Source organism: Schistocerca gregaria, chromosome 6, assembly GCF_023897955.1.
Source record: "Schistocerca gregaria isolate iqSchGreg1 chromosome 6, iqSchGreg1.2, whole genome shotgun sequence".
Taxonomy (NCBI): domain Eukaryota; kingdom Metazoa; phylum Arthropoda; class Insecta; order Orthoptera; family Acrididae; genus Schistocerca; species Schistocerca gregaria.
Genome location: NC_064925.1, coordinates 271,531,341 through 271,603,429, shown reverse-complemented (window position 1 = coordinate 271,603,429; position 72,089 = coordinate 271,531,341). Strand labels below are relative to the sequence as shown.

The 72,089-nt window shown below is 41.9% G+C and overlaps 1 protein-coding gene across 1 annotated transcript; it reads right to left on the bottom strand.

Moving 5' to 3' along the window:
* Nucleotides 1–22,930: 22,930 nt before the first annotated feature.
* On the bottom strand, nt 22,931–68,775 carry LOC126278841 (odorant receptor Or2-like). The gene is made up of 6 exons (XM_049979117.1): nt 68,440–68,775; nt 50,518–50,966; nt 40,522–40,621; nt 31,063–31,167; nt 28,367–28,528; nt 22,931–23,003 (listed from the first exon to the last, which is right to left on the bottom strand). Exons 1-6 carry the CDS (start codon nt 68,773–68,775, stop codon nt 22,941–22,943), a joined length of 1,215 nt encoding a protein of 404 aa, XP_049835074.1. The 3' UTR covers nt 22,931–22,940.
* Between the last annotated feature and the right edge of the window lie 3,314 nt (nt 68,776–72,089).

Below are 72,089 nucleotides of genomic sequence, written 5' to 3'. Positions count from 1 at the left end.
GGTCTATAATTCAAGTTCTAATCATAAAGACTGTTAACAGATATCCGTATGATCGACTTTTGGATGGAAGATGGATTTCCAGTCAACGGAGAACCACCCTAACGATGACGTCAGGCACCTACCAAACGGGTTAGTGTTTGCCGCGTAGTTCCACATCTACAGTCGCTGTGTTCACAGTAATAGACGATGCAGTGTAGCACAGAGAAGACGCCTACCAGACACTCTGCGGTGGAGGGGCATAGGAAGACTGGAGGCAGGACAGTCGCAAGCTGATGTGGCCCGATGGCTTAATGTGAATGGTTCTGTTGTGTCTCGAACATGGCGACAATTTCTTTAGACCGAAACTATATCCCGAAGACCAGGGCGGAGCCGACCGTTTGCGACATCAGAGAGAGAGTACCGTTATTTGGATGTAAGGGCACGACGGTACAGTCCTAGCACTGCACGGCAACTTGCATCTGACCTCACTGCACCTACATTACGTGTTGTACCGAGGGAAACAGTGATCAGAAGACTTCGTCAGAGTGGCCTTTATTGTCGGAGACCTCCGATGCGTCATCACAGAAGGGAAAGTCTAGAGTGGAGCAGTCGACATGCCTCCTGGACGGTCAAGCAGTAAGTCAATGTTCTTTCATAACTTCCGATTTGGTCTGGAGAGTATTTCTCGACGGATTCCCATCTGGAGGGAACATGGAACATGATTTCGGAACCCAAACATTGTGGGGAAACACCGAGGATCCCTAATGGTGTTTGCAAAGATTACACTGACCACTGTAACATATCTTCGTGAAATTGTGTGGGTGAATCGGCAAGGTTTAACTGGTGTCAGGTATCGTGACGAGATCTTCGGGACTCATGTGCAGTTGTTGCGAGACGCCGTGGGCCCAGACATAACGCTCCTCCTCATAGAGCACGGATTGTTGAGTTTTACTTGGAGAAGGGTGTTGTTGCACGCACGGTGTGGCCTGCTCACTCTTCCGATTTGAATCCTAGAGAGCATGTCTAGGATGCACTAGGGAGAAGGGTTGCATCACGTCAGCATTCACCGATCACTCTCCAAGACTTGCAAGCAGTTCAAAATGGATCAAATGGCTCTGAGCACTATGGGACTCAATATCTGAGGTCATCAGTCCCCTAGAACTTAGAACTACTGAAACCTAACTAACCTTAGGACATCAGACACATCCATGCCCGAGGCAAGATTCGAACCTGCGACCGTAGCGGTCCCGCGCTTGCAGACTGTAGCGCCTAAAACCGCTCGGCCACCCCGGCCGGCTGCGAGCAGTTCTGCAGGAAGAATGGGTGTTCTTGTCTCAATACCCCGACGTTGTCAGGCCTGTATTGTTACCAGAGATGGTCACATCCATTACTGGGTACATTAACCAGTTGCCGGAATGTGTTTGCAAGTCCGTTAAGCTGTAAAAAACGAAGAACATTTTTTTCTGTCGTTGTACATGTTGTACTTTTTTATGTTCTATACATCGATTCTACTACAGTACCACCTATTTACACTGTTTTGTGCAAAATAAACAAAACCTTGCAAAATTTCCGTTTGTTGCTTTTCTCTGGACTCCAGAGTATATAGAAGTGAACCTGTATCGAGAGTTTCGTAGTTAAGCAACCCTGAAACCTTTCACTACTAGTGTTTGAGACGTGGTATTTACTGGTATTAAGGAAAACGTGGAAAGGAGGACTCATCAATGTAACTTTCTTTTCACACACTCTGTTTATTTAACAATATATAATCACAAATTTGTTTTACTAACAAATTTGTGAAATGATTAAGCTTTTACAAGAGAAATCAAAACAAGAACAACATGACAATAAATAATAAGGCCCAGACCTGCAGCACGCCCGTTATCCGGTGTAACATCGGTGTTTATTACTGCGCTGGACACAGTTTCCCTTATTAAATGCTCTTCTGCAACACATGGTAAACATATAAGTAATACTGATGAAAGTGTTTCAATTACTCAAGAAAGTGACACAAAAATTTGGTTTTATTTGGAAACTGTATGTCGAAGGGTTCTGGGTTAAGGTGCGCACCTATGGTTAAAGGTTAAACAAATTAAGAAACAATTATGACAGTGATAAGGCTTGCTTCAAAGCGAGCAATCTTTTCATTTCAATCAGCAACAAAGTGTGACTGGATCCCAACATGCTCCTTTTGACAATCTTATTCTGACTTCAAGAAGAATATCATAATCCCAATCCCAAAGAAAGGAGGTGTTGACAGATGTGAAAATTACCAAACAATCAGTTTAATAAGTCACAGCTGCAAAATACTAATGCGAATTCTTTACAAACGAATTGAAAAACTGATAGAAGCAGACCTCGGGGAAGATCAGTTTGGATTCGGTAGAAATGCTGGAACACGTGAGGCAATACTGACCCTACGACATATCTTGAGGAAAGATTAAGAAAGGCAGACCTACGTTTCTAGCATTTGTAGACTTAGAGAGAGCTTTAGACAATGTTGATTAGAATACTCTTTCAAATTCTGAAGGTGGCAGGGGTAGAATACAGAGAACGAAAGGCTATTTACAGTTTGTACAGAAAGCAGATGGCAGTTATAAGAGTCGAGGGACATGAAAGGGAAGCAGTGGTTGGGAAGGGAGTGAGACAGGGTTGTAGCCTATCCCCGGTGTAATTCAATCTGTATATTGGGCAAGCAATGAAGGAAACAAAAGAAAGGTTCGGAGTAGGTATTAAAAACCATGGAGAAGAAATAAAAACTTTGAGGTTCGCCGATGACATTGGAATTCTGTCAGAGAGAGCAAAGCATTTGGAAGAGCAGTTGAACGGAATGGACAGTGTCTTGAAAGGAGGGTATAAGATGAGCATCAACAAAAGCAAAACGAGGATAATGGAATGTAGTCGAATTGAGTCGGGTGATGCTGAGGGAATTAGATTAGGAAATGAGACACTTAAAGTAGGAAAGGAGTTTTGCTATTTGGGGAGAAAAATAACTGATGATGGTCAAAGTAGAAAGGATATAAAATGTAGAATGGCAATGGCAAGGAAAGCGTTTCGGATGAAGAGAAATTTGTTTACATCCAGTAAAGATTTAAGCGTCAGGAAGTAGTTCTGAAAGTATTTGTATGGAGTATAGCCATGTGTGGAAGAGAAACATGGACGATAAATAGTTTGGACAAGAAGAGAATAGAAGCTTTCGAAATGTGGTGCCGCAGAAGAATGCTGTAGATTAGATGGGTATATTACATAACAAATGAGGAGGTACTGAAGTGGAGAGTAGAGGAGCTTGTGGCATAACTTGACTTGAAGACGGGATCGGTTGGTAGGACATGTTCTGAGGCATCAAGGGATCACCAATTTAGTACTGGAGGGCAGCGTGGAGGATAAAAATCATAGAGGGAGACCAAGAAATGAATACACTATCAAAAACACGGAGTTCATCCATGGATGATGGTTCAAAACAAACTGTCGGGAAATGTAATGCACACGAAGTAGCTGTGTTATGTTGCTATACGTCAGGCCAACGTGAACACCGCTTAATGTCTGACGTGACGTGGGAAAACACGTCACGTCATAGTAGTCTGTATTTACCCTTAGAGCAACTTTAGATAGAGAGATGTATGGAGGACTCTCAAGTGTAAAGACGTGTTGCATTTGATGTGTTATGGATATATATTTATTCACTAAGGTCAGTACAGATTTTTTTATTTGCAAGATACCATACTGAAAATAATAAAGGTAAAGAAAGTTATTTTGTTTCCAACACAATGAGCATATTCATAAGTGATGACTGAGACAATGTATAGCACTCACATTCAGTGATTTTATAAAACTAATTGTTTCCGTATAATCAGTTTATTGTGTGATAACTGTGAGAATTATTAGCTTTCAGAGTGGCAAAATACTTGTTTTTAAAGTTAGTGCCATATTGTTACTTACCACAACTGAATACCAGTTTCCAGATGCAAGTCGTTTTTAATTAACTGTTTTGCTCATGAAGTTATTGTCTCAGTCACATTAGATTTAATTAAAATGTATGCTAAGCAATAATCATGCACTATGGCTCTTCAAACTATACAGTTCAATGTACTAACAGAGAGCAGTGTGAAGAGTGTTACAATTGCGCAGATAAAGATAAGAATAGACTTACATCAGATTCAGTTTTTTTTGTTACGTAAATAATTGCAGTTTTGGTTTGGTTCAAAATATTGACAGTTTACATTCTCGCAGTCTGAAAAGTTCAGTACAGAACAACGCGCATAAGAGGTGAGATGAAATACAAGTTCGCATGCCATTTCCATTCTAACAGATGAATTTCAGACTGCTTTTACTTACGTTATTTCAAACGTACTTGTTTCAATGTTATAAAATACATAAAAGACCTTGATATCCATATATAGCTGTTGTCATTTGTGTTATTCTATGCCCGAGAGCTGTGCTTAAATGTTTACATGTAGTAGTTTGGTAATCTTTGCATATGTATTGCCAAACAATAAATAAAATAAATACTAACATAAATTCTTTACAGAAGAATGGGAAATCTGGTAGAAGTGGACCCCACGAAAGATCGGATTGGATTCAGGAGAAATGTGGCAACACTGATGCTACGATTTCTCTTAGAAGATAGGCTGAGGAAAGGCAAACCTACGTTCATGGCATTTGTAAATTTAGGGAAAACATTTGACGATGTTGACTGGAATACACTCCTTGAAATTCTGAAGGTAAAAGGGGCAAAATATAGGGATGAAAAGGTTATTTGCAACTTGTACAGAAAACAGATGGCAGTTATAAGACTTTGAGGAGGGGGGGCGGTTCGCATGGGATACAGTGATTGAGAAGGAAATGAGACATGGTTGTGATATGACCCCGATTTTATTCAATCTGTGCATTGATCAAGCGGTAAAGGAAACAAAAAATGAAATTGAAGTAGGAATTACAGTCCAGAAGTAAAAACTGTAAGGTTTGCCGATGACATTGTAATTATGTCAGACTTAGGAAAGATGAACGGAATGGACAGTGTCTTGAAAGGAACATGTAAGATGAACACGAACAATAGCAAAACAAGAATGAGGGAAAGTAGTCGAAATAAATCAAGAGATGCCGAGGGAACTAGATCAGGAAAAGAGAAACTTAAAGCAATGGGTGAGCTTTGCTACTTGAGAAGCAAAATAACTGATGATGGTAGAAGTAGAGAGGGTATAAAATATAATCTGCCAATGGCCAGAAAAGCACTTCTGAAGAAGAGAAATTTGTTAGCTTCAAATATTGATTTAAGTGTAAGGATGTCTTTTCTGAAAGAATTTGTATGGAGTGTAGCTATGTCTGCAAGTGAAAAATGGACGATTAACAGTTTAAACAAAAAGAAGATACAAGCTTTTGAAACGTGGTGCTACAGAACAATGATAAAGATTAGGTGGGTAGCACATGAAACTAAGAGGAGGTATTGAATATAATCGGGGAGACAATAAATCTGAATCTCAGCTTGACTAAAAGAAGTGACCGTTTGATAGGACACGTTATGAGACATCACAGGATCACCAATTTAGTACTGGAGGTAAGTTTGTGTGTGTGTGTGTGGGGGGGGGGGGGGGGGGGATCGTAGAGGGAGACCAAGAGATAAATACAATAAGTAGATTCAGAAAGATGTAGGTTGAAGCAGTAATCGGAGATGAAGAGGTTTGTGCAAAATAGAGTAGCAAGGACAGCTGCATCAAATCAGTCTGAAGACCACAACAACGACAATCAGAAAAAGCTATTATCATGTCTTTCCTTCCAGTTAAAGCAACTCACAAATTCCAGTCCCTAGCGATTCCGTATAAATCCTACTTGTTTCATACCTTATGGTTTAGGATTAGGTTGATAAATTCAGCTGAATATAACTGTATCTTCCAGTGAAACCGGAAACTGAATTAATTGGTATTCAAATCCAGTTATTTAGTATGAAGATACTTTTTTAATTTTTAGTCGTAAATTGGTAATTCTCTCTTACAATTTTAAGTTCAGTGTGTTACGTAACAGTACTTTTTATCTTAAGAATATTTAACCAATGAAAGTAGTATCCAATGATTAACATAATTATCCTAGAGTAGGAAAATCTGTGCTGTGAGAATAATGTTTTACACATGCCGCTAACATCCTGTTGTTTGCACTTGGTAATGAGATGGATGCTTAAATATTATGTTTGTATGTTTGTTTTTAAAACATTTTTATTTTACTAGCAACAGTAATTATTCTGAATTGTGCTGCTCTGGATACAAATTCAAATTCATCAAATGAGGAAAAGTTACCTTCCATACGTTAAGTACAATCTTGATCTAATTATAGTTTCCCTAGTGGTGAAAGGCGCTTAATGTGTTGAACAATATCTATTCACAAATTAATAAATAATTAATATCATCTTCTAATGTATGGAAAAATATCGTTAAATAACACAGTTGGTGTTCTGTCAGTCCTTCTTGTTGAATGTATACAAATTTAGAGCAATGTTAGGCTACAAATGAGATTTATGACAGTCTAAGTAATTAACTACTGATTATGCACGGGGCGAATTTTAAACTAGTCGCAATACCGGGTTTCGCTACTAGTACCTGTAATGTGAAGGATAATCGTGTGTAGCGGTTGTGTTCGTTTCGCCACTGATAAGTGAATATTAAAAAGAAATATAGTATCAGAAAACATAAACGAGTGGCCACAATGAACCGACACAGACTGAATAAATGAACAATGTCCCCCCTAATAACACTTGAAAGTTTGTTCAAAAACATTTTAGAAAAGAATGTTATAGGGATAAAGTTGCTCTTGCACGCACACTCATTTGTGCGTGCATGTGTGTGGATCAGTTATCAGTTACTAGGATTTGTTGTGATGTTATTCAATACTTCTACATGTAATAGCTGTTTTGTGAAGTAGAGAACATTTTCACATGACATGTTTCATATAGATACGGTAGGATGGAAAATATTTTTAAGCTTGCCTGTCACACGAAGACAAATAAACAAATAAATAAACACCTATAAAAGGAATAGACTAGGATAAATCTTTAATTTGATGACGTTTAAGCTCCAGTTTTTTTTCCGGGTATTTTCGCTCAGGTTTGCATTGCCTCCATAAAATAATTTCATAAAGAAAATTTGGGCAGTGTGATACACTACAGGATAATACCAAAAGTGCTAGTTACCCCTTCTCTTCGTAAACGGAAAACACAAGCATCACAGGCAAGAAGAATGACTATAACGCAAATATACAAAAGTTATGGTATTTTAAAACGATATCTATCTGTACTAGCGATGTGCTCTAAACAGTGCTTGTGGTGGGGGGGGGGGGGGGGGGGAACCATACAGCAGCCCACACGCACACAAGTGTTCGGAGTAATGTATAGTGACTACAGGATTTCTGTCCGGCGCATCTGAATGCTCTCTCCATAGGTATTAGTCATGTTCTATGGTTTCATCCATTGCTGTACAAGTAATATCTGTGACAGCAAGAAAAACAATTCATAAGCTAAATCAGTTTATATCAACGGAAATTTACGAAATGAAGTTACAGTCTCTGGATCTATTACTTGAAAAAAATGCATTGGAGAACATTGCAAGAGAACTGCAGCGATTATTTGCTGCTCGTGACTACGCAAGGACGATGTTCAATCAACAGTTTCTACGACAGCAGAACACTATGAGAAATTTAAAACCGGTCAATAGTAGTTTGAAGGGAGTGATATGATCTAAATTCCAGTTGTATGAATAAACCCACTATACTTAATACACATATCACTTAGTGCTAACGTAATTTCAGTAACTGCCTTGTGCACAGTTGAATCAATTATAGCCTAACTACATACATAAATTGTATATCGAGACAAATACTACTACAGGAGAAAATTAAATAAATAACGTGAGCGGTGTGCCCCATTTGTTCAGTGGTCAGCGCCCCTGACTGCTATGCAGTGGGCACGGGTTCGATTACCGGCCGTCATAGAGATTTTCTCCCCTCGGGGACCGGATGTTGTGTTGTACGTATGGTCATTTCGTCACCATCGACATCCAAGTCTCCCAATGTGACCAAATTGCACCTCTGTGACCGCAGTTGCCCAGATGAGCACTCCCGGTCATCAATGCCACACTATCATTTTGTAACATTAGCAGAGTCAACTGAAGACGCAGGCAAACACACCTGAATACGCCTCAGTTAAATGTTAGAAGACGAACATGCATAATAGTTGCAGATCGTTTTATTTTCCAATTTTGTGCAGTCGTTCTTGTGGTAAAGGAGGAAGTACATTACTCAGTGACATATCATTTTCCACACCTATATGTGTGAATATAGTTTTATTTATAAACTGCAACTCAGCGTTATGAAACCTACTTTGACGACAAACAAAATTAACTTACGTAACGTTATCGCAACATTTTGGGCGTTACTAAAAGGAAGCAGCGCCATGGCAGCTATGTGTGAGGTAAACAGACAGGTACAGAGTCACTAGTATGTAATTTCACAAGCTAGTTTGTACACCGCGAGATGGCCGGGTTCAGAAGCGCAGTCTTCGTGAAATCGCAGAAAGGGTTTGCAACGACGAACAGGTGGGTGTTGTGAAATTTCCTGGGAGATTGAAGCTGTGTACTGGACCGAGACCCCCATTCGGGACCTCGCGAAAGACAAAGGTCCCGAGTTCGAGTCTCCATCCGTCACTCATTTTTAATCTGCCAGGAAGCTTCCTATCAGCGCACAGCTGCAGAGTGAGAATTTCATTCGGATTCCAGATCTGTGGTGTACTTCTACACTTCTGGGACGCAGAGGTGTTGTTGATCTGTACGTATTTGGAAGCAGTGCTACTAATCGCTATAACTACCTTCTGATTCTAGCACAGTTATGCGCAGTCCGGGAGCGTCCTTCATGACTTTGAGTCCACGTCGGCTTCCATCATGCTTTTGGCCAGCCAACAGCATATCCCGGTCTAATAAACCTGCCCCCCCCCCCCCAGACCAGATCACGATTACAAGTCCACCGCCGCAGAGTTAGGCGATATCAGAGTCATCCGTTATGGGCCGCAGCACCATCCAACTTCTGCGTTGAGAGCAGTGATCCCCATGTAGAGCGGTAGTGTCGCCATCTGTCCATTGCAGAACGAGCTCCTAAGCGAGTAGCTGCGGCCGCCTATAGGAATCCAGTAGATGTGCTTACTGTTGGTAATGCTCATTCGGGTTCTCATAGTGTTGCCTGTCGCACGCACTGTTAAACAGTCTCAGCAAAGCACCATGTGGACGTCAATAGACTATCACATGGCAGCGGCTTGCCGACGTCATCGGCGTCGCCCACTAGTCATGTACCTGCAGAGGCCATATCTAGGGCTGCCACAGCACTCAGAAGTTGTAATTCCAGACGAGTGAAATATGTTGTATGCAGCAGCGGAGTCTTCCTAACAACCACCGACCAGCACTTCCGCATCCACATCTCGCCACTCCAGCAAATGTGCACTGTAACTGCTCCATTCACCCCTGGATCGCCATACTTGGTTTTCACACAAGTAGCATACCTTTGAAGTCCTGGATGTATTGCAGCGTGCTGCATTAGTTCTCTGTTACGATAAGAATTAGTACAATTTGTCACAGTCTAAGCATAACGCGGTGCCTTTTTTTCTATGCGAAATATACTAATGAAGCAAGAGGCAGTTGCAGTGTGACTGTGATGATTCAAAGACATAAACTGCGTAAATTTTGTCCAGAAGCACAAACACACACACACACACACACACACACACACACACACACACACGCACACACACACACTCACAAACACATCTAGAGAAAATAGTACACTCCTGGAAATTGAAATAAGAACACCGTGAATTCATTGTCCCAGGAAGGGGAAACTTTATTGACACATTCCTGGGGTCAGATACATCACATTATCACACTGACAGAACCACAGGCACATAGACACAGGCAACAGAGCATGCACAATGTCGGCACTAGTACAGTGTATATCCACCTTTCGCAGCAATGCAGGCTGCTATTCTCCCATGGAGACGATCGTAGAGATGCTGGATGTAGTCCTGTGGAACGGCTTGCCATGCCATTTCCACCTGGCGCCTCAGTTGGACCAGCGTTCGTGCTGGACGTGCAGACCGCGTGAGACGACGCTTCATCCAGTCCCAAACATGCTCAATGGGGGACAGATCCGGAGATCTTGCTGGCCTGGGTAGTTGACTTACACCTTCTAGAGCACGTTGGGTGGCACGGAATACATGCGGACGTGCATTGTCCTGTTGGAACAGCAAGTTCCCTTGCCGGTCTAGGAATGGTAGAACGATGGGTTCGATGAAGATTTGGATGTACCGTGCACTATTCAGTGTCCCCTCGACGATCACCAGAGGTGTACGGCCAGTGTAGGAGATCGCTCCCCACGCCATGATGCCGGGTGTTGGCCCTGTGTGCCTCGGTCGTATGCAGTCCTGATTGTGGCGCTCACCTGCACGGCGCCAAACACGCATACGACCATCATTGGCACCAAGGCAGAAGCGACTCTCATCGCTGAAGACGACACGTCTCCATTCGACCCTCCATTCACGCCTGTCGCGACACCACTGGAGGCGGGCTGCACAACGTTGGGGCGTGAGCAGAAGACGGCCTAACGGTGTGTGGGACCGTAGCCCAGCTTCATGGAGACGGTTGCGAATGGTCCTCGCCGATACCCCAGGAGCAACAGTGTCCCTAATTTGCTGGGAAGTGGCGGTGCGGTCCCCTACGGCACTGCGTAGGATCCTACGGTCTTGGCGTGCATCCGTGCGTCGCTGCGGTCCGGTCTCAGGTCGACGGGCACGTGCACCTTCCGCCGACCACTGGCGACAACATCGATGTACTGTGGAGACCTCATGCCCCACGTGTTGAGCAATTCGGCGGTACGTCCACCCGGCCTCCCGCATGCCCACTATACGCCCTCGCTCAAAGTCCGTCAACTGCACATACAGTTCACGTCCACGCTGTCGCGGCATGCTACCAGTGTTAAAGACTGCGATGGAGCTCCGTATGCCACGGCAAACTGGCTGACACTGACGGCGGCGGTGCACAAATGCTGCGCAGCTAGCGCCATTCGACGGCCAACACCGCGGTTCCTGGTGTGTCCGCTGTGTCGTGCGTGTGATCATTGCTTGTACAGCCCTGTCGCAGTGTCCGGAGCAAGTATGGTGGGTCTGACACAACGGTGTCAATGTGTTCTTTTTTTCATTTCCAGGAGTGTATATTGCTGATCTGTAGTACAGCAACTTGATATTTTCTACTTTAATTTATGTTTGAGCATGTTTAATCCGCTTCCTTACTGTGGAGTGATGAATCCTCTCGTTATGTTGAAAGTGTTCGAATCACTACTGAATTTCTGATTCGACTTGTTGATGGACCGAGTAGGACATAGATTATGAAGGTATTGAGCAGGCACTATGCCTAGGGTTTGGGGTTAGAGAGACCAGGACACATTCTTGCCTTCGTTGTACATATATGTATTGGGTAGGAGAGTTTGGCAAGTGGATGACCGGTGGTTCCACAACATAGCAGGCATAGAAGCTTGTGGAGAACACTTCCAAGCGTCTAAATTGGAATTAAAACCGCGGTGGAGCGTTATTGAAAAGTTACTCCTTTCGCTAAAACGTAATGGCTCACCACATAATATCCATTATTCATTGTTAATCTCGCAACGACGGTCATAGATAAATGTAACGGTTATTTACCGAACATCGGAAGCGTACAGGAGGCTGTTTTGTAATGGGTGCTTACTTTACTGGTCTACCTCAGCCAAGTCATTGAAGTGAGTACTGTACTGTCATCTGTTGCATTTCTGTGTGAGGTATGTATGCCTGTGCACCGTTGTACATGTACTGGATGCGATTTCTCAGGGAGAGTGGTTCTTCTTCGGGTAACTGTATCACTTCATCATCTGAGAGGCGTTCATAGGAATATCCTGATCTGCCAAACGTTTATTGAATATTCGTAAGTCTTTTGAGCCCCATGAATGTGAATATGTAGACTGCCAAATCAAGACTTTCATAAATACCGTATGATACTTACCTGTTAAATATTTGCCCTCATCGTCTGTTCTGGAGGTGGAGGTCTGCAGCATCATTTCAATTCTTATTGATCGTAGCCGAGTAATATAAATGACATGGTTTGGAGACACTGTGTCTCCCATTAAAATAGCACACTAACATAGACTTTCTAATATAAAATGAATCTGACTAAACAAAGTATTGCTAATTTTAAAAAGCATTTGAGGAGCACAATGACTGCTAGACAAATAACTTGTGCGGCACACCTTATGTCTCTAACTAAGTGTCTGTCACTTCCATATTTCAGCAAAACCAGTTTCTTTTAACCTGGGTCTAACGACGTTACTGTTTAATCCGCAAGGAAGATAAAAGTAATATTGAGTACACTAATTATGACTCAGTTGTAAACTAATTTGTCCTTAGTGTATATTCAAGGCCAATTTAGTGAGTGGTTCAGAATATCATAATAAAGGAGGGTGTCTGTCCACAATGTGCCAGTTCTGTGATTTAATATGCATGTGAATCGTGTTTAGATTTGATATACATATTTTGTCAAGATGTATGGAACTGTGAGTAACACTGGAGATTTTTGGGTTTTTGTAAATTGATAGCTCAATAATATTAAAATGTTCTTGGTAAGCATTTAAAGCCAATTGATATTGTATGATATTTGGTTGGATTAGCTCATACCAGGAAGCAGCAGAGCATTATTGGTTCATTAAGGAAGTCTAACATTTTGAGTGGGCAACATCATTGCTTGGTGAACAATCAGTATCTGTAACACGCCTGTTGTTAGCCATCAGCGCATGTTATCTTTGGATTTAGTAAGACCATTATTGGTAACTAGGTAGTAAATTGCATTTTATGAAGTGAGGCCTCCCTTTTGATCTGTCTATCACGATTTGTTGGCCAATTTTAATGGAGATTCTGGTCATCAGCTGTTCGCACCAGTTAACTGTGTTTCTGTTGTTGTATAAAAGATGTATTATATTCCAGAGAAAGTTGACACCAAATACTTCTTTATTCGGTTACGGCTCGTTTCGAAACAGCGTCATCAGCTGGCAGAAATTACATTTAAAAGTGGTATGAATATTTTTCAGTACGCGTTCCGTCTCTGTTTACTGGAAACTCTTACGTGGCCTAAGTAAGTACACTTTTCCACAGAATCACAGCATTCTGAACTTACATAGTGCGCCATTATACTTCAAAACCTACAGACAATGTTGGTCCTAACAATGTGTTGCTTAATGTAAATGCTGATGAGCCCAAACGATAGGACCACTACCCACGGCGACGCTGAATATCGCCTGATGTGGCTGCTGGCCCGTGACGCGGTAACGGAAGGATAAAACGAATGAGGAAACGTTCTAGTGACGAAACGGGTGCATATGAATAAACACACTGACATTAATGACGTTCCCAAAGAGCACATTGTTACATTCTCGAGCCTGGGAACAAGCATCTGGGCAACGGCGAAACTGATAGACTGTTCTGATGTTGCCGTCACGAGCATCTGTGGAGAGTGGTTGAAGGACAGTGATACTACGGATAGGCGTCCACGCCTCACCACACAACGTGAAAGTCGGGGGCTTGCCCGCCTTCTAAACTATGCAGACATAACGGTGAACAAAGTTCTGGTTAGAAGTAAACCGTTCAGCGAACATTGCTGTACATGCAAACCAACTCAGTGTATTCCCATGCAGACTAAACGACGTTGTCAATTACAGATATGGTGGAAATATGAACACCGTCATTCCACCGAGGTTCAGTCGAATCTCTTGTTACACCAGGTCTTTTTGCCTCAGCCAGGTGAAGAACTGTTCGAAATACGCACCGGCTGCCACGGACGTAGGCTAATAAAGGCAGTGTTTTGCTATGGCGAATATTCACGTGAGCTTCCATGAAACTGTGGCAGTAATTGATGGCAAATGGTAGGTGTTATATACGTGAACACTATTGTTGACCATCTTCCGCCATTCATGCGTGTTGTGCCACAAGGGTCTGAGCAGCTTAATAACTAAATTAGGATGATGTCCATCTTGGAAACCATCTGACGATAGCTTAGCGCCAACACCTATCTGCCCCAAATCCGTTGGAATTACGCAACCTATGATTAGACGTCTGGTGTCACACACTTCTGCAAAACCACGAAGTACTTCTTGATTCGATGGCATCCGGAATAGCTGCTACAATGCGTTCCACATATGGACTGATGGACCATAAAGTAGGGTTTCTGAAGGGTTTGAACTCAACATTTACGTTTCATTACTTACAGTCCAACAGGTATACTATATGCATCCTTACCGTTTGGATTTTAATGGTAGTCTTTTGATACCACTCTTCTTGTTAACCCCGTCAAAGAGCAACGTACACACAGATTTCCAGCATTTCATTACGTTTAGCAACAGTGGAATGTATTTACATGATATGATCAATGACGGTATTTGTGTTATTCTGTGTGTGTGTGTGTTTATCGATTTTTTGCCATGGCTAGGCTTAAATGTGAAGTGTTGTTGAAGTGTGTTTCATTGGTGTACTTACCAGGCCGCAGCTGTAGAGGTAGGTGTGAAACGTACAAAAATAAATAAGCATGGGAATTGTCTCGTCCAAATGAAAGGACACTGTCATATCCAGAAAATCCATGGCAGAAAAAACAGTTGGTAAATGAAAAATCAGATGTAACTATAATGCACTGCTAAAATTGACTAAAGACGCTGAAAACATACACCACACATACACTCTCTCTCTCTCTCTCTCTCTCTCTCTCTCTCTCTCTCACACACACACACACACACACACACACACGAACATAGCTATTGACAGTAGACATCAAATAATTAGTTACTTGGTGACAATGCTACAGAAAACTGAACATAATAACATGGTGTTTGGGTCATCTGCTGAGCTCACAAATATTGTTGGTGGTGGAGGCAAAAGAAACAGCTTTGCTGTAGACCAACAGTGACACATTTAGAACGAAACCGACACATACTGTAAGTAGGGAGAAAGCGCCCACCCATAAATAACAGCAGTTTGTAAACATGACAGTAAAATATGTAGTTGAAACAACTGCATTGAACTGAAAATGTGTGCGTATCTGAGACCAATAAATATGCTTCAGTAAACTGATGTAGAACTTGGCTGACATTATGCAAATATCATTTATTTTGTGGCACTTAGGAATAACGTAACATAATTTAAATAACTTATTATTTGTAACTGGAATTAGATGGATCAACAGAATTCAAAATGTGACAAAACATCTATTTTTGAAATATATCTGTCAGTGCAGTTATTGTGTTTCAGGTTTGCACAGGTGCTGCAGGTGAGAATCGTCGGTAGAACAAGTGACGGTAGGCTGATATATTGAAGGCTAAATGGGTAGCTTAGGGAGATACTTAAAGGTACTGATTGTGGGACTATGTGCAGGCTGTAAAAGCTGGTGTTAGATTCTTACATAAATCAGATGATATTTTGGACACAGCATAAATGAAGTAGCTTTCCAGTATCAGTTAGTTGATACTTAACAGGAGTTTGGGAGACATTAGCACCACTTCACAAACGTCAGATTTCGAAAGCCTGAATAACAAGTATATTTCGGTCAACATTGCGTACAACTTCCACTTTTTTCGGATACGAATCGAGTGAAACTACTTACAAAGCGTTTGAAAAACTTACACACAAAAACATAATTTCTGCAGTTGGTATTCGAACCCATTTCAACTCGAAGACGGCATATATGTCATGACTGTCGCGCTATGTTCAATTTACGTCATTTCAGACATTACAGACTTACGAGGAGAAACTGTAGGCGCTCGTTTAGCTCGTTTACTTGTTCTTCCTGTAAGCTTAGAATTGTGTTAGTTCAGATAGCGTCATTTCAAGTTCCCTCCAGACAAATAATAAGAGCCTTCTATTGCCACTTACTCTTGACTTTCTGCAGTAGACACAGAAGCTCATCTACAAGTGAAACTGTCAAATTTTTATGGGTGATCCTGAACTACTTAGTTGGTGTAGTAGATCTCTTATAGCATTCATCTAGAATACTTGAAGTATGTTGAATTCTCAGTAGTTAATTCTTTCTGGAACTGATTGCTACTAGAAACAGGTATTTTAGCCATGAGCCGTTTATTTGTCCTAGTATATCTATCGGTTTCGGATATTAACCATAATCCAGGATGAAGGGTAGTTTCGATATCGTTCAGCTTCAAACGCATATGGGATGATTTTAACTAATCTGTTGTACCCTGCATCGTGGATGATAGTTAATAACCGAAAGCGATAGGTTACTAATGGGGTCAAATAAACAGCTGATGGTTAAAATGCATTTTATAATTAAGACTGTTGAATCCCACCTTATGGAAACATTTCAGGTATTTTAATGGAGAACAGCTGGTGAGAGTGGCACTTTTATGAGAACATAGTGTAAGTGTGAAGGTTTTCAGTTATTACCACAATCTGGATGTTTTATGTCAGTCTTGATGTTTTCACTGAAATGATGTGCTTCGGATGGCAGGTTTGGTCTATATTATGAATCTACTTAAGGACTGCAAAGTAAGGCACTTTAGAGTAATTCGTGTCCCCATAGATACACACACATTGCATAATGCCGGTAGATAGCTTTGACTGACTTGCGGAAATGACAATGAAGTAGATAAGGCTCGGTACCGTATCTTTCCCGGTAATCTAAATACTCGAATCAAAAATAATACAAAACATTTCCATGCAAGTCATGCGAGACAGTACGAAATGAGTTTCATGTTGAAAGACTCCATCGCCCATTTATAATTTCTGTGGTATCACATCGAACGTAATACTAAGAAGATTTGCGACGGATTTCGGAAAGAAATCTTTTATTTCATGTTTACTTCTGAACGTAAAAAAACGCATTTCGGTTAAATACAAACAGACTGAATTTCTTTCCATAGAAACACGAAGCGGAAACTGTTAACTTCCCCAAGAACAATAACAAGACAACCCAACTCCAAATAAGACCTAACTCATCCTTAAAACACTATTGTACACCTTTAGTTCAATGTCCTACGACACATAGGTGCTACTCTAGGTGAAAGCGCTACCGATGTGTTGCAAAAGTTCCCCTCCAAGTTAGTGTCAATAGTACCTTTATTTTAATGTACCAGGGTTGACTGCAAACTAATGTCTCCCCCTTCGTAACTGTTCAACAGTTGGGAGAATTGGTATGCGGCAATCACTGGCTTGTTCCATAGCCTCTTCTCTACAGTGCCAGTTGGTGGGTAGCCTTAGCACTGAACGATTGTGTTGTAAAGTATGGAACCCTGGGCAGACGGTCTGTCAAAGCGATTTAAGCTACGTGCAGTCACTGAATCCTTGACAGCAGAAGATGTCACCCAAAAGGAGATTCATCAGTGATTGTAATCAGTTTATGGTGACTGTGTTGATGTGAGTACTCTGTGTCGTTGGGAGAGTAAGTTTAAAGATGTTGAGGTGGGAACACCTAGCCTGCGTGACAAAGGGTTGGACGTCCTGTGACAGCAACCACCGAGTTTCACAAGCAAAATGTTGACAGATTGATTCAGGACGATTGTTGTACCACTCAGAGAGAAACTGCAAGCACTATCGGCATTTTACACGTGTGTGTCGCATTATGCTTTTCTTGGCTATCGAAAGATCTGTTCACGAAGGACACCTCAAATGCTGACACAGGAAATCAAAGCGCACAGACTTAAATTTTCCAAAAACTCCTCTCGCGTTACGAGAATGAAGGTGACACCTTTTGCCATTCAATCATGGGACATCATTATGCTTCTGATGAAGACGTCGACAGAACTGTGAGACTGTAGTTGCGGAAACGGAGTGTCGACTTCTTCCGTGACGGTTTCAGAAAACTTGTTCATCGTTGACATAAATGTATCCAATTGGCTGGTGATTATATGGAAAAGTGAATATTGTTAATTAAAAATTACATTCTGAGGATTATTTCTGCGTTTGATTTATTAAAATATTCCAATCCAGACCCAGTTAATGAAGGTGGAGGTACTACTTACGCATTACTTTTGATTCAACCCTAATAGTATAGTTTTTGGACGAAACAAAATTTTCTTCTTCATATAATCGATCTAGCGAAACAAGGAGAATTTTTGCTTTAATGCGAGGAATTGATACTGAATATTAATGAATCGCCTATGATCTTGTGTAATTATTACCGATGGACTGCACACGAACAAAGAACTGCCCAGTAATGAAAAGACACTATATCAAGGAAGACGCCGGTTTATTCAAATTGTTTGTCCACACAGCTGTGTTCTTTGAAAATATATTAACAGAACTGGGATGAGAATAGAAGCTCAGGCAATGAATTAAAATTTGTTCCACAGCTGGTAACCGAGCGAAGTGACGCATTTGTTTGCACACTGGTCTCGATTTCGGGAGAACGACAATGCAAACCTGCGTCCGGCCATCGTGACGTAGGTTTTCTGTGATTGTTCTAAATCACTTCAGGGAAATACCGGGATGGTTCCTTTGAAGGAACAGTGCCGATTTCCTTCCCCATCCCTCCCTAATCCGATGTGACCGATGACCTCACTGTTTGGTCCCCTCCCACAAATCAACCAAATAACCACAGCTGTGACTCGAACCCAGGCCTCCTGCTTACTAGGCCGATGTGCTACACTAGTCCAGTGATCTCCGTAACACAAACTTCAATACCGACTATTGAAGTACAGAGAAATGGGCTGAAGCTGTGTTAGGACGGGTATTGGACTGCTGTACTCCTTGCAGATGCGTTGATTATAATGCTATGGCGGTGCAGTGGTTAGATATCTGCCTGCTAGTGGGAAACCTGGTATCAAGTCCTAGTTGTAGTACTCATTTTAATTCATTGCTGCAGCTTCTATCGATATCGATGATAAAGTTGAGACTGGCGCGTCTCCAGTGAAATGAAATTCCATCGCATAGTATTTGGGATGGATTTAGGGTATTTAAAGAGGGGGGTGGCTGAACATTATGACCCATGCAGGCCTGAGGCCCTGAATATCGCTGTGTTTCTCAGTTGGATTATTGGAGGTCTCAATTGGATGGCTGAGGATAACTGAAGTATGCTGAAATCGTTGGCGCATGAGCAAACTATCAAAGAATGCCGCTGTATGAGCAAGCGACATTGCTGTACAGAAGCCAAGTATTACAGCATAGCACTTCCTCTTCCATCTTGTTGTGAAATTTGAAATGCTATATTGAAGGAGATGTAATAAGGAATTTATTCAAAACTTTCTGGTTTGATATATAGTATCGTATGGGAAAGAGAGATAAGAGATGCAGGTCTTATAAAACGAATTACGGGGAATATTTAGTGTGATTTTAGTGACGGAGTCTACAATTCTGGAGAACAAGTAAACATGAAAGTGAATTATACTCAATAAGAAAAATTGTTCGTGTGTCTAGGAAGATACGAGTATGTGTGACTAATAAAAGAAGAATGAGTTCTTACGTCTTCCAGAGACAGACGTCTGATGGTTTTCAGGGAGCAGTAGGGGTATGACCTCTAGAATAAAAGAAATATATTAGCAATCAGCACGTATCACAGCGAATAATAGCTGCGGAAAATACTTACTACGGGATGAAGTGGAGCACCACATCAAACGTGTTACATATAGATGACAAAGAAACTAAGCTGACGAATATATGTATTGATATTCAATTACAGCAGATTCTCATTCTATGTTTCTTTGCATATCCATCTCCTACAGCAGCTTCAATATCTCAATTATTCTTATTTTCCCAGTCGTAAGTCTTTTTACAGATTAGCTCTGATTATCAACGGACGCTCTTCGCTTTTATTTACGAAATAACGTCAGTTGTCATTCCGTAACTAGTGTTTATAATACGTTTTTACTTTTAACAAATTGTGGATGATTAACAGTTTTACTTTATAAATTTTGTCGTGCAATTTTCTTTCGGTGTTTATTCCCCTCATTTCATACTCTGAAAATATATTTAGTAGCCATTCAGTAACTCGTGCTCCCAATTTAAAGTAGAATTTTCTTTCCGTGTTTATTCCTTTCATTACGTACTCAGAAGTCGACGGATTTTTTACTCGTTGTTTGCGTAACCCCAAACAGATGAAAGTATACTAATATTTCTATGAAGAGAAATTTAGTGAAGGTTTACAGAAGGGGAGCAGAAAAATAAAGGAGGTTGAAAGTATATTGTGTCGGAGCTAAGCGAATTGGAACATTGAGAAGTTGTTGGTGATCATATGGTGGGTAACAAAACTAGCGGACGAGTTTGGTGTTTCACGAGACAGATTTATAACGCATACTGAGAAAGTGAAAAAACATCATCCGCTAAGTCACAATGAGGAAGAAAATGTGTGATGAGTGAGCATACAGATGGTCATGGAAGTGGATTGAAGGGAAAGTAAGATGACTACAGCTGAAAAAGTCATTACATAACTGAATGTCGCACTCGCGAAAACAAGACGAAGGCAGCTTCATAAGGAGGCAATTGCCGGCCAAGCTGTAATTCCTAACCACTCATCAGCGACTCAAATGCTCGTAAGAGGAATACGTAGTACCGAAGCCATAACTCTTTGATTACGTTGCCATGGAAGGTAGTCATTTGAGTGCATGAGTTTTGTGGAAGTTGTCAACTTCTGGATGAGTTTCTGTTCCAAGAGCTAAAGACTGTGAGGGTCCGGTGATGATCTGGGAAGCCATATCATAGTATTTCATGACACCCATTGTTACATGACAAGGTCGCATTACTGCCTACAATTATGTGACCACTTTGGTGGATTGTAATGCTGTGTTCCAAGACAACAGGGTCCGTGTTCACACAGCTGTCATCGTCCAACGCTGGTTTTGTGAGCACGAGAATGATATTAACTTCTGTCACTGGTCTCAACTGGTAGCAGATTTCAATATTACTGAGTCTTTGTGGTCTACTTTGGAGAGAAGAGTGAGTGACACTTTTCAACCTTTATCATCATTACCAGAATGTGCCAAAATGTTTTTGGAAGGACGGTGTTAGATTCCCTTAAAAACTATACAGGACCTGTATTTTTTTTATTCTGATACGACTAAAAGCTGTTTTGAATGTCAATGGGATTCCTACATCGTACAAGACATCGCACTGCGTTCTGTTTATTTACACCCGTAAGTCAATGAAATACCAGTATGAGTTGTCGACGTTGACGATCGCAGCATCAGCACGAGTCGACTGGGACAAATATCCGTTTACGAGAAATTCATTCGTCACATTCTTCGATCATTCGACGGGATCTGCTGGGACTGAATCAGTCGTAGGTAAGTCATTACCTCTGATTCCATTCTCCAAACAAACCTCAATACCAGAATTCAACAACTGTTTGCAGGTAACACTGTAGTGTAAAGGAACATGTCGTCTTTTGAGTGAATCTAGGAAGATATAGGATAACTTGGACAAATTTTTTGTTTACTGTGATGGACACAGATTGCTGTAAATGTGGAAAAATATAAATTGATGGGGTAAGTAGAAGAAACAGTATTAGTGGTGTTTTCCTTCACACACTCGTCTCTGTTACACATTTTGGCATTGTGCTGCAAAGATACATTAACTGAAAAGAGCACGTGATGTCGGTTGCATGGGATTCCAATCGTTGACTTCGGTTTATTTGATGATAAAGAGAAGCTAATCTCCTGTACAAAAGAGACAGCAAATTACGTCAATACTATGCTAGACGGAACTAGACGTTCTACTTTCGAAACGCTATTGAGAATCTGTAGAGGAGCGGCATTTTCAGCGCACTGTAGAATGGTGCTGTTGCCACCAACATTCATCTCGCTGTAAGGAGGGCTCCTCATTCTGTATGTGAATGGGACGAGAAATTGTATAATTATCAGTCATTCAAGCTACTCTCAGACTGCACCATATGGTATTTTATGGTGTATATACGTGATTGTAGATGTAAATGAATAAACTGCAGCTGGGAAGAAAATATCATTGATTGCATACTGGTCAGCGTGGTGAAGTATATGTTGCGAATAGTGCGTTATATTGTAGTTCACATACGTGTTAGATCCCCGATGGTGATGGCAATCAGGTACAGTGAAATGTAACTCGATAGTGCTGTGCGATGGTTTGCTACACAACTGGATACAACCTCTGCCATGAATCTGACAGCGTTTTGCAGGGTATAAATGCAGACGTAGATCTCAGCTGGATATCCACGTCATGAGAGCAGTTCATGGTCCAACTGATACGCCAGAGGGGAATAAGAGCACAGTACTGTATCTTCCCTCTAAGAAATCCCGAAGCCATTTTTCTGGGCTTGTGGACGTTCTGGGGTAGGTTATGTGAACTCTACACGCGTCCGAGCCCTATTCCATGTCATGAGATGCTAATAAGCTCACTGCACCTTGTATTGACTTCTCATAGTAAGGGCTGAAGTAAATATCTGTAACTCTGATCATTTGTGTGAGGTCTTATACCTAGTCACTGGTATGATGTTCCATTTATCCTCCTGACCCGTTCTTACTTTCGCAGTTTTGTATGTGATGAAACAGCGCTCCCAAGAAGGGGTATACTACTTTGTAAATAGTATAGGTATAGCAAATCGCTACTAATATTCTTGAAGTGTGCGTTGGTTATTGTGTTTTACCTAGAGTATGTGACAATCACGGCCCGAAAACAACGTTATTTATTCAAGTAATACATTTGCTGTGTAGACGAGTTTCTTTCTGTTACTGCTACAGATTACCTTTCATATTTGTGTACGCTGTTCTCATATCTGTTTAATGAATTATTTTTCCCAGTATATAAATTAATGGTACTATATAAAGCAACTGGAGCTAGCAGCTGGAGCTATCATGAAGAAAATATACCGTACTTTACAATGAAAAATAAAATCTTGTTGCTCAATTTTGAAGTCGTGTTCCTGTGTCACTGAAGAAAGCGTGCGATAAGCATCAGAAGGGCGCTATTCCTCTTCATTCTTGAAATTTCGCAGTATTGCGAAGAATGAGTAAGACACATTGACGACCTGTAAAAGAAGAAAAAGATGAGTGCAGATTCTACACATATTGAGGTATTTGTTGAGAATTACTTCGTCGTTCTTCGAGGTCTGTTCAAAAAATTATGGAACATTCGTAATTTCGCGCCATTGGTGTGTTGCAGCGAAATGCGGTTGGCATTCCTGCTCTTGCCTGTGCTTAATATGTTAACTGCTGGAAGTTTCATCGTTGTATGTCTGTTAGTTATTGTTCAGGTGCTGTATTGAGTAGTACGTTGTGTTGGACAGTTTGAGAATTTCGTGATGTTAGAGTCAGAGGAGCATCACGACTGCATTAAATTTTGTGTGAAATTAAATAAGACCTTTACAGAGACATACCAAATAATGCAGGAAGCCTACGGTGATGAGTGCTTAAGCCGCACTCGGTGTTACGAATGGTTCACACGGTTCAAAAACGGCCGGACGGAAGATAAAGGTGACTCGTTCACAACGCCGTTCGACGTCTACCGATAACGCTCCAATCAGGAACGTCAACAAAAGTGTCCGTACCAATCGAAGACTGCCCGAGGGATTGCAGAAGAGTGTAACATTTCAGTTGCATCATGTCATTACATCCTCACACAGCATTTTGCATTGCATCGTGTCCATGCAAAATTTGTCCCACGGCTAATGAGTCATGAACAGAAATACTTTCACCTCGCAGTGTGTGAAGAGCTTTTGGATTGCAGAGATGAGAAAGGGAAGTTGCTTAAGAGAATGGGTCTACGCTTACGATGTTGAAACCAAGGTTCAGTCTTCACAAGTGAAGAAAGGTTCTCCAAGACCAAAAACAGCTCGTCAGGTCAGGTAAAATGTCAAAGCCATACTGATAACTTTCTTTGACTTTGAAGGATTAGTTCATCATTAGTTCGTGCCACAGGGACAACCTGTAAATCGATGGTACTACCGAGGTGCGTTGCGACGCCTGTGAAAAACTGTGAGTGGTTAAACGGGCTAAAATGTGGCGCGATAGTTCAAGGCTCTTGCACCACGATAACGCTCCCTTTCATTCGTCCCTGTTGGGCCGTGACTATGGCATAAAAAACGAAATCATTGTGTCGCCTCATACCTCGTTACTTTCACACTGGGCTCCTTCTGATTTTCTTTTTATTTCCCAAGTTGAGAACCTCATTGAAAGGAGGTAGATTTATAACGATAGACGGGATAAAAGAAAATTCGCAGACGGTGCTTCGCGCGATCCAGCAACAGGCGTACGAGGATTACTTCCGGAAGTAAGAACTGCGTTGGGACCGATGTGGAGTATTTCGCACGAAACTATGCACTATAAGTAAAAGGTAAGCTTAGAAAAATTTTTCTAGACGATGTTCCGGAATGTTCTGAACAGACCTCGTATGGTGGCAAATCTGAAATAATAATTCATACCAGATTAAAAATTCTTATGAAGTCAGAAACTACTAAGCCAATTTCTTCTTTTCGAATTGTGGCTGATAATACTAACATTTCAGAAACGCTATCCGATCCTGGCAACATATTATTACATTTACTTCATTGTCCACTCCATTGGTTTACAATTATAAACATCTAAAAATGTGAGATTTTAATATATTGATCGTTACGCTGGGAATCTCTGGGTATTCACGGCCGAATGCCTTTTACTATATGCAGGTCTTATAAGTAGTGCAGAGGTTATGCTAAAATTATCTACGTAGTATTTACGTTGGTCTTTTATAGAATTTGTTTAGCTTCACTGTACAACCCTCTCAGTAAACAGTTTCTTACAATTTAACAGTTATGTTTTAGTAAGAAAAAACATTTTTCTTCTGATACCACACACATAGTTATATAAACGACTTCTTACAGTAACTGCATTACACGCTCCAAGTTTGCATCGGTATGTGCTGCTGACGGGCGACCAGCCAGGGGATCGTGTTGCACTGAATCTCTGCCTCCAAAAAACCTATTTTGCCACTCGAAAACACAACTCCTTGAAAGTGCCTAGCCTATGTATGTTTGCTTAATCATTGTCCACGTTTCATTAGGGGTTTTACTGAGATTAATTCACTGGAGTCGGAAGAGAGAATGATTTCTGTGTTTCTTTAATCATGAAGTGTTTGGGAAGCTGTGGTATACAAAATGGAAACCTGAAATCTCCATTATGGTTCTGACATCAGCTGATAATGTGTTTAGTGGCCCATCATGAAACAGTGTGGGTACAGTGACTGTAATGACTGGAAATGCGAAACGACTGAACAGTTTATCATTAGCCTTTTACATTATTAGCCTAAAGGATTTATTTATTTTACGCTGGGGATGAAACTGACGAAGTAGCGTGGTTTGTAAAGGCTGGCCTCGTATTTCAGAGGGTGCAGCTGCTAATTTTCATTGTTATAAAATTCTAATGCACTAGCAGTAAATATTCATATCCTTCCAGTCGCGAATCTTGAAGTTTTTCCTATCTCGTCAGTCTGTAGGCTGCCACAGTGAATCAAGCTGCACATTGCGCAGCTCGGGGTAGACGCACGGTCAGGGGCACCTTGTCACGGTCCGGGTGGCTCCCCCCGTCGGAGGTTCGAGTCCTCCCTCGGGCATCGGTGTGTGTGTTGTCCTTAGCGTAAGTTAGTGTAAGTTAGATTAAGTTGTGCCTATACTTAGGGACCGATGACCTCAGCTGTTTGGTTAAAAAATCTTATGGGACTTAAATTCTAAGATCATCAGTCCCTAAGCTTACACACTACTTAACTTAAATTACACTAAGGACAAACAAACACACCCATGACCGAAGGAAGACTCGAACCTCCACCGCGACCAGCCGCACAGTCCATGACTACTATGGCCGCGACCCACTACGTATCCAACCCTTGTCAAACTAGACCTGTAAGTACGTAAATGCCTGTATACACGAATTACGTAATTTTTATTGTTCTTAAATTGTAATACCATGACATGTCTAATACTCTCATAAAAGTGATCGACATGTGAATAAAACTACTACTATTACTACTATTAGTACTATTACTACTACCGTTACTACTAATACTAAACATGTTGCATGATCGTTTAGTTTCTCAGTGTTGTTGACCTTTAGTCCCTAGAAAGCTCAACAACAGTAGTGCCGACCTTACCAGTCAGGGCGGATAACTCAACAATACACTTCGTCATTTCTTTCCCTGTCGTAGTCCAGGGAAGGAGGTAATACCTCAACTGCACCGGTATAAATAAAGTTACTAAACCATGAAATGTCAATATTCATTTTAAGCATGAACCATAAACTTGTTCGCAGAAGTCACTCTAGTCTGACGGTATGGGGCAGTCACTAATGAATTCAACAGTATTAGTATACAAAATGTCTGTTTCATTTAATTCTTTAATTATTTCTGATAATTATAGATGTACACTGAACACAAATAATATCTGAATTAATTTTCAGTTTGATATTTCAAACTACAGTTAAAACAGTTTCCGTCAACTGATTTGACGTATATATACATTCTAAACGGTTTTTCTACTTTTTTATCGTATTGTGGCATAATTTTAGAATCCCTAATATGTAAAGACCTACTTAATTATTTGTAATGTTTAAGCTTATGTTTTGGCAATAATATGTCCAACACACCGAGCACAGAAATTTTTACAACAGAAACTCTCTACTACTCTAGGCTGTTTTGTATAAACAGCAATTTTATAGTTAATGAACCTAGCACTGCCTAGAACAGAGAATTACAGAAAGCGAAATTTCAGCTTTCTCTTAATCACTATCGATAAAGGTGTACACGCACCGCTCGGAAATGCGTTTTAGTTATTGCTCATTTCACAGTTTTCAGACAGTATAATATTTTCTCTCGTAAAAACCAATTGCAAACTGAATGACAGGTACTAAATATGTACATAAAGTTTTTATTTGTTACTCATGAAAATATTCTACCATGACATTCAGAAGGACGTGAAAGCGCTTCAGTGAAAGCGAAAATATCTTACGTCCTGTCGATATCGACGTCATAAGAGATTGATAACTCATAGCCCAACACAAGGATGGAGGAAGGCATTGGCTATTTTAGAAACCGTTGTGATTTTTATGAATCGTAAGGAAAACCTGAAGAGATCCATAAGAAATGGATCTCGGCCTGGATCTTCTTCAATACGAAAACAGTACGATCACCAAATCGCCTCCACAGGTGATAAAATTCTTTGAGAACTTCGACAGATGAAGAGTACCTGCGTTAGCAAATAATATATACTATAAAATTTGAAAGATGTGGGTTCCAGTTGGTATAATTTTCCTAGATGGGATGCGCACCGCTGGAGCTTCCTGACGTTATTTTGTCACAAACAGCAGATGTTGTTTACAAAATTCTTGGCTCTAGAAAAATCAGTTGTTAATTGCAGAAGTACATAACAGTCGCCTTTTTTTTTTTTTTTTTTTTTTTTTTTACAGGCCTTAAATCTGTATGAACTCCAGAGTGGAAAATATGCTCTTCCACTGGAAATAGTAGATAAATTTTGTAGGTTTCATTTGTTTCAGCATTTAGTTTAACCATTATGTATTTTTTGTGTAGTAATCGGAATCCATGTATTATACAAAGAAACAACAACTCTTGTAGCTTCAACTTGCAGGAAATATTTTTGGAACCTTGTGGTAACGTCTTATGGGACCAAACAGCTGCCGCGCGGAATTAGCCGAGCGGTCTAGGCGCCGCAGTCATAGACTGTGCGGCTGGTCCCGGCGGAGGTTTGAGTCTTCCTTCGGTCATCGGTGTGTTTGTTTGTCCTTAGTGTAATTTAAGTTAAGTAGTGTGTAAGCTTATGGACTGATGACCTAAGAATTTAAGTCCCATAAGATTTTTTAACCAAACAGCTGAGGTCATCGGTCCCTAAGTATAGGCACAACTTAATCTAACTTACGCTAAGGACAACACACACACCGATGCCCGAGGGAGGACTCGGACCACCGATGGGGGGAGCCATCCGGACCGTGACAAGGTGCCCCTGACCGTGCGTCTACTCCGAGCTGTGCAATGTGCAGCTTGATTCACTGTGGCAGCCTACAGACTGACGAGGTAGGAAAAACTTCAAGATTCGCGACGTGAAGGATATGAATATTTACTGCTAGTGCATTAGAATTTTATAACAATGTTTCGAGGACCTTCTGGACAAATGTTTCTGTAACAGTAGCTGCTATCAGTTTTTTCTTTCTGGAGAGCGTGGAAAGGAAAGTGACAGTTTCACGTCAGCTATATACCATTAGATCTTTCACGCACAACGGTGTATGAAGATACGTACGGTGGGCCATATAAAGTGTTGCTGATAAAAGTGAGAGTTTTCCGTGAGATGCGCTGTACTCAAGATGAATCATGAATTACAGAATGAGATCAGAAATACAGGACCACTCGCCTTACCGAGACAAAGGACTCCCTGGAGAGTGGGAAGAACCCACCGGCGGTGATGCACAGAGGACGCTGCGCGCGTTGCATCACGAGCAGCAGCGACCGTTTGATGGACACGGGACACTCCAGCAGCGACGTCACCGCGTCGTACGCCGCCAGGGCCACGTTCTCGCTCTGCAAAAGTCCACCACCTTCAGCAGGCAACTCGTTGTGAATGAACACAATCATCTTAAGCAGAACAGTTTCAACATTAAAATGTCATAAAATACTGTATCTTGCGAATAAAATTATGTGACGTACATCGAATTATGGATAAAAGATTAAGGGACTGTGAAATTCTAAGTTTAGCGTTGTCAGAATAACTTTGGAAATATGGAATTTTGGAAATCATCAGACTCGAGCAGTAGAGTTGATACTACAACAAGTAGCAGGGTGTGAATTTCAAATAATATACTGCAGGGTACCATTGTCTGTTCAGTTTTGCGCCGGCCGCTGTGGGAAAGAGCGGTTTTAGACGCTTCGGTCTGGAACCGTGCGACCGCTACGGACGCAGGTTCGAATCCTGCCTCGGGCATGGTTGTGTGTGATGTCCTAGGGTTAGTTAGGTTTACGTAGTTGTAAGTTCTAGGGGATTGATGACATCAGATGTTAAGTCCAATAGTGCTCAGAGCCATTTGAACCATTTGAATTCCCCTCTACGTCTCCCTCTGGTATCATGCCATATTTTGTGGAAGGAGATTTTTTTGAGATGCAAAAGTACTTTTGTATGAAAAATTTGCGGCACAGCTGGAAGTATAATGATATGAAATTTCTGGAGCGAAACAACATTCTGAACCGAATCTTGAGGCAGTACCCTTGCCTGTTTCAGAGAGTTCTCTGCCGAATGAATCGTCAGAAAATGTCTGAAGGATTCAATCTGTCGTTGAGAGTTGGTAAGGAACGTCTAGCGGTCGAGTTACCTCGTTAAATGCTTGCTCTGAACCACGTTTAGATGGTCAAGTTTTTAAAGCGTTGCGCACATAAACAACGGGTTTGTGAAATGCCCTGAATCGATGTTCTCAGGAAAAAGAATCAATAAGGCAAATTAACGAGAATGGCTCTGAGCACTATGGGACTTAACACCTAAGGCCATCAGTCCTCTACAACTTAGAACTACTTAAACCTAAGTAACCTAAAGACATCACACACATCCATGCCCCAGGCAGGATTCGAACCTGCGACCGTAGCAGTCTCGCGGTTCCGGACAGAAGCACCAAGAACCGGGCGGCCACCGCGGCCGGCAGTTAACGAGAATGAATTGAAATAGTTGGTGTCGAGGGTATTACAGTGATAAAGTCGTGGGATAATTATTCCGTTAGCAGAAAATTATTCAACTCTTCTATTCAGTGAGATTTAGTAAATAAAGTGGAAGAAAGTAATTAAAACTTGTTTGTGGATTCTATGTAAGTAATCATTGTTATGAAGTTACCAAACGACTTAGATTACTAACAACATTTAGGTAAATATCATGCAACATGTGCGACTTATATAACAAAAATTTACAATACATTTCTGTGTAGATAAAATCGTACTGACTAATCCATTCTAGTCCTAGTGTAAGTTCAAATTCAAAAATATAGCTCCAGGAGGGAGCATTTATTCTCTGTAAACAGTAATTGTAATATAGCTACACAGTGTTCGATAATAATCAAGTAAAATAAGTTTTCTTAAATTTGCCAGTTTAATTTCTTACAAATAAATCTATACTCGTATTATTTTCAATATTTGTTTATGCTACTTTAAAGGTTTTGAACATGGCTGTGGTTCAGATTCATATCAAAAGCATGTATTTAAAAATTCAAAATTAACTTTTTAACTATGTAAAGCTATGTACTATTTCTGTCATTCCATCCTACAGAGACATCTGAGTGTCATTTATCAAATATCTAATTTCTCTAGGCATTGTTTCATATGCATTTGTTCAACATTCTCACGACTTACGTTCGGTTTAGCAATCCTTTTCCTACCATCTGCCGCAAAAAAAAGAACAAGATTCACATTTGTGAAACTTGTTTTTAATTGTGAATTTAATTTTTTGAAAATCAGATGCATTCCGGTATTACATATGAAACAGCGTTGAATTTTCATGCATTGCAGGATGTATCTCTATTTAACCCATGTGGTGCTTTGATATGTACTCGATGGCGTGGTATGACCACTTTGCCCAGGTAGGTAAGCAATTGTCTCCGACTTAACGTGGTTCCGCAAGAAGTTGCTCTCACTCGTATACAGCTGATAAGTAGTACCAGTGAGTTTAACTGAAATGTTTTTGCTTCTGTTCCAGTGGTACGTTACTTCATACTGAACTTAACTGAACGAATTTTGAAACAGAACTACCTCAGTAATGTCACCATTTCAAAACTGAAACTGAAATTTCACAGATATCAAATACTAGATGTTTTTGTTGACTTTCTACTACTTAGTTGAGTTTTTTCAAATTAAACTTGATTTGAAAATCATAATAACAGTTTGCACAACTTGTTGAATAAAATCGGTTCACCTTTTCTGGACGACACGTTAGGTTTTTGATGCCTGGCACCTGACCACCTCCAGTTCCTCACTTGCTAACCTGTTTCACTAGTAAAAGAAATGTCTGCTGAAACGACTCTTGGTAGTGAAATAAAACCAAGTACTAGTACAGAACACATATTCTACAATGAAATACTCACTTCCGTAATGAGGTCGTCTCCAAACCAGCAGTATTCAAAGAGCTCTGCAAGCATTACAGTCAAATGGCAGCCAAATTTTCCTGTCTCTTGCAGGCCGTTTTTATTCTGTAAGAAAGCTGCTATTAGGTACTAGGAATCAAAATACTATGTGCGCTACCAACAAAATATCAGTGCTCAGTGTAAAGAAAGAAGAATTGTTGTAAAATGCAGCAGAAGGGAAAAAATTGGAACAGAGATACAAGGAAATCAAGAAGACAATGAATAATATAGAAAAGAGAAACTCAAAAGGGTAAAAATCTTGGATGGTGAGACACAGATGAGGTTTCCTAGAACTCAAAAGGGTACAAAACTTTGATGGTGAGACAGACATAAGGATTCCTAGAAGTGAACACTAGAGATCAGAAATACCTATAGGGGTGAAAAAAATGTTGTCTTAGTTCGGAATGTAAATAAATTGGTGGAGGAGTTTGTTTTAGATAAGTCAGCTGAGAATTTCTTGACTTTGGACTTATAATAATTATTTCCTTTAATTCATTTTATATTGCGTAAGAGCGCAAATGAAGGTACAATTAGATCATATGACTGCTGTTATTTACGTGACGTAACGGTGCATTTATCTTCTTCATGTTTCGTTGAAATGGATGTAATGAAATGCTGTACCGTCATCTGAATTCTTGCTTTTGTGTGACTTAGTGCCAGTGAGACTCAGCTAGAAATGCTGAAGACACATGAAGATACTTTTTCTTTGTTTTCCAAATTTAATAGATGGACAGCTGATTAGTGGAGCGGCATATCTTTCAAGGTATTTGGTCTTCGTAGTGGTCGTTTGAAAGTGAACCGGAAATGGAAAAGCAAAACGTGCATGCTAGTATAATGGACGTGCAGATGTATCAAAATATTTGGCACCAATCAGAAGAGAGGAGGGTACATTATACATTAAGAATTAATAACGAGCTAGGTCTGATTAGATGGAAACCCATTTGTTGAATTGAGACTAAATGCAAATACAAAAATGACTGTTGAATCACTGTAAAAAAAATTCAGCTGATTTAGCCTACCATTTTGTTACTACAGAAGATTGTGCTATTCTGTGCCGCAAACGGATCAAAGAGGTTGACTGAAGCCTGTAGCGAGGCGTGAGTGGAGACGAAGCCGGCTTCTATAGTCAGCAAGATTATGACGGGCGTTTTCTGCAATGCAGAGGGATCCATCTCATTGTTATTATTGTAAAGAGTACGGCAGCAGTCCTCTGACGAACTAGGTGGAGAAAAACCGAATGAAAGGGGCCGAATCACAATGATAAAGTAACGAACAACGGTGGGTCTCACGACTTTGCTCGACGAAAGCGTATCGTTATAATGATCTTTAACCTTGTGTTCAACTTAATCAGATCTGGACGTGAAATTTTCATGTTCACCCTGAAGGTAATACGCAGTACGTTTCTTGTTGCTCTTGGTATTCCTGTTTACAGACGAACTTAATGATGTTGTAATGGCCTTGTGATCACTACCGACTCCCTGTTGTACGCTGAGCCGGAAAGTTCAGGTCTGTTGGTCAGCAATAGATAAACTCCTTCACGAGTCGGTTATCTCCGATTTACTGCCCAAGGAATTTTCGGCTGAGGGATTTAGAGAAATTTCAGACGATTTCATCTCACCTGTCAACTCTTATCACTTGAGTCTCCCAGACTGTAGCTCGTAAGTTGAAATCAGCATCTAAAACTGTGCTGGCGTGAGCTGTCGCCAGCACCCTGGTGAGCAAAGATGTAGTAAGAAGAAAGATAGTAGGCGCTGGATCAAGAGCACCTATCGGGAGAGAGGCCAAAGACAGACTCGCTAGCAATACGCCACTAACGCCCTCTTCGCTACAAGTATTAAGTTCAATGCCGCGGACTGAACGGCTCAGTCAATCTCGGTCTCTGTCATTAGCACAGTCGCTCAGTCACTTGCTCAGTCACTGTCACACCAACTCGCACTCCAGTTTGACGTCTGTCAATCATCGCGTAATTCGACTTGTGCTTCACCAGCAGTGAGGCTAACGTGGACTATTCCGGAAGAGCCTGTACCACAATACATGGACCCTCTTAAAATACACTACAGGACATTAAAATTGCTACACGAAGAAGAAATGCAGATGATGAACAGGTATTCATTGGACAAATATATTACACTAGAACTGACATGTGATTACATTTTCACGCAAATTGGGTGCATAGATCCTGACAAATAAGTACCCAGAACAATCACCTCTAGCTGTAATAACGGCCTTGATATGCCTGGGCATTGAGTCAAACAGAGCTTGACAGCTGCCCATGCAGTTTCAACACGATACCACAGTTCATCAAGGGTAGTGACTGGCGTATTGTGACGAGCCAGTTGCTCGACCACCATTTACCACACTTTTCAAATGGTGGGAGATCTGGAGAATGTGCTGGCCAGGGCAGCAGTCGAACATTTTCTGTATCCAGAAAGGACCTAGAACATGTCGCCGTGCATTATCCTGCTGAAATGTAGGGTTTCGCAGGGATCGAATGAAGGGTAGAGCCACGGGTCGTAGCAATTTTGAAATGTAACGTCCATTGTTCAAAGTTCCGTCAATGCGAACAAGAGGTGACCGAGACGTGTAAACAATGGCATCCCATACCATCTCGCCGGGTCATAGGCCAGTATGGCGATGACGAATACACGCTTCCAATGTGCGTTCACCGCGATGTCGCCAAACACGGATGCGACCATCAAGATGCTCTAAACAATACCTGAATTCATCCGAAAAAATGACGATTTGCCATTCGTGCACCCAGGTTCCTCGTTGAGTAAACCATTGCAGGCGCTCCTGTCTGTGATACAGCGTCAAGGGTAACCGCAGCCATGGCCTCCGATCTGATAGTCCATGCTGCTGCAAACGCCGTCGAACTGTTCGTGCGGATGGTTGTTGTCTTGCAAACATCCCCATCTGCTGACTCAGGAATCGAGATGTGGCTACACTATCCGTTACAGCCATGCGGATAAGATGCCTGTCATCTCGACTGCTACTGATACGACGCCATTGGGATCCAGCACGGCGTTCCGTATTACCCTCCTGAACCCACCGATTTCATATTCTGCTAAGAATCATTGTATCTCAATCAACGCGAGCAGCAATGTCGCGATACAATAAACCGCAATCGCGATAGGCTACGATCCGAGCTTTTATCAAAGTCGGAAACGTGATGGTACTCATTTCTCCTCCTTACACAAGGCATCACAACTCCGTTTCACCAGGCAACGCCGGTCAACTGCTGTTTGTTTATGAGAAATCGGTTGGAAACTTTCCTCACGTCAGCACGTTGTAGGTGTCGCCACCGGCGCCAACCTTGTGTGAATGCTGTGAAAAACTAATCAATTGCATATCACAGCAACTCTTCCTGTCGGTTAAATTTCGCGTCTGTATCACGTCATCTTAGTAGTGTAGGAGTTGTAATGGCCAGTAGTGTAAGCAGCTTCCAGTTAATTTAAGAAAAGAACCCTGTTAAAACAAGCGCGCAGTTGTGTTGTAGAAAGGGAATACTGGCCACAAACGACATCCTTTCCATTGGTCCCTATGGTACAAGACTCAACAGTGGCGACGAGGACTCAACAAAAGCGATAACATGACCGGAAAGCTTCAGCGAGATGTTATCCAAATTTCTCCCCAAACGTTCTGCCACTGTGGCTTCTGAGGCCTTGGTCCATAAATTATTCCCTAGGTCCATATATTCAGGAAACCACTCGATACCAAAACAGCATAAATTCAGCACCGTACCAGATGTCAGTTGGTGTTTTCCGGAGACGAAGGTCAGATCCAGACGAAATGGCTTAATGGATTCCACCATATCGGAAATATGACAGTTGGGATGACATGATTTGTTTGTCAAAGGTGTAATTTTACTTAGACGGCAGAGCCTGAGAAAAAGAGTTAGCAGGGATAAATTCCAGGCATTTTGGTGTCAATTAGCAGTGAGTAAAAGTAAGAACAGAGCCCTACGTCATGGTAAAAATGGCAGAGTCTTACCTTCAGTATGATCTGATCCAGGGCCATAATGCAAATCTGAATATGTCAACAGCCGACAAAATCTCACACTTAATGAAAGGAGTCAAAGCAGTCATATACCAAGATTGTCTAGCAAAGAACATCACAAAAGCCGTGCAGTTCATCAGATGGTACTAGCACATCCAGAGAGCGCAACATGTGTTGGACATAGAAGTATGACCGACCTTAGAATTTGGTTCCTAATGCATATGTGGCACACCATCTCGATGCCACCTCTCCGACACTCCAGGTGGTGAGAGAAGAGATATAGCACTTTATGCAAGCCAGAACTGATGAAAGAATGCCAAATACAACGCACTCCTCCACCTACAGAAGAACTAGCATATGGCGGACAAAGAGCAACACTGTGGAAGTCCTGGGAAATGTTTTGAGCTTCTTCAAAGAGAGAAGACGAGTGTTCGACAACTACTGCAACGCCAGATGTCAACCGTCACAACAGACTTTCTCACGCCAGTCAACTGCAGACGATGAGAGTCGTCATGTCACACGAAGTTAAACACTGTACCCTAGTCGAAGGACTTTCCAAGACTCCATTGTGTTCCCCTTTGCTGTACAGAGGTCATCCGCACGCCAGATCGGCAACTTCAGGAAAACTAAGCTAGGCGAAAGTCTGTAGTGTTGAGACTGCCACGGGTGAAGATAATCCGAGTACGTCGATCATCAAGATGTCGGGAAATCTCAACAACATCATCATCGATGGCTAACCTGTCTAGGATTTAGTAGACGTGTGGACTTCTTTTTCTGTAATTTCATATGCTTGTCATCAACCAATAAAGGAGACTATATTTTGTGATATGAAGGTAATTGCGCTGAAATTCGCAAATGGGAAATACATCCAGCTAACATTAACACGTATTGGAAGTACACCTACCAATGACAAAACTTAGTCCTTTGAATTTTCCGTTTTACCAGACTCCAGTGATAATATTATTGCTGGATGGAATCCCTCGCACTCTTCCCAAGCTGTCACGGACGAGGTCAGAGCTCCAGTTCGAAGAAGCTACTACAACAAGCAAAAATAACTAAGATTCCTTTGAGCGGTCGTTTGCTATTGGAAATATTGTTACACCGCCACCATCGACATGTTCAAGTCACCATTCTAGATGCTCAGTGAAACTGTGAAGATTTTGTCGATTACAAAACGCGTCTCAGACCTAAAAACGAAATCTGCATAACAGCAACTGATGACAATCATTGCAGATGGACAAGGAGAACTTGGAATCACTAAACGTCACGAGCAACCACAGCTCATCCCTAATGATATTTATGTAGGAACAGGCGAACTAGTTCAGGAGGGGCAGCCGTCATTAACTAATAATGGTTCTACAGGTAACGCAGTGAATGAAACTACTATCGAATTGCCTGACCAAGGAACAACGTAGAGAAATGTTAGCCTTTCTACGATAATTTTCGAATGCTTTAAATTCTGAAGAGGGAAAGACCTAGCATCCTATGGTGAAACACAGCATCAGGACTGAGAATCACTCACCATTAGGATGTCGTCGAAACTGCACAAATCGGATGAAACTGGGGAAGATTTTGCAGGGTGACATTACTGGACCTCTGGAGATTCATTTCCTGTAGTCCTTATAAAGAAGATGAATGGTATATGACATTTCTCCCTCGACCGTCATCCACTGGCCAAAAGTTTGTCGAAAGTATTAATTAATTATTCAACTATGGGCATGAAGATGGGCTACTAGCAAATTGTGTTGTTGAGGGTTACTTGGAAGAAAATTCTTTCATAGCTCCTGATAGGATGTATGACTTCAGGGTTACGTCGTTGGGACTACATTCTCACACCATCGATTGCATGATGGACAAACTACTTCCGCACCCTAAATGGACAGCTATTTGAATGACATTGACGTTTTTTGAAGACATTTAATTAACACGTAAGCCACCTGAAAACCTTGTCGAAGTGTGTTCAGACTGCATGTCTGTGCCCAATTCCCAAAAAGTGCGTCTTCGTTCCCCCAGGAATAAACAAAAAACTTGAGGCAACTTGTTCATGGGCATGGTGGCTTTCCCAGTACCGTGAAAATCTTTTCAACTACTTCACACATTTCTGATTTGAGAAGTTTTGCCGGAATGCGCTTGTACTCCTATTACGCATCAGGGCACGTGTCTCGCAAGAACTACTGTGAGGAGTCGCGAAACTTCCATGGAACAAGACACAGGAAAGATCTATCCTCGTTCTCGAGAGTGCAAAAATCTTGTCGAGTCATAGCATAGAATAACGAGAATGTCGTGAAAGGACTTGAAGCCGACACTAGCCGCTACATGATAAGTGCAGTCCCAGCACAAGTACATGAAGGGGCCTTAGAGGTGATTGGTCATGCTTCCAAAGTACTCTACACATCCAAGGTGAATTACTCTACCGCCAAGAAAGAAATCCTTGTAGTTGCTTAGGACTTCAACAAATTCCAGTCATATATTTACTTGGCAAATCATTCATATTTTATTCCACTTTTCTTTACGGGAATGTCACTGACGCCTCAGGTGGACTTTATGTAGAATGTGTACACAATGTGAAGAAAGAACGAGGACGATGATGGACTTTCAAGAAATATTTTGGTGAATTGCAGCAGTGTGAACAGAAGTTCAGTCATCGCTGCTTTAAATGACATTGACGTTGATCAGGGGAAACATTCAGCATTACTGGAAACCATAAGAGTCTTGAGACATAGGAACTAACGAAAGGAAAATTCGAGTAAATATATGTAACATTGTATTTGCAAAACTATGTTCTGATGGGGAGAAAATGATTTCTCATTATTCTAGCTCATTTATGGGCTGTTGTCTTGATGTTTTTCCATAACACTACAACATCTGATTACCAGACGTTCATGAAGGCTCAAGACAGTATAAAACAAAGATGTCACTTTCTACAGTAGTTCTGATCGTTCCGTTACACACTATGTGAGCTACTGTAGAGAATGCCAGTGTTGGAAGCACATCCTGCAGTTAACTCCTGAACATCTGGTATTACGAGTTCCAGCTGGAGCAGTGTCATTCCAACGATTTGCGAAAAACCTCTTTGGCAGGTTGCCGAGGTCTACAATCAGGCCCCGATGGATTTCTGCCCTGAGTACCTCACCATCTATGCTGTCACCAAAGCTGTGCGACTGCCAAAGCTCCAGAAATTGCAAAGTTCCTTGCAGAAGATATCATTTTTAAGCAAGGTGCACCACAAGTAATTGACTGTGATACTAGAACGTTTTACAGTTGTATATTAACAGGGTATCTTTTGAGTTCACCCACAGGATGATAACGACCTATCACCCGCTGACGAATGGCGTCGCAGAATGGTTTTATGAGATGTTGGTTAATATTCTCTCAATGTGTGACGGTCGTAGACAGAAAACTTACGATACAATACTGTCTGTCGTAGCACCTTCATATAAGGCAGTGAAGAAAGGCACTACAGGCTTCACACCATTCTTTGTGTCCGCCTCCATAGCTGAGTATTAATCACAGTAGACGTTCGATTCCGGGCAGGTCCGCGATTTTCTCCGCTCGGGGACAGAGTGCTGCGTTGTCTGCCTCAACGTGTCATCCTCATCGATATGTGGATTGCCCAGGTGGCCTCAGCTAAAAGTATTTGCACGAGGAGAACGTCCTCCCGCTGGTAGCCCCTAGCACCACGCACGTTCATTCATACCATGATTTCTACTCCACGGTCGAGACGCCGAAATGGCAATGGACAAATACGCTCCGTCTGAACTGGGCGAAGCTTAGGACGACTGTTGAAACATCAAGGGCAAAGGAGCGAGACAGCTGGCTCGTATCTCCGGTATAGTGCGGACAACCACCGTGCAGGCCGAGTACGCTGTAACACAAACGTCTGACCAGTGACATGTACTCCAGGAAATATGGCACAGATTTTTCATGACTCTGCCGAAAGTGGGACTATTGAAAAAGTTGTTAATGCCCTACATTTGGCTGTATCAAACCATTTGTCGCTTCTCAGACGTCACATAGGAAGCTGAGGATTTTTTCCTTCATCAAGAACTTAAAAGCACAAAAAGGTCGTCCATGTCCGCTGTATGAAGTTATACAGCAGTACTGAGGCAAGACCGACCATGGGGTCTTATCATTTGAAAAAAACTAGAGGTTCTCTCTACTATCCAGAGTGGAATATATTATTACACTGTGCAACGATGGAAATCTAAATCGAATGAAAACAGCAAATTCCTATCAGTTCTAATGTGATTATAGCGAATATCACAAAGACAATTTAAATTTAGCACTAGCTTTTATGATACTCTGTTTTGTTACAGAGAGATGATTATAACCATACTTTTATATTAAATTTAAAATCAAATATTGTAATTGTGTGTCAAAGTCATAATAACTAGTAACAATGGGTTATATTATTGTCCCTGGTATTACTTGTGTGTAATATTTTCGATATAAACATTTTGATACCAATTTTAGTGATCTCCTTGTCTCCCTCCTCTTCAACTTCAGCGACCTCATTAATGCATGTAATAATTTTTGCACATTTGTTTCCAGATTAACGACCAGTTGTTAAGTTGACTGCTATTGAAGCGAACGAAAATGCCACGAGTTTGTGTTAACAATGCTGGCACATTGTGCTATGTGTGTGGACAAGTGACATTTCCTTCACAAAAACAGCAAATAACTCCATTGATTAAAAAAGCTTACATTCGTTATTTTAGGTGCAATGTAGGTCTTTACATGTGATCTGCAACACTTGTGCCAGAAACCTCAGGAACTGGATGCATGGGAAAGTACGTTCAATGCCCTTTTCAGTGCCCATGATTTGTCGTGAGTCAACTAACCACGTCAGTGACCGCTACTTTTACATGGTTCCTCCTATGAAGAAGGGAATACATAAGAAGAAGAAGCGGGCAGTGATCTATTCCAAAATTCCATCTGACGTACGTCCAGATCTACATGGGGAAGGATTGCCAAAACCTGAACCATCGTCAGAGTACTAGATTACTTCTGATGGGGATTCTGAATGTCCTGAACCATGTACCTCACACGATCCAGAGTTTATTCGAAATATATCAACTGTTGATCCACAAAAATGGTCTCAGAATGATTAACATGAAATATTGTCTTCTGGCATGTGTAGACATAAATGGTCTAATTAAGGCTCTCAGAATTATTTACAACGCTGATGAGTAGAGACTCTTTTATTGATTCGTCAAAGTTGAGCTTAAAAGCAGTGCTTTTACATACTGGTAGTGAGCTTCCTTCTATTCCAGTTGTGCATAGTGTGAAAGAGTCTTACCAATTAAATAAATAACTAACGTTAAATGCAGAATAGCAGATCAACAGCGCCTGGATAATAATACAGGATAAACAAAATGTACCATCAGATCTCAGTTCGTGTAGTTACTGTGTGCGTTCACTCACCGTGGCAACTTGGAACATCTGGAAGCAGGCACACGCACCGATGGCTAGGCTCTGCGCGAGCAACATGGCTCCTAGGCTCTTCTCTAACAAGTCTGCGTTCCTGTTAAATCACACAGCAGAGGAGATTTACTGTCAGAAGTGCGTCAAGGAGTCTAATAAAATTGGAAACACCAAGGGACATCCAGTTTACGAAAAGCCGATATCCATCTGTCCCAAGTGAAGTGCTTTCATAACTCGTAATTTTTTATAATACCTTTCATATTATTCAGAATACACGGACGATTTTGAAAATTATCAGCATCAGCAGGCGTGCATCTAGTTGAATCGAAATTTACATCATAGCTTAGCTCCAAGTAAAAACACGTATGATGTTTCACTTTGAAACATGAGCGTCGGATGAGTATATCACTTCCCGCAATCAGAGCTTCTCAGTGATGTGGCCATGTTACTGGGGGGATCTCTCTGCATGTAGTTTGTTTACGGATCCCGTAAGTAATAGTGGACGCTATAAAACCCCAAAGTACAGCTTATTAGTCGACAAAGGGATCCGTGGAACCGGCTACAATGAGAACTGACTTGGACACATTAATAGGCACAACCGCGTTGTAGTCCAAGGCGGTGCACTTTCTTGTCTGGAGGGTAAGCATGGAAAGTGGTAGTTGCAAATGGCTTCAGATTTTAGCCTCGAAAGCTTACTGTTAACGTTTTTAAATTTATTGACCGCTAGAATAGCTAACCAGTGACAGTGCTCACGGAGAAAGTGACGGGATGTGCAATCGAACTGTTAATGTTGGTTTAGTCGGTGGAATACAAATTACGGCAGAAGGGTTAAAGGAGTGGTAACCAAGTTTAGATTATGTTAGTACTTGTTCCATAGATCATGAATACGATGCCTCGTAATGATGTGCAACTTGTCAGGTTAATAAAACACGTCTATACAGGATATTACATTACACAAAACATTACATGACAATTAATATTTTAATTTTTTTGTGCGGTTTGGGGAATTACCTACTTACTGTATCCAAAAATTCATCTAGTGAGTAGAAGGACTTGCCATTCAGAAATTCTTTTAATATCCTTTTAAATGCTATATGGCTATCTGTATACCCTAAAGAAGCGAAGCAAAGTACAGGTCTGCGTTCTGGCTCTGATCGGCCAATCAGAGCCAAGCGGTTGCCGTGTCTCCACTGGCAATAACGTCAGTAGATGGAGTTGTGGGGTGCGGGGTCAGCATGTCGGACTCCCAGCGATTGTTGGCATTCTTGACCTTGGAGACGCTATTTCTGACACATGTAGCTCCTCAGTTGGCATCACGAGGCTGAGTGCGCTCGTTCCGGTCCTCACACCGAGGAAAAACCGCTGATAATACCAGAACATGGATCCTCCGTATGGCAACCAAACAACCAAACATTGTTAATATTGAACTATGTAGATGGACCACCTCAAAGAAGAAGAAGTTACAGTAAGTACATCATTAATGTGATGGTAAACATGTTATTGTGCAGTTAACTGAGAGAATAGTGAAGAATACAACGAAACCTACCCGGGTAGTTATGCGTGTTAAACTGCTGGCCCCAGGTCACATGTATCTGACAGATTAACGATGAATATTGATGTGTCGGACAACGTGGTTTTCAGGCAGTTTTCTACACCCCCTGGGTGAAAAAAGGGCTGGTTACCTAGTCCCGCCTCAGTTGCACGATTCACAAACATTTAGAGGAACTTTCGCTTACCCTCACGTGGAAAAAACTATGTGAAGATAGTTCAAGAGCATCTGGCAATCCCTTAAATTAATCATGCCCAATCTGTTCATAAACGTGCTGACAATGTGCTGCTGCAATACAAAGGCAGAAGAAAAAGAATGCTACGTGGATTACAAAGAAGTTTTAATTTTGCGAAACCATGACAAATTTTGTGGGACACAGCTGAACATCACGACTAGCAAATAAACACAACAAATACTGTTCTCTCTGTGGGATTTCGTTTTAAAAGACTCCAAAATAAGCATGCTGTCATGTGTGGGAATGCATCAACATAAATAGTACAGCCAGAAACTACCCGGACCTAGTTCGAGCACCCCCCATAGACAGTGTTGCTGGCTATTCAAAAATCCAAACTGAAAGAGGGTGACATTAAAAAATGCAAGAAAATGACGATGTGACATTTAAGAACTTCAAGGTGGTTGTGGCATAAAATTTAATAATACAAAGTTATTGATGGTGTAAAATTTAAAAGTTTCAATACCACCAAAAATGCAAATTGTATTTTTTTAAACTATACCCTTCCCTCCCCACTCCAGACAATCTTAGCATTATATTTTAGCAGTGATTAAAATGAAATAGACAGTCACAGCCTACAACTTTATCAGGCACTAAAATAAAACAGTCAGTCACAGTGTAGCTGCCAAATTATATAAGCTTTACCTGAATTGCCTAAAATGGCACCATATTCACAAAAGATTTTTACAATATCATTGTACTTCCAAAAGACTTAAATGTTTTTCCAGTATTGTATTAAACAGTTAGCATGTTCAGAAAATAATTTCAGTACTACAGTACTTCCAAAAATTCTGTAAGTTTCATCTGCATTGTGTTAATAGGTGTATCACAGCACATCACCTCCATATTTCATATGTCAAATAAAAATGTGTTTAGTTCAAATACTGCACTCCCTCATTATTAAATTTTATTTATCAAGTGTGCACACATAATCAGTAAATTTTGCACACTACAAGAAATGTTAATGTCAAACAATGTAGCAGTAAATTTTTTTTCCCTCTCTCTGTCTCTGTCTACCTATCTGTCTATTGTCTGCAATCGTTAATTTAATGATGGATCAACATGATATTTCAGAGTGAATGGGTCGTAAAAACAAAAAGAAAATACTTTAAAGTATCGTTTTACATTTCCTTATAACAAATAACATTTTCATAAAATGTGGAAACATATGGAATTAATACATATTCTAATTAACAATAATCCCTTTTTAGAATACCATGTATTCGAAACGGAACTATCTGTTCTGAATGTGCAAAGCTGTCCTTCTTGAGTTACTGTTATTTTAGAGCTACAGCAGTATTCTTTTGGAGAGTAACATCATTATGTCTTATAGCTCCACTGTGCGATATCTTATAAAGAGAAGCTGACATTTTTATACACACCATTTTCTACTGGGCATACATAAAAAAATTACATTAGGATATACGACACTTCCTGAAATCAAATGTGTCCATGATGCTCACAGTCTATCACGATATATCATGCACACATTGACATTAATTAGAAAGTGAAATTCACTAGTACCCATCGCCGAGGACCTTCATAATCAATGTATTTTGCAGTCCTTCAGACTGACCAGCACTGCCACTAAAAATTTGGTGTTGGCACATGTTGCACTCAGAACTCAACGACGCTCTACCTTCTCCAATTCTGATAGTCTTTCAGTGCATATTGTGCTTCCACCCTAACCCAGATTATTCAAGTTACACAACATGTGAACAGACGAATCCTTGCTTTCATTAATTACAACAAGTAACAGATCACCACAATAAGAAAATTATTGAAGAAGCAGCACATAGTACATGCCAGAATAACATTTTATATCCAATAAGAGGAAACCATTGAAGAGTGGCAACGAATATGCCAACTAGGTCATAGATTGTCCAGTGACAGTAATATGCCAATTGCAGTGGTTCTCTTGTTAAAGACCTTCTTGTTGAGTCAAAAATTGGTTCTGTCTTGTTACGACTTGCTCCAAAAGGCAAAAAAAGGATCTGATCAACAAGGTTTGTCATGAGTCAGCAAGTCATGACAAGTCTTTCCCCTTTGTTATCTGTAGCGTATTTCAATTCCACATTTCAAAAAACATAAAATACCATGTCAAAGGTATTTGTGGCATAATCAATGCAATCTCTAATGGAAATGCTCTGTCTTTATCTGTATGCTGTAATCATATTGGGCTTCCACATTTCAAGGAACAGGGAACAAAATCTTGAAGGTACGTGACTCACGGAAGTCAAATGCAGATGTTGCCTCTCACCACATCTGTTCTTCACGGTTACGTTGACGGGAAGTAACCACAGTTACGCACTAAGAAAATTAACAGCTGCAGTTTAGTCACGAGTGGGAGCACATCATAATCGGGGTTGGCCCTACTTATGTATCAAAAGAATTTTGAGTGGATGACAGCATCACTGGGAGGCGAGGTTAGATATGTGTTCAGAAGAGCTGCATCTCATTCAGCAACTCTGCTAAGTGCCAGCCGTCTATCAGTGTGACCTCGTAATACTGCTGCTATAGCTCAGGCTATATTTTCAACCAAATATAATACGTTGTCATTTGCTGTCAGAATCAAATGTGTGCTGTTTGATGTGTGAAATCCCACGAAGCTTTTATGTGAACTGTTTCCAAATTACCAAAACGCGCTTTCTGCGGGAATCTTTCAGCTGATGGAGTGTTCTAATATGCAGCATCCTTTTGTGAAATTGCATGCTTCATTTTATAAAGTTGAAGCAATACTCGACGCTTCCGGCAGCTCCGTAGATATTATTTCATTATCATGGGAGTTGTTACCTAACCCATCTTAAAGCTAGGAACAAAACAATCGTTCCACCAATTCATTCTGATTATTCCACTCAACACCATTATTATGTTCTTGTGATCCCCTTGAGACTATTTTTCATTCTCGAACTTCAAGTGCATTTTTGTTCTTTTCCGTAGCAATATGCGTGTCACCATCTCTCACTAAACAGTCACAACTTTTATTTAATGTGGGCTTAGCAATACGAGTATATTTATTGCCTCTAGTAGAATTTAATTGTCTGTTGAAGAGATAACTCTGTTATGAGCATTGGAAGATCCGAGTACAGTACACAATTTTGAAGGTCTTAAGTTGTATAACTTGTTTAATTTTAAACAACATATCATATGTCACTTTCCCAAGTATCTTGTACTGTGAAGTATTAAGGCATTTCATTTTGAAAGTTAACCTGTATGGGACGCCACAATGAAAGTTAACCTGTTTGGGGCTATATAGTAATGATTGAGAATGTATGCAAAATCTAGTTTACTGACTACATTTATTTTCCCAAAAACAAAGACTGACATAATTTATGCAAAACCCGTTATGATGGAACATCGTAAACAACGTACTGGTGGTTTAAGACCACAATGGACAATGATGGACAATGGTTGGCAAAAGTGAATCAAAAACTCTTGCCCTAAAAATGTGAATAACGCAGTCTGAATTGATCTGACGCTGAGAGGCCTTGAGAAGCCTTTGATCGATAAGCTACAGAAGTCTATATAGATGCAGCTGAGAACAAGTGGCGGTTGTGATTTGTACACTCTGACAAGGCCGGAGCAGCAGTATGTTACCCTGTTTGCTTCCTGAACCGATGTAAATTGCAGTTAGCGAGATGTGTGCGGCGGGACGAGGCGTAAGGCGGCATCTGTCAATCGATCGCGGCCACGAAAGAAATTCAAAATCTCACGGTGTAGCGATTGCAATTTACTCTTTACCAGAGCCCTGATATCACAGTAGATTTCAGTGTGTGACACGCCCGTTCGCTGGTCGCACTCAGGACCAATTTGGCTCACTTATACGACATGGCGCACAAGGATACCATACGCCAAGACTGGTAAACCAAAAACTAGTAACTTAGCTGTCAGTAAACGAGTAGTCAAAGACATTTGATGTTACACTGTCGGTACAGTAAGAACTTCACCACAGGCCGCCCAGTCTAACTACTTGCAAGTGAAGTCAGTCTTAGGACAGGTCCCAAGCACCAACCACACATGCCAGAGCTTCGACCAGAAGTTGCTTCCAGTCTGAAGTCCAGAACCCGGGTGCCTCACACCTTTCCCAGAGGAAACAATTCCGTTTTTCCGCAGATTGAACGAACCACACTGTCTTCACCCATCTTGCGCCAATCGCAGAACTTTAGAGGCGCTAAATCTCCGCTCCTACACGACAGCACAAACTCATGTCGAACCAATGCAAGAGTTAAGTAACCGGCATCTCTGGAAAACAGAAACTGTCAATTACTGGCTTTTTTAAGTTTTTATAGTGGGAGAAGACGTTTTTCTCTGAAGTCGTGTCACTTCCCGTGGCCATAAGCGAACAGATACAATCTTAAAGATCTTTATCTAAAAGGCCTGTGCCTTGGAGCATGTTAGTCCTAGCTATGAGGTATCATAAAGATTCTGTCTCTAAACGTTTCTCAGACGACAGAGTTTCTTATACGACTGAGTGCAGCCGATGAAAGTGGGTCACAGGCTTATTTGTAGTATTGGTAAACACGAAAACTTTTGAATTTTTATTAGGCGTGGCGCTGTACACAATCCCAGTTTACAACTCCACTGTGTAAACACGTCCCGTTAGTCCGCCGCTGTCAGCCCAGCCTTCGGCTGGCGCCAGTGGAGATATATTGGCATTGTCCTGCTGAAGACCTGTCTCCACTACGGGGTGCTCTGTCTGCCCTGTGCACGTGTGGGCCTGTCTCGCGAGATTTACTGAGGGATGAGCTCGCTGGCACTTGCTTTCAACTTCCTACATGCCGTTTCTACAAACTAAGAACAGTAAAAATTCCTCATGCTTTTAGCGCCCTACCAGGCTCCATCAACACCTGCTCAGGCCGTTAACTTTCTGGAGCCTCGCTCAATTTGCGTTACGTTGTAACAAAATCTTTATGCAAAATAGATGAGAGTAACTTATCCTCTCTCAATTTGAAACTTATCTGTGAGTGACAAATCATTAACAGTATCGGATGAGAGATGATGTTGCGTAGATATCGCACTCTCCGTCTGCTGATTTACTAAAATGTGATGTAGTTAGTCTGCCACCTGTCATACTTTAGTTTTGTAATTCTTCTTCAACACCATCACCATCATCATCATATACTTTTTCTTCTCCAGCTTTGCATTCAGCTTTCATAAATACGTTGTTTTCTTTCGAGTCATCTTCTTCATCCAGAACTGCCTTCTCTTTTTGGATTTGCTGTCCTTCTCAAAATAAACACTGTAAAGGCTGACAAAGAGGTCGAAATGCTGTTTCCAGTACAGACTCAATTTCATCTTGCCTTTTTTGCCACATCTTCTGGAAACCAAGATTGTGTCTAAACTGTCTGCTGTGGTGAGAAAATGTCTCTACTGCTACCTCAACATAGGCTTGGCTGCTGCAGGTCTCAGACGCTCTTGCCTGGAACAAACAACATCAGCACATCCTTTCGCCTCCTGGGGGAAAAGCCCATCCCTCACCACACTGCCTGCCAGCAAGTCAGCGTGAGAGACGAACTACATGTCTGTCGCACCGTGCAGTGCTGCAATGCACTTTTCATGGGTGTACTCAGAGTGAGTACCCAGAATTCAGCTGTCCACGTATACCAAATCTTGGTGTCATCAGTGACAATGACCACGTGCCAGCACTCGCTGGTGATGAGCTAAGCACATGAACCAATGAAAACGCTCGATGAGACTCCTCTTCCACCCAGACCCACTGAACTGTTAACTGCTATCTGCCCACTGGAGTCACTCCGTGTAACACCACGTGGCCTCCTCTGCTGGTCTAGCTGCCACACTGGCTGCCCACGGGCCAAGAAGCTGCTGGCCACCAGTGACCCAGTACACAACGTCCAGCAACCTGCTACATTTGCCTGGGCCTGTTGCACATTCACCTGTGACCACGCCAAGTGAAGGTTCCAAGTTTAAGACTGGGCTGTAACACTGAGACCTGCGATTGTTAGAGCCAGCTGTCACTGTTGGGTCCATGGCACCAGCATGCGGATGGCAAGTGCCTGCAGTTCATGTTGTCCACGTGCGAGTTTGCTGCAACGATCATATGCACTTCACACAACATGCTGTGTCTCGTTGTGTCTACATACAAGACTGTAAGTGGTATAACTTTTTTTGTGGTTGCACCAGTGACGAACTATCATGAGATGTCGACACATGTTGTACTATCGATAAAGAATTTTCTTTCATTACTATTAACAATAAATTTTATAGGTTATTCAGACATGAACTGAAATATAAATTCAGTAAGGTTAGGAAATTGGCTGATGCACCTTCTAAGTAGAAATATTTGGTTATACACGCTTCAAAAGAAGACTTGTATAGCTAAATCAATTTTATAAGATTAGTGGTGTGACTGAGTATGCCATGACACAGTTGCTAAGAAGAGGTTCATTTTCACCTGTTAAGAACTGTAATTTAATCAGCAGAGCATTTATTCAGTACTTTCCATATCTCATTACACTAGCACCATTGTTTTTTCTAGAGATTAACTTAAATATATTTGTAGTTGTGAATAGAAAATAGATACAGCTCTCTGCTTTGTTTGAATACCTTCCGTTAGCTACAAATATGGTTCTACAGAGGAACGACTCTGCTTGTGTGTAGCGTAGTGGTAGATATATGTTTGCTAAATGTAACTTCTTAAGGACATAATGTGAGTGATACAAGCTGGGGAGAAAGGTGAAGCACACTTGCACTGATTGGTGCTGTTACTTTAAGAGCGCAGCGAAGCACGTAAATAAGACGTTACTATGAAAATATTTCAGCATATACACGTACAATAAGCTTTAGAGCTTTTTCATGTTTCTGCAACAGCTGTCGTGTACACGATCAGCGCTGCCATGTACGGACAGATTACATTTCCCCTCTTCATCTTCTCTGCCATATTTATCGCTACAACGTTGACACTGTTCGTATAGTTTCACTTTATAAATTTGTTTACCTTCCCCACCTTATGAACATATTATATTTACTTTGTAGCGGTTAGAGTCAGGATTAATACTGCCCGTAGATAATTTGATTAGTAATGTCACCGTTGAGTGGTTTATGCTAAGACATGCACTGTACTGTGAATAAACATTAAGCTGAGCTTGGTTCATTTTATGCTATTGATGGTTTAGTGATAGGATTAACATTAGATCGTGAATAGTTAGGCAGAATTTGAAGCAGAAATGCTTGTCTTTGTCTAGTTGTTACTTGTGATATGTTTTCGTTTTAATGCAGAGGTCTTAACTTGGCGACGAGGACGCAGCTCGCTATTGGAAAACAGAAAGGAGGATCAGTTACTGGTGTCGGAAGTACCCTTCGCCACACACTCTAAGGTTGATTTACAGAGTACTGATGTAGATATAGGACTGAAGATATGCCGTTCATTGGCGTCTTCAGTGACATACAACTCGCATTGTCATGCAGAATCCTTGACAGTCGAAGAAACATGGTTCACTGTAATGAAAAAAGGGAAACATAGCAACGAGCAGTATACACTACTCGCCATTAAAATTGCTACATCAAGAAGAAATGCAGATGATAAACGGGTATTCATTGGACAAATATATTATACTAGAACTGACATGTGATTACATTTTCACGCAATTTGGATGCATAGATCCTGAGAAATCAGTATCCGGAATAACCACCTCAGGCCGTAATAACAGCCTTGATTCGCCTGGGCATTGAGTCAAACAGAGCTTGGATGGCGTGTACAGCTGCAGCTGCCCATGCAGCTTCAACACGATACTACAGTTCACCAAGAGTAATGGCTGTACCCATATAGGAAAGACAAATATTTCATTGCTCTTTGAAATAGACTGATATAGCCCAATATCTAGTCAGTCGGTATTATCACACATGGAACAATTAGCACTCCAGTGATCTGTTTCCAGCTAGGGAGAGCTTTGTGAAGTCTGCCGTCTAGTACCTGTTTACACTACATCAAATTTAGTGTACTGCGTGTTTTGACCACTCTGAACAATACCTCCTCTCATGATTAAATTAATTTAATATAGGTATTATAGGAGGTAGATTGAATCCAGTGTAAATGTGAAAACGGTAATGGAATCGAAAGCATAGTAAAAGTTCACAAAAATACTTTTATGTAGATGACCATCCAACTGTCAATTTCACGGACAAACACAAGAATTCATACAAACGTTTTCAGCAAACAGGAAGCTGTACTAATGTGACTAGCTGCGTTTAGCCTTACTTGATAATTGCTTGATGGTGACGGACACACTTCTCCAGGCGATAATGAAGTTCACGATAGGCAGGCGTTTTAGAAGAGTGGACCGGTCTCTCGGACATTTCTTTCGCGAGATTGACAAGTTTACTATTGAGCAACGTGAGCTGTATACGCAGCTGCGCGATGATGCTGACATTGAAGGAGTCGAAAACCATGGTCATCACCACGACGTGCATGGTCACTATAGAAACGTAGATCCACGTCACTGCGAAGCCTAGCGGCTGCTTCGCGTCAAAGGGCACAGCCAGTATGACGGGCAGGCCCTCGTCACTCACTGGGGAGAAGAGGTAGTAGACGACGGCGCCGATGCCGAACCAGATGTAGATCAGCGTGAAGCGACGCACGGCGCGGCTCTGCGAGCGAAGCATCGGAATGTCGTCCAGGGTCAGGAACTCCGCGAAGTCATTGCCGACCTGCAGGCAGAGAAACGCGTCAATGAGTACGATCTCAAGGAATTGGTCGCTTCCACAGTTTTATAGCATTAAAAGATTTCTCAGACGAAAGTACTTAAACTTACTAATAAAGGAAATGAATTCCCTAAATGAGTCTGTGATCGAGTTTGTTCAACAGCTCAATTTAACAACAACAGAAACTGTGGAATTCAGTCTGATTGGCAATGTAATGATCCAACTACAGGGAACGGTATATTCCACAGTTTTTGACGATAGTATTGTCAAACCGAGCTAATACCGTCAAGAGAAAATATTCAGAGAGAGGAGGCGAGGAACTGGCAGAAGTAAAGTTGTGAGAACGGGGCGTGAGTCGTGCTTGGGTAGCTCAGTTGGTAAGCACTTCCCCACGAAAGGCAAAGGTCCCGAGTTCGAGTCTCGGTCCGGCACACAGTTTTAATTTCTGCCAGGAAGTTTCAAGAGAAAATATTGTCTGCGACATGTGGCTGCCCTAAAATTTTTATTAAAACAGTGTTTTCTCCCGTTGCAGGCAATACCTTCTCTAGCTGAGTCCATTATCATTGTCGATTTTATGGAATAATGTACACTGTAGGAAAAAAAAAGAACGAGGCACCATGAAAGATTATCTTAATGGGACGGCAATCAGTAAGTACAAGGCGCAAGTACCGGGCGATCAAAAAGTCAGTATAAATTTGAAAACTTAATAAACCATGGAATAATGTAGATAGAGAGGTAAAAATTGACACATATGCTTGGAATGACATGGGGTTTTATTAGAACCAGCCCATATTGCTAGACGCGTGAAAGATCTCTTTCGTGCGTCTTTGGTGATGATCGTGTGCTCAGCCACCACTTTCGTCATGCTTGGCCTCCCAGGTCCCCAGACCTCACTCCGTGAGATTATTGGCTTTGGGGTTACCTGAAGTCGCAAGTGTATCGTGATCGACCGACACCTCTAGGGATGCTGAAACACAACATCCGACGCCAATGCCTCACCATAACTCAAGACATGCTTTACAGTGCTGTTCACAATATTATTTCTAGACTACAGGTATTGTTGAGGAATGATGGTGGATATACTGAGCATTTCCTGTAAAGAACATCATCTTTGCTTTGTCTTACTTTGTTATGTTAATTTTTGCTATTCTGATCAGATGAAGCGCCATCTGTCGGACATTTTGGAACTTTTGTATTTTTTTGGTTCTATTAAAACCCCATATGATTCCAAGCATATGTGTCAATTTGTACTTCTCTATCTACATTATTCCGTGATTTATTCAGTTTTCAAATTTATACTGACTTTTTGATCACCCAAAACAAATGATTACTATTTCAGAAAATTTCGATTATTTATTCAAGACAAAAAGATTTACAAATTAAGCAAGTCAATAACGCATTGTCAGTCTCTGGCCCTTATTTGGCTTGGAACTGATTGACAGAGGTGTTGGAGGCCCTCCTATCCAACTGGTGCGTCAGCTCGTCAAAACCCCGAGCTGGCTGTAGAAACCTGCTCATGTTGATCCAAACATTCTCAATTGCGAAAAGATCCGCCGACCTTGATGGCCAAGATGAGGTTTTGAAAGCAGTAGGAATCCTCGCCCTGTGCGGGCGGCCATTACATTGCTGAAATGTAAGCCGAGGATGGCTTGCCATGAAGGGGCATAGAATATCATCGATGTATGGTTGTGCTATAAGAGTGCAGCCGATGACAATCAAAAGGGCACTGCTATGAAAAGATGTGATACCATCACACCTGGTTGTGAGACAGTATGGTTGGCGATAGTCAGGTTAGTACCCCACGACTGTCTGGGGTGTCTCCAGACATTTTTTCCTGGTCGTCCTGGATCAGTTCGAAGCGAGACTCTTCATTGAAGACAATTGTACTCCAGTCAGTGAGAGCCCAGGCTGAACACAGTCTATATACGAAACTTCCTGGCAGATTAAAACTTTGTCCCGGACCGAGACTCGAACTCCGGACCTTTGCCTCTCGCGGGCAAGTGCTCTACCATCTGAGCTACCCAAGAACGACTCACGGCCCGTCCTCACAGCTTTACTTCCGCCAGTACCTCGTCTCCTACTTTCCAAACTTCACAGAAGGTCTCCTCTTCACCGAAGATCTTTTACAAAAGCTCGAAATGTGGAGCAGACTTCAATGCTAGATGCTTATAACAGTTCCTACAAAGAAACCTTGTCTCGAAACCTGGAAGAAAATCTAGTCGTATGAGAAATATGTTAGCGGCAAGAAATAATCAATGCCTTCTCTGCGTGTTAGCAATGGAGATACTACCGAAGACAGTGCTGCCAAAGCAGAGTTATTAAACACAGCCTTCCTAAATGCCATCACAAAAGAAGACGGAGTACATATTCCAGAATTCGAATCAAGAACAGTTGCCTGCATGAGTAACGTAAAAGTAAATATCCTCGGAGTAGTGAAGCAACTTAATAAAAGCAAGAAAGGCAGCAGGAGTAATTCACTTAATTACATGCCCACATTATTAACGTCGATATGTACCAGGATTTTGTAACACATATTATGTTCGAACATTATGAATTACCTCAAAGAAAACGGTCCATTGACACACAGGCTACATGAGTTTAGAAAACATCGATATTGTGAAGCACAATTAGCTCTTTATTCACATGAAGTGTTGAGTGCTATTAACAAAGGATTTCAGATCGATTCCGTACTTCTGGATTTCTGGAATGCTTTTGACACTGTACCACACAAGCAGCTTGCAGTGAAACTGCATGCACATGGAATATCGTCTCAGTTATGTCACTGCTTTGTGATTTCCTATCAGAGATGTCACAGTTCCCAGTAATTTAGTAATTGACGGAAAGTCATCGAGCAAAACATTAGTGATTTATGGTGTTCCTCAAGGTAGTGATATAGGCCCTTTTCTGTTCCTTACCTGCATAAAAGAATTGGGAGGTAACCTGAACAGCCGACTTAGGTTGTTTGCAGAGTACGCTGTCATTTATCAACTAATAAAGTCATCAGAAGATCAAAATAATATTGCGAAACTATTTAGAAAAGAAATCGGAATGTTTCGAAAATTGGCAGTTGACCCTAAATAACGATAATTGTGAGGTCATCCACATGAGCGCTAAAAGGAATACGTTACACTTCGGTTACACAATAAATCAAATCTGAAGACCGTAAATTCAAATAAGTACCTAGGAATTACAGTTACGAACAACTTAAATTGGACGAAAGACATAGAAAATGTTGTGTCGAAGGCTAACCAAAGGCTGCGTTTTATCGGTAGGACACATAGAAAGTGTAATAGACCTCCTAAGGGGACTCCCTACACTACCCTTGTCCGTCCTCCTTTAGAATACTGCTGCGCGGTGTGGGATCGTTACCAGATAGGATCGACGGTACATCGAAAAACATCAAAGAAGGGCAGCACGTTTTGTATTATCGCTAAATATTGGAGAGAGTGTCACTGAAATACAGGATTTGGGCTGGACATCAGTAAAAGAAATGCGTTTTTCGTTGAGACGGAATCTTCTCATGAAATTCCAATCACCAACATTCTCCTCCAAACGAGAAACTTTTTTGTTGACACCGACCTACATAGGGAGAAACGACCACGACGATAAAATAAGGGAAATCAGAGCTCTTACGGAAAGATATAGGTGTGTGTTCTTCCTGCGTGCAATACGAGATTGGAATAATAAAGAATTGCGATTGTGGTTCGATGAACTATCTGCCAGGCACTTAAATGTCATTTACAGAGTATCCATGTAGATGTAGATGTAGATATAGGTGTGGCTTCGCGTCTACATACACGACTTAAGTACGTGGGGGTCAGGTTTTGAGTCTTGCGTCCTTTTTTTGCGTTCCTTTAGACAGTTATGTATTATATCGAGGTAAGAATTATTATTTTATTTACCGGTATCATGGGCACCGCTGGTTAACTACAAAGTACAGTACAACAAAAACAGTACAGTACAACAAAAACCTACCATATTGCACCACAATTAAATAAGTAAAGCTTCCGAATAGCGACGATACCATAAATGACCACTGTGTTCTTTACTAAATGAAGTCTGTAAGCTAAGAAAGAAGAGACAAAAGGAAAGAAACAGAAAATTATACAGTTTTTGCTTGGTTAGAGAGAGGACAATAATTTTGTAACGCCTACTTTTACAACAGATCACATTTCAAAAAGGAGTTCGAAAAGGAGGGTTGTCTTGTGGAGCGATGTGAAGCACTGCCCCCTACCGGTGAGGGTAGGAAAGACATACCCAATCGCTGCACGTGCAGTGAGAAATGTCATTTGGTAAAGTCACAGGTTAAATACTTGGCATCCACTTTTGGGATATTTCCCGACATTTGTGGCCCCATATGTCTCATATTGAATTTCTATTCTCAGTATCATATACATCGCTTCAGAGATTTTTAACCATTAATAAGAACCACCCTGCATATCCAAAGGCATCGTTACTACAATCACGATATTTCAATACCGCTCCAGGTTGGTAACACAAAGCAACAGCAGATTACGCCTCCTTAAACTCTTGTCTGGCCGGACATGGGGACTGCATCCTTCCACCATCCTACACACCTACAAATCCTTGATCTGCCCCATCCCTTGTTATGCCAGCGTTGCTTGCTTTTCCTCTCTAGCAGGTTCTATAATGCCCTCCACATCCTCGAGTGCCATGCACTCTTCCTCACGTTCTATATCTGCCTTCTGTCCCCCAAGCTCATTCTCCGCGACCTCATCCCCTTCTTTTCCTTTTCCTTGAATACATGCACACCCCGTATATTGCCCACCAACTCAATCCCCCCCCCCCCCACCACTTGGTCTCCTCCTTTCTCTCCACCCTCAGGCAATTGCCACGCCCTTACCATTGTGACCCACTTTCTCTCCATCTCCACACTGTGCACATCCTTTCCCAAAACAACTTGCAGCATCTACCCCTCCCAGATGATGAACTTCGCTCTGGCATCTACCCCTCCTACCAACTCTAACCCCACATTCCTCCGGTCTCCTCCTCAATGCTCCCTCTCCTCCCCCTCCCTTGTCCTGAGTAGCTTTCCCCCTCCTACACTTCCGCCCTTTTTTGTGCTCCCCTTCAGTGTCTCTGCACTACCTCCTGGCTTGTGTTCCCTCTTCATCTCCCGCCCTACCCGTCTCCTGCCCCTTGGTGCGACTCCTGCCCCCTTTTTTCCTCTTCCTCCCAACCCCCATTGCACCTTCCTCCCCTCTATTTCCCTCCTGTCCAGCCTCGAGTGCCTCGACAGGTCCATACCAGTGTTTTTTTTTATTATTCTTGAGTGCTCCATGGTTTTCAGTGTTTTTATTGCCAGCTGTGTTCTTTAAACTTTATGGTGACTTTTTTACCGTCCCCCAGTGCATGTCTCCATCCTAGTGTGTATTTTAAGTCCCATCATCTCCATTTACGGTGTTTTTTATGTCCCCTTTTCTATCCCCCCCTTTTATATAATCGCCATACTGTATATTTGTCAAGCCATTTGACTGAAGAGCAGTGGACTGTGCCACTGCCAGCCCTCCCCTGTCCCATACGGGCATTGTTGTTGTTGTTGTCTTCAGTCCTGAGACTGGTTTGATGCAGCTCTCCATGCTACTCTATCCTGTGCAAGCTGCTTCATCTCCCAGTACCTACTGCAACCTACATCCTTCTGAATCTGCTTATTGTACTCATCTCTCGGTCTCCCTCTACGATTTTTACCCTCCACGCTGCCCTCCAATGCTAAATTTGTGATCCCTTGATGCCTCAAAACATGTCCTACCAACCGATCCCTTCTTCTAGTCAAGTTGTGCCACAAACTTCTCTTCTCCCCAATCCTATTCAATACCTCCTCATTAGTTACGTGATCTATCTACCTTATCTTCAGTATTCTTCTGTAGCACCACATTTCGAAAGCTTCTATTCTCTTCTTGTCCAAACTAGTTATCGTCCATGCTTCACTTCCATACATGGCTACACTCCAAACAAATACTTTCAGAAACGACTTCCTGATACATAAATCTATATTCGATGTTAACAAATTTCTCTTCTTCAGAAATGCTTTCCTTGCCATTGCCAGTCTACATTTTATATCCTCTCTACTTCGACCATCATCAGTTATTTTACTTCCTAAATAGCAAAACTCCTTTACTACTTTAAGTGTCTCATTTCCTAATCTAATTCGCTCAGCATCACCCGATTTAATTTAACTACATTCCATTATCCTCGTTTTGTTTTTGTTAATGTTCATCTTATATCCTCCTTTCAAGACACTGTCCATTCCGTTCAACTGCTGTTCCAAGTCCTTTGCCGTCTCTGACAGAATTACAATGTCATCGGCGAACCTCAAAGTTTTTACTTCGTCTCCATGAATTTTAATACCTACTCCAAATTTTTCTCTTGTTTCCTTTACTGCTTGCTCAATATACAGATTGAATAACATCGGGGAGAGGCTACAACCCTGTCTCACTCCTTTCCCAACCACTGCTTCCCTTTCATGCCCCTCGACTCTTATTACTGCCATCTGGTTTCTGTACAAATTGTAAATAGCCTTTCGCTCCCTGTATTTTACCCCTGCCACCTTTAGAATTTGAAAAAGAGTATTCCAGTCAACATTGTCAAAAGCTTTCTCTAAGTCTACAAATGCTAGAAACGTAGGTTTGCCTTTTCTTAATGTTTCTTCTAAGATAAGTCGTAAGGTCAGTATTGCCTCACGTGTTCCAACATTTCGACGGAATCCAAACTGATCCTCCCCGAGGTCTGCATCTACCAGTTTTTCCATTCGTCTGTAAGGAATTCGCGTTAGTATTTTGCAGCCGTGGCTTATTAAACTGATAGTTCGGTAATTTTCACATCTGTCAGCACTTGCTTTCTTTGGGATTGGAATTATTATATTCTTCTTGAAGTCTGAGGGTATTTCGCCTGTCTCATACATCTTGCTCACCAGCTGGTAGAGTTTTGTCATGACTGGCTCTCCCAAGGCCGTCAGTAGTTCTAATGGAATGTTGTCTACTCCGGGGGCCTTGTTTCGACTCAGGTCTTTCAGTGCTCTGTCAAACTCTTCACGCAGTATCGTATTTCCCATTTCGTCTTCATCTACATCCTCTTCTATTTCCATAATATTGTCCTCAGGTACATCGCCCTTGTATAAACCTTCTATATACTCCTTCCACCTTTCTGCCTTCCCTTCTTTGCTTAGAACTGGGCTGCCATCTGAGCTCTTGATATTCATACACGTGGTTCTCTTCTCTCCAAAGGTCTCTTTAATTTTTCTGTAGGCAGTATCTATCTTACCCCTAGTGAGATAAGCTTCTACATCCTTACATTTGTCCTCTAGCCATCCCTGTTTAGCCATTTTGCACTTCCTTTCGATCTCATTTTTGAGACGTTTGTATTCCTTTTTGCCTGCTTCTTTTACTGCATTTTTATATTTTCTCCTTTCATCAATTAAATTCAATATTTCTTCTGTTACCCAAGGATTTCTAGCAGCCCTCGTCTTTGTACCTACTTTATCCTCTGCTGCCTTCACTACTACATCCCTCAGAGCTACCCATTCTTCTTCTACTGTATTTCTTTCCCCTATTCCTGTCAATTGTTCCCTTATGCTCTCTCTGAAACTCTGTACAACCTCTGGTTCTTTCAGTTTATCCAGGTCCCATCTCCTTAATTTCCCACATTTTTGCAGTTTCTTCAGTTTTAATCTACAGGTCATAACCAATAGATTGTGGTCAGAGTCCACATCTGTCCCTGGAAATGTCTTACAACTTAAAACCTGGTTCCTAAATCTCTGTCTTACCATTATATAATCTGTCTGATACCTTTTAGTATCTCCAGGGTTCTTCCACGTATACAACCTTCTTTCATGATTCTTAAACCAAGTGTTAGCTATGATTAAGTTGTGCTCTGTGGAAAATTCTACGAGGCGGCTTCCTCTTTCATTTCTTAGCCCCAATCCATATTCACCTACTATGTTTCCTTCTCTCCCTTTTCCTACACTCGAATTCCAGTCACCCATTACTATTAAATTTTCGTCTCCCTTCACTATCTGAATAATTTCTTTTATTTCATCGTACATTTCTTCAATTTCTTCTTCATCTGCATAGCTAGTTGGCATATAAACTTGTACTACTGTAGTAGGTGTGGGCTTCATATCTATCTTGGCCACAATAATGCGTTCACTATGCTGTTTGTAGTAGCTTACCCGCATTCCTATTTTCCTATTCATTATTAAACCTACTCCTGCATTACCCCTATTTGATTTTGTGTTTATAACCCTGTAGTCACCTGACCAGAAGTCTTGTTCCTCCTGCCACCGAACTTCACTAATTCCCACTATATCTAACGTTAACCTATCCATTTCCCTTTTTAAATTTTCTAATCTACCTGCCCGATTAAGGGATCTGACGTTCCACGCTCCGATCCGTAGAACGCCAGTTTTCTTTCTCCTGATAACGACATCCTCCTGAGTAGTCCCCGCCCGGAGATCCGAATGGGGGACTATTTTACCTCCGGAATATTTTACCCAAGAGGATGCCATCATCATTTAATCATACAGTAAAGCTGCATGTCCTCGGGAAAAATTACGGCTGTAGTTTCCCCTTGCTTTCAGCCCATACGGGCAGGGGAATGAAATTACAATGAAGAAAAATAATTTGTGTAACAATAGACTCTTTGATTTCTCTCACAACTCGTCCTGCCTCATACAGTAGAGCTTCAAGATTTTACCTCCATTAGTAAGGGCATCTATCCTCACTTCTGAATAGTAGGACTAGCTTAAATTTAGGGACCATTATTCTGAGTAATGGACAAGCAGCAGTTTCTTCTTCTTCCTCTTTTACTAAGAACAACAGTCGTTGCACCTGCGTTAATATCTCAATACTCCTGCCCTAGTCTAGTTCATTTTGAGACTGAAACACTCGTACATTATTCATATTCCATTCGACTATTACTATCTCACTCTGTAAGCACCATGGCGACTTGGTTAGACATATTCTCAACAAATATGTCACCTCGCATGGCGCATTAATATATTAGTTCCTCTTATCATTTCCTAAAGAATACTATTGAAGTCCCTTTAACTTCAGTCGTCGTAGATCTCCGTTACTAACACACACAATTTCGTTTGGTTCTGAACGCTCCTGGACCAAAATTCGGCCAGTAACATATTCGAAATCCAGATGTGTTTTGTATCCACGCATGAGCAGCCTAATTCTAGCAGTAGTTTCTTTCCTGATGTGATGTGTCTGCAGGCTAAATTCCTTTGTAATATCAGAGTCCACGACACAAGCAACCGTCAAACTGTTCAATCCCCATTTGTGATGAGGATGACCTGGAAAAACTACATACTTTTTTTACTGAAGCTTTTATTTTCAGTGGCGATACCATCACTCACACCTACATTCGGTACTACTCTACTACGGTTCTTTCTAAGACCCCAGACTTCAGAAACTGGCATTGTTACGTGCTCTGGTTTGCAGCTGGATCTCACTATTGTTTGCCGTCTGGCCTCAACTGGTGGGGGCGCCCAGCAGCTCATTTATTGACTAATTGGGATATTGAAATACGCACCAATGGGGCTCCGTCACACATTCTACAAGTCCAGAAGACTACTACATATCGTAAAAAATTGGCCTCCCCTTCTGCAGAGGTGACTGGAGGAATCCACCAAATGAAGAGCCTCCCTGCGTGTGTGTCACTTAATAGCAAAATTACCTTACTCGTAAGTCAAATACCTGACAATAAACGTGATGTATCATTCTAATGAGGCATCAAGAGCTCGTACAGTAATCCGGAATAGATGAAGTGTGAAAACAACGAGTCACATTTGCGAACCGCTCTCAATTTGACTTCGGGCTTCGCCATGCTGATTAGTTTGGACCTATAAGGCGCCAACATGTTACCACTCCCAAGCCATTTCCTATCGCTTCAGTTCGGTCACGGTAGCGGAGATACAGGGGAGAAATCAATGACGGAACTCTAGTAGAGAAATAGTCACTGCAGTCCGGTTGTCTTACTACAAGGAAAATTTCTAAACATACAGATAAACTTTCTTATCCAGACATGGGCTGCAAGTAAAACTCAGCTACAACGTCGTGATTTCTGTACCATGGTCATGTTCCTCATAACGAACGTACTTGCTTGATACGATGAATTTATATGCGTGTACCTCGTATGTAACGTCAGTTTCAGCCTCAGTTAGTAACAATATTTTCTAAGAATCAATATACCATACAAGGAAATTTGTTGCTGTAATATGGAAACCTAACATATTATTCTCTCTACCCTTGGGTCAACAGTAGGTGTAGTAGAGAATTCTCAGCTCACTGTGTGTGTATTTTCCAGATGTTAGAACGTGTGGACTTCCCCGTTCCGATGTTTACTCTCCTCTGCTGCCTAGAGACTACGTTGGGTGCACTGGTAGCTGCTCAAGACAGGATGCTACAGCACTTGGAGGAAGAATCGCAGTATAACGTAATATTCAGCGTCCACCCTTTGCACGTACCACATTCCACACTCCACTGTGCGTTTTCAGTGGCCCTGCTGTGTGAACAGTTTGGAACAGTACCATACTGCTTATGGACCTAGTGGTGACGTAGAAAAACTTCTTCTGTATATGTAAATAAGTGAATTAAGTTACACAGACATAACGCATAAAATTAAGCGCATATTTTCTGGAAAACTTTCCTGTGGCGGTGGTACCCCATGAGATTTTTTCCTGTGTACAAAAAATTCGGACAGCCACATACCAAATGGATCACTTCCTTACAAAGCCTTACCTGCGAATATTAGTTCATATGTAAAAACCCGAACCGTGCCTTATCTTAGTCATATATCCGGGTGTGAGTCATGTTCATGCAAAGCTTTGGAACGATCTCCGTTCAGTAGCTCGTTAAATGACTGTCTTCTATGCTGCATGCTTTTGAACAGGTTCAGAGCTGAGTTAAGGCATTTCTGTATGGTGGTTCTGATATGTTTCAGACGAGTCTTCAGCATGCTGCTGTCTACTGTTGTGTCGTCAGTGCCAGCCACGTAGACCTATCGCCATACCTCATAATCAGCCCCCTCTCCCCTTTCCTGCCGTCCTGCTTCCCGACTCTCCAGTGTGGTACCGGCTCCACTACTGGATCAGGGCAGCACCCCATCTAGGCCTTCTGATTTTTGTCAGTGGTGTGAGTGCATTGACTGCTCTTACAACACTGACCTATACTTGTGCATCAGTTCTTTCGATATGTTCCCATCTGAGAACACTTTTCAATTACAGATATCATTACCCCTGCCTAGAGACAGCGACAAACTATGTCAATATTGATGACAGCACACCAGACGGACGTTGCACTGAATGTGCTTGTTTCCCTTTCTGTGAGGGAGAGGGATATTACTTCGTCGGTCACGCGCCAGACAACATCCAATGGTAAGGTGCTGTGTGACTGGGTGCATAATCAGCACATGTGGACATTCGAGAAGCCTGACAGCGACGGCCGCCTTAAGAAGACACCACAGTTGATTGAACTACATTGTCGCATCTTCCATGAACGGCGGTCTATCGCCGGAGGACATCGTGTTACGTTGTGAACCAATGTGTAACTAGCCTGGCGGCAACCAATTACGAGGATCGACTTTACTCATCTGTGTGATGGTATAAGCAATGCCGCTGGGCCTCAACAGGCTCACTACAAGTACAGCTGGAGTTAACATCAACAAACCATCGTGTTACGTCCTGCAGAAGTCATCAATAAGTGGTACCACTGCCAGTACTGTGAATTTTCAGGAAGCCATCTCAGATTGCAGTGGGGTCATTACAGACACGTAAGAGGGACTGCCATACTTAAGCTGCATTGTCAAGTTACGGACATAGATATTGGAAGACAAAACTATTTCAGGAAGTTATTTATGTTCACTTATACAACAGTTCTATGTTCTGTCTGACTGTTCTAAAAAATAAAGCTATGTAACTGAGATCATTTATTCGTGTACTTGTCTGCCATACTAATCTTCCACAGTCGTATTGAGGTGACGCGCTACTGGACAGATTGCCACGTCACAACAGGCGTCAATCCTGTTTTATAAATCAATTTTTGAAATAGGTTTGTGTTTTATTCGTTTTACTTGTAACATGCACGTATTCAAAATGTGGTCTCTTACTCTGTTGCAAATAATCGAATAATTTTTCATACATTACATTTTAAACACAGTCACTTTGCCAATTTGAAAACCTTATGGAAAAGTTTGTCGTGCTCTTGTACTGGAAAAGGTGACTCTGACATCGGGCCAGTTGACAATACCGGTTAAAGCTGTACACGTTTTCAATGTGGGAAGGCGTAAGACGTTGTATTAGTTATTTTAATATAGCCACGTATTTTTTATTAAGCGAGTGGTCTTGTCACAGAGGTAAGACCGTTTCTCGTCAGATCACAGAAGTTAAAGTGGTGTCAGGCTTGGTTAGAACTTCAATAGGTGAAAGTTTGGCTCTGCCAAGCGCTGTGGACAACTGGGGCGCTCCAAGCCCTTGTGAGATCAAATGAGGAGCTACGTGAATGAGATGTAGCGGCTCTGCTCACGATAACTGACAACGAACAGGAGAGGGGTGTGCGAAACACATGCCCCTGCATATCCGCATCCAGTGACACCTGTCAGCTGAGGATGACACGGCGGTTGGCCGGTACCGTTGGGCCTTTTAAAGGCCTGTTCTGACGCAGAGTTTAGTTATGCATTCTTTATTCGATAGTGTTTAATAAAAAGACTATTGTGTTGAAGCTTAATACAGCTATAGATCAGTGCCTTTCGTCAACAACAATGAAACTAATTTATGTCCTTCACTGTTTTATCCACCATCCATGTATGTCTAATGCTGCAGTATTCTAGTAGTGAGCCAACGTAGACCACACCATATGCAGGACACTACTATATACTTTCTTTGAGAGTTTTTCTTCGTTGCTTCACGTGTTGATGTTAAGTCTTATATGCTTCCGTATCAACCCACATCAGCTTACTAAATCGCTACGACCTTTCTACAGACAATGGTTTAACATCGAAAGAGCTTTACCAACCCTCGAACTTAACAGAAATGATATTTGTATATAGCCTTCATTATACTGAAGTTGAAGTTAAATTGGGAGATTCATTAGAAGTTTCTGTGCGTTTGCGTTTATCTGCAGGAGGATGATATGCAGAACTTTTAGTGTCAGCATTACCCATAACCAGAACACAATCTGTCGCTATCACTGCAGCGAAATTATGCTTATTAAACATAACGATCTCACGTCCTTCGAACCGTTAATTGCATTAATAACTGTAACAGATATTAAATAAGGAGTGCTTAACAGATGTGACGAAATCGTCAACCTGCACCTGTCAGCTGGTCTCAGTACTCTACATTAAGAACGTTTCGTTTCTGGAGTAGGTTTAGTACGAAGATGACAGGAATAAATAAACACTGTCAAACGCATATTGTATGTTGAGAATCTGCAACAAAGTATAGCAAAATATGTTATCAGCTTTTATATAAAGAGTTCTGTTAAATGTCACGAAACTTAAAACACGTCAGGTAACATACTTCAAAATTACCTGTTGCACACTAAACTCACCCTCTGAATCGTTAGTGGCGTCTGTATAAAAATGAAACCTAGACGTGTAAACCTAAACTATGTGATTAGCACTTGAATGGATTGGAAATATCAGCCAACCAATTACAAAATACAGGTTATTAAACCATGACCATGGTTTCCGTAGTTTTAAAACTGTCTTCTTCAGAAGCTATTGTACCTCTTCACAAATATTACAACATTGGGTGTGGAATAATTATAATAAGCAAAATTACAGTAAATGTTTGCAATAATTTAGTGAAGCATACGTGTAGTCACGTATTATTTATACGCGGTGTGGGAGTCTAGTATGTGTAAGTGTCATCCTCTTAATGACCATGATTTAAAAGTAGCAGCTCTCTGCTTTAGGACTCTGTCTTAAAACTTTTTAAAATACCGCAAATTTGAGAGTGCATCCAACAACGTGTGCAGAGCTAGCGCTAATGACACACACCGACTGGCTTAAGAGGCACGAGTCTTGCATAGCTGTAATGAGCAGCGTGTGTGATTTCGCAAGTACATATTCACTACTGGAATTAACATATTAACTAAAAGGTTGAAAGCGGGAGAGGGGGGAGGGGTAAAATATGTATCGCTGACGTCAGATGTCTTATAAAGAGCCTGCAGGCTCAGGTAAGCATAGCAGACTAAAATATGGGCAAAAACGCACAAGAGGCGCTTGTGCGCGGATACGGAACTGTAGAAAGGATTAGTGTCAAAGCATAAACACTTCAATAAAATATTATTAATGTATAAGGGACCCAATACTACGTATATTGTCTCCCGCTATGAAGGAGTACTGTAAATACTGAAAGATTGTGGAAAGACAATAGGAGAGGGGGGTGGGGGGGGGGGTAGAGGAGAGGGGGTGGGGAGAAGAGGAAATGGGGGTTATATCATTACTTGTGAAATATCGTGCTGAGCGAAGTGGTGGTAGTGATAAGAGATGCTATATGAACAAATATACTAGATAGGGTATGTTATAAAATACCCAGTAAAATAACGCCCAGAAATCACGATGTTATTAGCAGAATAAAACACATTAAGAACAGAAAAAAGGTGGAGCGTGGCTACGGTGTTTCATTTGTACGATGTTGAAAAACAACTTAACTGTGGATGAGGAAGTGTCCCTCGTAAAAAGACGAAATAACAGACCTACCGAACATAGAATTTTGAGGAAAACAAACACCGCACGGAGGCCAGCGCCGGGAGGTAAAATTGTCCACTCGGCCAGAATAAGAGGCTTAGAACTCTCTAGGAATATCGAGTGGGCTGGCACAGTGGTTAGAGCATACAGGACTCGTATGTGGGAGGACGACGGTTCAAAGCCCGTGACTGCACATCTTGGTTTAGGTTTTCCGTGTTCCCTACATCGTTTCAGACAAATGCCGGGATGGTTCCATTCAAAGGACACTGTCGTTTTCCTGCCCCATCCTTTCCTAATTCGATGGGACCGATGACCTCGCTGTTTGGTATCGTCCCCCCAAAACAACCATCAGCAACAATAATCTTCCAGGAAAATCTACTGGGAAATTGTTGCTGATCACTTAAAATGTAGCCATCGTTTTTCTCTAAGTGTTTGAAAATATCTAAGTCTTTCCATAAATCTGATCTACGCCCTTTTACTTCTTTGCGTAAGATTACGTAATCCTCTATTTATGCGCTATATGACTTCAATGGCACATTTTTTAAAACCCTCCGGTCTCCTTCATTTTATTTTTGTAGTTAACATGTTAATTCTAGTAATGACTTCGTACTTGTGAATGCGTACAGGGTGCGCAGAGGTGCCACGTACAAGCTGAGCCCTAAGACTCCTGGCTCCACTGTCAGCCAGTCGGCGCGTGTCACTAGCTCTGTACGTGGCATAATTACACTCTGAAGGATCCGATGCCACGTTTTATGTTTAAATTTCATATACATACGCATATTTCAAGTGTCACACTACACGTTGTTGTATCCATTGTCCAAATTGTGATATTTTAAACAAAACCTTGCAGTAGAGAATTACCACTTTTAAATCATAAATTTTAAATGGTGAATAAGTGGGTGACACGCACATTTACTTGACAGAATCAACGACACCCCCCTCGGGTAGAGATAATATGAGATCCTACGTAGGTTCGTTTCACTATATTATTTGTAAACATTTACTGAAATTTTGCTTATTGTAATGATACCATCTCCGTTCCACACACAACGTTTTAATAGTAGTTAATAGGGACGATATCTTCTGAAGAACTATCAAAACCACGGTCAAGGTTTAACAAACCTGTATTTTGCTACTGGCTGACTGTTACACTACTGGCCATTAAAATTGCTACACAAAGAAAAAATGCAGTTGATAAACGGGTATTCATTGGACAAATATACTAGACTAGAACTGGCATGTGATTACATTTTCACGCAATTTGGTTGCATAGATCCTGAGAAATCAGTACCCAGAATAACGGCCTTGATACGCCTCGGCATTGAGTCAAACAGAGCTTGGATGGCGTGTATAGGTACAGCAGTCCATGCAGCTTCAACACGATACCACAGTTCATCAAGAGTAATGACTGGCGTCTTGTGACGAGTCAGTTGCTCGGCCACCATCGACCAGACGTTTTCAGTCGGTGAGAGATCTGGAGAACGCGCTGGCAGCAGTCGAACATTTTCTGTATCCAGAAAGGCCCGTACAGGACCTGCAACATGCGGTCGTGCATTAACCTGCTGAAATGTAGCGTTTTGCAGGGATCGAATGAAGGATAGAGCCACGAGTCGTAACACATCTGAAATGTAACGTCCACTGTTCAAAGTGTCGTCAATGCGAACAAGAGGTGACCGAGACGTGTACCCAATAGCACCCCATACCATCAGGCTGTGTGATAGGCCAGCATGGTGATGACGAATACACGCTTCCAATGTGCGTTCACCGCGATGTAGCCAAACACGGATGCGACCATCAAGATGCTGTATAGATAACCAGGATTCATCCGAAAAAATAACGTTTTGCCATTCGTGCACCCAGGTACGTCGTTGAGTGCACCATCGCAGGCGCTTCTGTTAGTGATGCAGCGTGAAGGGTAACCGCAGCCATGGTCTCCGAGCTGATAGACCATGCTGCTGCAAACGTCGTCGAACTGTTCGTGCAGATGGTTGTCGTCTTGCAAACGTCCCCATCTGTTGACTTAGGGATCGAGACGTGGCTGCACGACCCGTTACAGTCATGCGGATAAGATGTCTGTCATCTCGACTGCTAGTGATACGAGGTCGTTGGGATCCAGCACGGCGTTCCGTATTACCCTCCTGAACCAACCGATTCCATATTCTGCGAACAGTCATTGGATCTCCACCAACACTAGCAGCAATGTCACGATACGATAAACCGCAATCGCGATAGGCTACAATCCGACCTTTATCAAAGTCGGAAACGTTATGGTAGGTATTTCTCCTCCTTACGCGAGGCATCACAACAACGTTTCACCAGGCAACGCCGGTCAACTGCTTTTTGTGTATGAGAAATTGGTTGGAAACTTTCCTCATGTCAGCACGTTGTAGGTGTCGCTACCGGCGCCACCCTTGTCTGAATGCTCTGAGAACCTAATCATTTGCATATCACAGTATCTTCTTCCTGTCGGTTAAATTTCGCGTCTCTAGCACGTCATCTTCGTGGTGTAGCAAATTTAATGGCCAGTAGTGTATTTCCAATCTGTTGAAGCTCTTGTTTGCACAGTTGTCGAATCGAAGCCATGTTCAGAACGTTAAGTGGTTAGTGATCTGACCTCTTTCGTCAACTTAGCCTGCTCTCCCCTACGTTAAGTAGGTTAGCTGTTGCCGCAACTAGCAGCCGGCTAAGAAATATCCACACAGAAATTAAAGCACGTCAGGAGACGCAGTAACAACTCTCAGGGTAATGTGGTTCCCTGACTAACCTGAAGAGCAAGCTTATGGAAGGCCCGCTCGCACAGAGTTATGTGAACCATGCGGAAGAGCCAGATGATGTTTGTGTCAGCGACGCCGAGCGTCATCGTGAAGGCGGTCAGGTCGTCCGTGCCCTCGCGGTACAACACGGTGACCTCAGAGATGAAGAACGACAGGATGAGAGCTGTCATGACGATGGTGCAGAGCCGAAAGCAGAGGGGCGACCTGGCGGCGCCGCGAGGGTGTCGTAGCACGGCCGTCCAGTGCAGAGGCTGCAGCAGGTGGTTGAGGTCGCTGGCGGCGTCCGCTGCCGCCGCCACTGCAGCAGGCGCTGCTGCGCTCACCATATTCCGTTTCTACCTGCACACAGAAACAATGCTGCAATAGCGTGACGTCGCTGGTTTGTGGTTCTTGGTGACGAAGGCTTGGTTTATACAATGCACAAAATTACACAGAGGTGACAAATACACATCTGGCCATTAAATTTGTTACAACACGAAGATGACGTGCTACAGGCGCGAAATTTACCCGACAAGAAGAATATGCTGTGATATGTATAAGATTAGCTTTTCAGAGCATTCACACAAGGTTGGCGCCGGTAGGGACACCTGCAAAGTGATGACATGAGGAAAGCTTCCAACCGATTTCTCATACACAAACAGCAGTTGACCGGCGGTGCCTGGTGAAACGTTGTTGTGATGATTCGTGTAAGAAGGAGAAATGCGTACCATCACGTTTCCGACTTTGATAAAGGTTGGATTATAGCCTACCGCGATTGCGGTTTATCGTATCGCGACATTGCTGCTCGCGTTGGTCGAGATCCAATGACTGTTAGCAGAATATGGAATCGGTTGGTTCAGGAGGGTAATACGGAAAGCCGTGCTGGATCCCAACGGCCTCGTATCACTAGCAGTCCAGATGACAGGCATCTTATCCGTTTGGCTGTAACGAATCGAGCAGCCACGTCTCTATCCGTGAGCCAACAGATGGGGACGTTTGCAAGACAACAACCATCTGCACGAACAGTTCGACGACGTTTGCAGCAGCATGGACTATCAGCTCGGACACCGTGGCTGCGGTTGCCCTAGACACTGCATCACAGACAGGAGCACCTGCGATGGTGTACTCAACGACGAACCTGGGTGCACGAATGGCAAAACTTCATTTTTTTATGAATTCAGTTTCTGTTTACAGTATCATGATAGTCGCATCTGTGTTTGGCGACATCGTGGTGAACGCACGTTGGAAGCGTGTATTCGTCATCGCCATACTGGTCTATCACCCTGCGTTATGGTATGGGTTGCCATTGGTTACACGTCTCCGTCACCTCTTGTTCACATTGACGCAACTTTGAACAGTGAACGTTACATTTCAGATGTGTTACGACCCGTGGCTTTACCCTTCATTCGATCCCTGAGAAACATTTCAGCAGGATAATGACGATCGCATGTTGCAAGTCCTGTACGGGCCTTTCTGGATACATAAAATGTTCGACTGGTGCCTTGCCCAGCACATTCTCCAGATCTCCCACCAATTGAAAGCGTCTGGTCAATGGTGGCCGAGCAACTAGTTCGTCACATACGCCAGTCACTACTCTTGATGAACTGTGGTATCGTGTTGAAGTTGCATGGGCAGCTGTACCTGTACAATCCCTCGATGCTCTGTTTGACTAAATGTCCAGGCGTATCAAGGCCGTTATTACGGCCAGAGGTGGTTATCCCCGGTACAGATTTCTCAGGATATATGCACCCACATCGCGTGAAAATGTAATCACATGTTAGTTCTAGTATAATATATTTGTCCAATGAATAGCCGTTCATCATCTGCATTTCTTCTTGGTGTAGCAGTTTTAATGGCCAGTAGTGTAATAAGGGGTGGAGATATGCAGATAAACAGGCGGTGGTAGTATCACGATCACGAGGTATAAAAGGGCAGTGCACAGGCGCAGCTGTCCTTTGCACTCAGAGCAGTCATTCACAAGGTTTACTACGTGATTATAACCGCACGATGGGAATTAACAGACACTGGAAGTGGAATGGTAGTTGGAGAGAGACGCAACGGACATTCCATTTCAGAGGTAATTCAATATTCCGTGATCCACAGTATCAAGGGTGTGCGGAGAATAGCAAATTTCAGGCATTGCCTCTCCCTACGAAGAACGAAGTGGCCGACAGCTTTCACTTAACGACCGGGAGTTAGCGTAGAATTGTCGGTGAAGCTGAAAAGCAACGCTGCACCAAATTATAGCAAAAATCAACGTGGATCGTAGGGTGAACGTAGCCGTTAGGACAGTGCGGCGAAATTTGGTATTAATAGGCTATGGCAGCAAACGACCGACGCGTCTGCCTTTGCTAACAGCACGATGTTGCTTCTGGGCTCGTGACTGGAAAACCATGACCTGTTCATATGAGTCCCTGTTTCAGTTAGTAAGATCTGACGGTACGGTTCGAGTGTGGCTCACAACCCACGAAGCCATGGACTCAGACTGTCGATAAGGGGCTGTGCAATTTGGTGGTGGCTTCATATTGGTGTGAGCTGTGTTTACATTGCATGAAACCGATCATTGAGTGGAAATGGTTCTGTTCGATTACTTGGAGACCATTTGCAGCCATTCATGAACTACACGTTTCCAAACGACGATGGAATTTTGATGGGTTACAATTTTTCGCGATTGGTTTGAAGAACATTCCGGACAGTTCGTACGAATGATTTGGCCACCTAGATCCCCCGACATGAATGCCATCGAACAGCTATGGGACATAATCGAGAGGTCAGTTGGTGTAGAAAATCCTGCACCACTAACACTTTTGAAATTGTGGATGGCTATAGGGGCAGCATGGCTCAATATTTCTGCAGATGACTTCCAAAGACTGGACTGCCACATCTAGTTTCTGCACTACGTTGGGCAAAAGGAGGTGCAAAACGATATTGAGAGGTATTCTATGACTTGTGTCACATCAATACTAGCTGTTTAGCGTATGCAAGCTATCAGGAAAACTCGGGCAATTACGAGGGTTGTAACTTTAATATAGGCAATTATTTATTTGCGAAAAAACTAAATGCGAGTTTCAAAGTTTTACTCATCTCCAAAGTAGTCACCAGCATTGCGCATAACCCCTTGGAAGTCGTAGGACACTCTTATCATTGCCAGTTGTGTTGACAGTTCGAGCTGCGCGGTGTATTTCCCGACGAATTTGTAGCAGTTCTGAAGTGTATGCCGTGAAGTGTTTCCTTCAGTTTAGAAATCGAGTTGAACTCACGTGGGGTTAAGTCAGGGGAGTACAGTAGGTGTTACAGCACTTAGCGGCCCCGTCAGTCAAACAAATCAGTAACAGTCTGCACTGTACCTACTTGAGCATTGTCCTGCAAAATGATAGTCAGGTCCTGCAGAAAGTGTCATCACTTCTGTCTCTAAGCTGATCGTAGGTTGTGTTCCAGAAATGAACGGCATAGAGAGGTCAATTTCATACGAGATATTGTAGAGTAATTGCACATGCCTGCTTTACTTCAGCAGTGATTCCCAATTTCTCTGTGACCATTATCCATGAATGTGACCTTATTGCAACTCATTCGTCGACCAGAATATAGAACATAAATAATGTTTGCACATGAGTATTTCCTAAATTACTGTTATATACGCAATGCTTGATTCTCACTGTCG

What these genes read in the sequence shown, in the direction of transcription:
- LOC126278841 (XM_049979117.1), bottom strand. Translation starts at nt 68,775, where the DNA reads ATGGTGAGCGCAGCAGCGCCTGCTGCAGTGGCGGCGGCAGCGGACGCC. An exon ending in TCCATAAGCTTGCTCTTCAG is followed by an intron (nt 50,967 to 68,439) that starts GTTAGTCAGGGA and finishes CTCTGCCTGCAG; the next exon opens with GTCGGCAATGACTTCGCGGA. An exon ending in AGATGTTCCAAGTTGCCACG is followed by an intron (nt 31,168 to 40,521) that starts GTGAGTGAACGC and finishes GCTTTCTTACAG; the next exon opens with AATAAAAACGGCCTGCAAGA.